General features: G+C 32.9%; 1 protein-coding gene across 1 annotated transcript; it reads right to left on the bottom strand.

The window, feature by feature from the left end:
- Nucleotides 1–16,976: 16,976 nt before the first annotated feature.
- On the bottom strand, nucleotides 16,977–60,837 carry LOC126741669 (protein obstructor-E). Its single transcript, XM_050448209.1, has 5 exons — nucleotides 60,673–60,837; nucleotides 24,224–24,481; nucleotides 23,971–24,171; nucleotides 23,712–23,907; nucleotides 16,977–17,183 (listed from the first exon to the last, which is right to left on the bottom strand). Exons 1-5 carry the CDS (start codon nucleotides 60,713–60,715, stop codon nucleotides 17,039–17,041), a joined length of 843 nt encoding a protein of 280 aa, XP_050304166.1. The 5' UTR covers nucleotides 60,716–60,837; the 3' UTR covers nucleotides 16,977–17,038.
- Nucleotides 60,838–72,089: the final 11,252 nt, after the last annotated feature.

Here is a 72,089-nt window from a genome sequence, read left to right as displayed (position 1 = left end):
AATTGTTAAGTCTACACCCAAATAGTGGAGTAGCCTCTCACCTTCTTGGCCAGATCACTCCAGGAAATGAAGGAAAAAATTTATTTTAGAAGAGGCACGATTTTCCAGAGATTAAGCATGTGTTCCGATCTGTGACAATGAATTAATAATTGTGTTATCGTTGGCACAACGATAAGAACCAGGCATGAATGAAAGCGACCCAAAACTGGTATTTTTATCAGGGGTTAGTAGTTTTACTTCAATAAGTTAACATCAGAAGTGGGATAGAAACTCAGTGCCTGTTCGTGTAAAAGTGTTATACTGAAACCAAACAATAGCAATAATGCATCGTCATCGGAATATAAGTAATAGGCGGAGGGATCGGTCGGTATGTAGTGCTCGTAGCCGCTCGCGAAGTGGTTTTCGCGATGTGCATGAAAACAAACGACATCGACATGGGATATTGACCAAGGCAGGAGTTCCACCCCTCCTTTAGCGATTGCATCTACAAGTTCACAGAGTTCTCAGCTGGAAGACCCTTTCAGACACAACTCTAAGCGTTTCTCATTATGTTCACGCCAATCAAGGACGAAATAGATGTGTCTGAGCTACGTCAAAAAGTGCGTGAAAATTATCCTGTATATCAGGCTCGCCAAAAGAAGCAGTTTGATTCGAAGCGGTGTTCACCGGAAATATTTCAAAAGGGAGACTTGGTTTTATTGAAAATCAAGTCTCATCCGGCAACGGGCGCCAGTCAAAAGTTGAAGTCAAAATGGAGGGGTCCCTTCAGGGTTTCCAAAGTCTTGGGCTGTAACCGGTATGAAATAAGGGATATACTGGGAATGACTAGGTTACGTACTATGTACCTGAGCGTGACTGGCATCGACAATATCAAGCCATGGATCCAATTTGAGTAAACAGTAAGGTTACTAAGGTGAGCTTAGGTTAAGTACTGGAACTATGAGTGGACGGCCTGGTCAAATATAACTGATACTGCGTCTGGGTAAACTCATATTTCCAGGTGCTAGATGAGGGATGGCCTGGCCTGGATACTGGAATAGGATTGTAAGACCTGGTATTATTCCAGATGGTACTGCGTTCCAAGAATCAAGCGTGGGCCCATAAGGTTTAAAGCGTTAACAAACTGCAGTTACTATATTATTCAAACATTTTTATGTATTATTTTGTTCCCTGATTTCGAATTAAATCCCTGACTTTTACCCCTTTTGTTATTTTCATTTATTTCATTTTATACCTTGATTAGATGGAATCTCAACACTGAGCGGAATTGCTGCATCGAAGATATACCTACAAATAAGATACCTCAAATCTTAATTGTCGCCGTTATTTCAAATCTCTTTGACGCATTTATCTCTTTCTAGGGATAAGGAGAAGAGTGTGGACACTCTATTGCCAGGAAGGGCCGAATGTTATCGTAAAAACTGGTATTTTTATCAGGGGTATTTACGAGGGGTGAGTCGGTACTCGAATGCAAAGGCGGACACTTGTTTTCAGACTGCTGCGGGGTTTAAATGAATAGTTTTTGTGAGAAAACTTTCGTTATTTTTGTACTAAATTTGTTGTTTTGCTTTTGATAGTTAAGATTAAATTCGTGTTTTGTTCTAAATTAGTAGTTTTACTTCAATAAGTTAACAATTGTTATTTAATAATTTGCATAAATACCTAAAAACGTCATATACGGGGAGTATATCTGTTGACAATACGAATGGCGTAAATAATAATAATATCCTTTATTTAGCATCTGGCTAGTACATATAACAAACCTTTCATTATACATGTGTGTAACATAATAAATTCCTTAAAAGTAAATTATAATTGATTCTTTAAAAATTAAAAACTTTTCTATTAAACATATTTAGACGTTACTTCTTTAATATTTACTGGTAGGTAGATTTTTGTAAAGCAGTGGTTTTAACATGTTGAATATTGTAGTTCTGCTTTGACCGAATATTGTATTGATAGAAACTTTCTCTTTTTTCCATGATTGAGCTGCCGCAGTTTTCTGTGACTTGGCTGAAGCCTTCGACTGCGTCAGCCACGGTATACTGTTGAGTAAATTGGAGGCTTATAGATTCAGGTGAATGGTCTTGGAGTGGTTCCACTCATATTTGATGGGAAGAGTGCAGACTATTAACTTTCAGGGCCAAAGCTCAAATAAAATGAAGACTAGCATAGGTGCCCCTCAAGGATCAGTTTTGGGACCTCTCTTATTCTTAATCTATGTTAATGATTTGCCTCATATTTCAATAAATGGACATTTTCCCATCTTTGCGGACGATACCACCATTCTGTGGCAAAATGAGAATTGTGAGCAGCTTGAGGCAAGTATTATAAAAAGATGGTGTGACGCTAATAAGCTGGTCTTTAATATTTCTAAAACAAATATTTTAAAATTCAAATGTGCATTTAATTATGTCTTTTTAAGTAATAATATAGTATTGTCTGCTAATGTGAGCAAATTTCGTGGGTTGTATATTGATTCTGGGTTAAAATTTGAAAATCATATAAGCACATTATGTAATAAAATTTTCTTTGGCTGTTATGCTTTTCGTGTCATTGTGAATAATTTAAACAGCTCAGTGGCTAAAGCTTCATATTTTTCTTTAATTGAATCCCATCTTCGTTATGGTATTTGTTTCTGGGGATCATGCACTCAGTATGTCTTTAATAAGGTATTTATGTTGCAAAAGAGGGCTATTAGATGTTTATTTAGGGTCGGTCCTCGAGAGATTTGTCGTTCCTTATTTCTTACTTTGTTCTGTATTTTTATTTTGGTAACAGTCTGCCTGATTTTTAAAAAACATAATGGTGAACTCTCGGATGAACTAAATGTGGAGAATATAGGTTATAATACCCGGCACGCCTCTTATATCAGATTGCCAATCCCCCGGTCTGAACAAGTAAAAAATCAGTGGTGTATAATGGAAAGAAAATGTTTAATCATCTACCTTTATCCATACGCCAAAGTAACAACAGCTTGAAATTTAGGCGCTCTACCAAAGCTTTTTTGTTAAAAAGGGTTACTATAGCCTCACAGAATACTTTTCTGAAGTATTTTAATACAAATTATTAAATAGGTTTGCAATTCACATCTTTCAAATTTAATTTTATTATCATTATCTTTATTTCAATGTATACATGTATAATTTTTTTATACTTTATTTCAGAAGTGTATAGAGCAATAAACTGGGGAATTCCGTTCTGTTTGGCTACATTTCGTGGTAGTTCATAGGCTTTCATAAGTACTTATAATATTTATGAACTTAATTTTCACGGATTAAATGCCTTTATTTTGAAAGAGATTAAATACTAAATAAATACTTTTAATCCTTTTGTATAGGTACCTATCTTTTAACGCTTTGTAACATGCAAAAATAGGGTCAGGTAATATATACAGACTATAAATACTTTTAAATCATATTTTAAACGTTAGTAGTCACTGCTACGCTGTAGTGTAATCACAATATTATTATCCCAATATTTAAAAAATGGAGGTATTCAGTCCAACGAAAAGATGTACTAAAAATTCTCCACTATCGCTGAGTGAAAAAGTTATTATTTTAAATGTACATGATTGCATAAAACACGATTACCCTAGTTTTACTGTGCAAGAAATTGTTGAAAAATGTTCTCGAATGAGTGGAATTGGAAAGTCCACCATTTTCAAATTGTTGCGGGAAAGAAAAGTAGCAGGTCAAGTGGAATCTCCCAAGCAAAAGCCAGGACGACCTACAAAAGTCCTTGATGAAAATGCTAAATGTATAATTCGAAGAAAAGTTCACTCTTTTTATTTTAAAAAGGAAATACCCACCCTAGACAAAATTTTAATGGAGCTTGGCCGAGATGACAGTATTCCGTTGATAAGTAGAAAACTTTTATGGAAAACTTTAAAAAATATGGATTTTGCCTGGAAAAGCATAACCGCAAAGCATTTTTACTGGAGAGCGACGAAATTGTTTGTTGGAGACAACAATACTTGAGAAGTATCAAGCAGTACCGCAGGGAGCAAAAGAAAGTTTTTTATCTTAATGAGACGTGGATTAACGAAAGTTATATAGTCCAAAAAATGTGGCAAGACAAAAATATAACCAGTGCTCGCCAAACTTTCATAGAAGGCCTGTCTACGGGTATTAAAGTACCTTCGGAAAAAGGAAAAAGACTTATAATCACACATATTGGAAGCGAAGAGGGATTTTTAAAAGAAGGTCTGCTAACCTTTGAGTCGACTCGCACAGGAGATTACCATGAAGACATGAACTCAGACGTTTTCGAGGACTATTTTGGTGAAATGATAAAATTTCTTCCGGCTAATTCGGTGGTGGTTATGGATAACGCAAGCTATCATTCACGGCGAATAGAGAAGACGCCAACTTCAAGTTGGAGAAAGCAAGAAATTATCGATTGGCTGACTGCAAAAGGTATTGCGTTTGAAGCAAATTTGATAAAAAAAGAACTGCTGGCAATAGCAAACTTACACAAAACTCGTTTCATGAAATACGCCGTGGAAGATATAGCCGAAAAATATAATATAACTGTACTGCGCTTACCGCCATATCATTGCGAACTAAATCCTATAGAACTGATATGGGCGCAGGTAAAAGGATTTGTAGCAAGACAAAACACGACTTTTAAAATGAAAGATGTTAAGCTACTGTTTGATCAAGCCATTACGGAAGCGACACCAGAGAATTGGCGAAAAGCAGTCCAGCATGTAATTAAGCAAGAGGACAAAATGTGGGATCTTGACAACCTCATCGATCAGACAGTCGATCCTTTAATTATAATGTCAAGAGGTGATGACAGTTCGTCAGATGACGAAGAAGACTACAATCTATTATAATTTAAAATTGTTATACACTGTTCAAAAAGTGCCAGATCCAAAAGTGACATTTTCAACTGTTTTACTCTACATATTATGTTCAATAAATTTGTGAAAAAAATATATTATTCCATTTAAACAAAAGTAACTTTCTAAAATAAAATAGCATATAAGTACATTAATTATAAGGTAAAAAACAAGTCCCAGTTGCACGCCTTTGGCGAACCGTTTTCAATGTTTATCAGTGGGTAACAATGAGCAAAACTCATAAATTGACCCAAAACCGGGTAGTACTACCTGCAATCAACGAAAAGAAAGAATTTTACATTGAAACTAATACCCAACTAAGGTAGTGGCATAAAATATTGGTGGATCACCAGGTACCACTTTTGCATACCTAATGAGGTTTTATTGCTCTACACACTTCTGAAATAGAGTATAGTAGAACAATATAATTTTATTGTTTTATCTAACTTAAATTTTTAAGTACGTATATTTTATGACCCTTCGCTTTTTAATGCTGGCTATTTTTAGCTTGATTTTTTGTTGTATATATTAACTGGAACAATTTTTGTAACACCTTTATTTTAGTTATAACTGTATGTCTCAGGCTTTGTTAACAACAATGCATATTTTGATTTTGATTTTTTGATAGTTAGTGTAAAGATTATGTTCAATGACTTAGTTCTTCATGAGCTTCCTTTGACTGGCTACCCTGTAAAGGAGTTAAAGTTAGCCTTAATTTTCATCCCGTATCTTAAAAATCTTCATAAGTCATGATTGTACTAATTAGTCTCTAATCCTATTTTAATATCTTGTCACTTAAGTTTTAAACTCAAAATAATATATGAATTAAAACTATTTGTGAAATTATTTTATTTTCATGTATCACTTAATATATTGCGATTATATTCTAGTAATTAGTGCACTTGATTCATGCGTATATCTAGATAACAAAATTTTATCGCAAAAGAATAATAATCGGTTGTACGTACCCACACTTGTTTGCTAAACTGCCTATGATAAGATAATGAAAAATGTATTACATTTATTTATAGAGGGTTAAGGGCTGGCTATACCTGTTAATACATTAACATAATTTGTGAATTTATATTTCTCACTAGAGGTTTGATTAATTACAAGCTCTATAAACTGTCCAAAGTTTCGAGGTTTCTCATTCACTGGCAGTTGCTTAATAATTACTATTCTGACACTCTACACATTTAGGTGTTATATGAATATAGCGCCATGAACTGCAAATCGCAATCTGTAGATAAAATTAAGGTTTAAGCAAGTAGAAAAAAAAATTATGGTTATTTTCGATCGAAGATTTTCAAAATCTTAAACATAAATTTCAAATAGAATAAAAAAATTACAATGATGGTTTTAATTATGAATATTACATGATTCAACAGAAACCTAATGTTGAATATTGAAGTACAAAACTAAGTTATAGAAGTAAATTAGAAGAATTCTTTGATATTGGAAAGGCAGAAAACTTTAATAATAATAATTCAAATTCCAAAACCCTATGGAAACTATAATAAGATACTGATAATAAGAATAGTAATAAAAATAGCAAAGTAACTGAAATCAAACTAAACAAAATCATACTTTCATCGATCGACGAATGAAGTACAATTTACGATTGATGAAATATATTGAATAAAATATTTTTCAATATTTCAGCATATGTAAAAAAAGGTAGTATTGCTGCATTCATAGACTTAGCAAAAGCGTTTGAAAACCTTTCACGTGAAACTTTTTTAGAAAAATTGACACCGGCACGAGGGTATTTCCTTCAAATTATATCTAAAAAATTTAAAAATGCAAAAAGTTCTTTCAGACAACACAGGTCTTGTTAAAGAGTAATTACAAATTATGGTTCCTAATTTGTCGCTTGTTTTTATTATATATTGTTGTTGGAAATATTTGAAAAGTAGTATAAAATCTTATTTACAAAAAAAATGGGATATCATTTTTTTTTTTAAATATTGCAATATATAGGGTGTTCGAAAGGTCGGTGTAATGCTTTAAGGGATAGTAGCTGACCTAATATTTCAATCCAAACAAGTATAGGTCAAAATTCATTACTAATTTTTTTATTTGCAACTTTTGCATTTTTTTAAATAAATATTCAATCTTAATCGATAATACAGCGCAAGTTACAAGTTTCAAAGTTTAGTTTGTGTTGCCTAATATTTTTCTAATTAAATACCATGAATTCCAAGCATCTGTGGTTAAATGAAAGGAAAAATAAGGACATTGAAAAGTAAAAAATACTTCCTTCCTTTTATTATCTCATCCTTTTTAAAAATACGCCTACAGACTTTATTTGACGTTATTATTCATGCCGATGTCTAGCCAATTCTCAGAATTAGAGCCTGACTGCAATATTTAATAAACAATTATAAACAATATAATTTGTGGACTTAATTGATACTGTGGTACAAAATGTGACTAATTGACACTTAAGGTAAATAAAAGTTACTGGATTAGGGCCTCTCATTAGGGTTCTCAGAATTAAGGCCTCTATTGTAGGACAGCTCATGTAAACTAACATTTTGTCTTCGATCTGCACTCTAGGGTGAAGGACCGACCCAATTAATAAACAAATAAGTGTGTTTTTAGTGTCTAGTTGCTAAGCATCTGCCCTCGTGATTAATTATGTATAGTTCATCACAAACTTCGTGTTGAATGCATTTACTGTTTTTTAAATCGAGTTTCTTTATGTTTTATTAGACACTATTTTGCAATGGCATTTAGAACAAGAGTACGCCGACATTGTCTTCACGTATGGACGAGCTAACAGCAATGGAGCTTTGGCGCGGCGCTTGTACCAGAAGCGTTACCCAAATTGGAGATTACCAAACTTCAAGATTGCTTCAAAACACCATCGGCTTAGTGAAGTTGGCATTGGCAATAACTTGGCACGTGGTGTCAACCCTGGTCTAGATGTAAAAATTTAGAAGCAAATACTGGATGCTTTTACCGCGGACCCTACGGCAAGCTCCAGAAAAGTAGATGGAGGTCTTGGCCTTTCTAGATGGAAGACGTGGGCGACTATGCACAAAGATAGAAAATATCCCTTTCTTTTCCTTGGTTCGCTCCATTGCCTGACTTCATCTTTCAGGATGTTTTCGGGCAAAGGAGCTTGTATACACAACAGAGAAAACACGAGGGAAGAGTTGATTTCTTAGATGCAAATTTAGGCTTAGTAATCTAACAAGAATTTCAACTAAATTCAAGCTATAAATTAGACTTAAATTTAAATTTTTATTAGTAATGAATGGCAGCGAATGTCTTTATCCCCAAAGCGGACAAAAAGAACTACAGCCTGGCCAAGTCTTATAGGCTCATCAGTTTAATGAACACCTTATAAAGGATGATCGATATACATTTAACCAAATCCACTACATAAAAATCAACACGCATACATAAAAGGGCGGTCTTCTGAAACTGATCTACATGCCGTAGTTGAAAAATAAGGAGGTTGCATTAGCACTCTTCTTTGATGTTGAAGGAGCCTTCGATAAGGCGAAGACCATTAGATCTGCGAGGCTCTATAGGCCAGGAGCATATCGGCTTCATTGATCCGTTGGGTCAGATCAGCGCTGCGAGAGAGAACTGCCAGCTCAGCTTTGAAATATTACCGAGCAGAGATTAGGGTGGGTGCTGGGTGCCCTTAAGGAAGTTGCCTATCGCCAAAGCTCTGGTGTCTGGTCACGGATGGTCTCCTTAGGCAGCTTGAGCAGGAAGGGTTCTATGCGCAGGCCTATGCTGATGATGTACTGGTTATAGTCACAGGCAAATTCATTAAGGTAGTGTGTGATCGCATGCAAAGCGCATGCAGTATCATTCAAAGCCTATGCGTGAAAACGGGTCTCTCTATTAGTCCTGATAAAACAGAGCCCATAATTTTCACCAAAAAGAGAAATCTCACAGGACTAAGGCTACCATTATTGTACCAGGAACCTCTGCACATCAGGCAAAAGGTCAAGTAGCTAGGCTACTTGACTACTAGTTCTAGGGAGTTGAGTTTGTTCGACAGTCTTGATTGAAAAGTTCTAAACAACAAGAACAACTCCCTAGATCTGATAGATTCCAGAAAATCTGTTAAATTAAATGATAAAAAAAAGAACCTCAGGCCGGCTTCGTGGGTTCTCTGTGTGGTCAGTTGTCTTAGTCATACTCACTCAGTAGTAAAACCCATTAACTGAATTTAAATAGGGTGTTTATTAAAGTGAATGTTTTAATTGATCAGAGACAATGAGTCAAAGTTGTAAGGCAAACAAAATCTACATGGCAAGTAAATATACATGATGGTATAAAAAAGATAAACAAAAATAAAGAAAAGAGAAATATATATTGTTTATAACCTAATGGTACCTGAATTCGTCAGTGATCACTTCAGAAGCATTAAAGCGTAACATTGGAGTGTTTTAATTTATATCATTATAAGACAAATATTACTTTTTTTAAGTTTTAAAGATTAAAATGGGAAGGTGATAAAATAATAAAATCACGTTAAATCATAAGGCAAAGAAATTAGAACAATATGGTTAAGATCAACTAAAGAGAGAAAAAAAAGACTAGTGGGCTTACGGGTCAAGTTCCAAGTTCCATGATGTTCTTCTTTTGGGGGCGAGAGCTCGCGATGGGCTATTTCTCACCACGTAGGGCTTAAGCCATGATGTGGGTTGACGGGGCTAAGGGCGACGAAATTATCTGCTTTTTAGAGCCCTAAGAGAGATTTCTCAATGGAAACACGGAACACCAAATAAAATGTCACCAACGGTGAAAACTACTTATGAAGTTTCAAGAGGCATTAAACCACTAAGAACCATCCTGCTTCAAAAAATATTTAGTTGAAAGTGAAGAAACACTAATGAATTTTAGTTTTTAGTGTTAATTTAGCTATAAATGTGCTGACGGAGAGAGATGATACTAGATTTATTTCACGACACGATTAATCTCTCTTCGTCACAGCGGACAGCACGATTCACCTTTGACAGACGCAGGAGCTGGAAAGACCTCCCAGATGCGCCGCCGAACTGCTAAGGGTGTCGCCCACTAGAGCGGAGCGCGCCGGAGGGTATGGCAGCGCGCCGGAAAGTACTTTTTATAATACATTGTTCTAAATGGGAGTCCGCTCATTTGTCGGAAGAGCACCGATCGGCAGCGCAACGAAGCGACCGGGATTCTATGTTGGGTATATTTTTCCGCTGCCGTACGCTGCCGATTGCGGTGCTACGCCGCGCGCTGGCTCATGTGAGATACGTAGCGACGTAATGAAAGGTTTTTTTATGAAAAAATAAATCGAGGATGGGTTGGCAAATGATATCAGGTCAAGGCTATCCTACATATTGATTAAGATCGATCTTAGTTTCGAATCGTATACTATAACTAAATACACATTTTATTGTCAGTATGTTCTTAATCCATTATTCCTCTGTTTATCATTGCATTTTGCCAAGGAACTGTACCCTCGGGGGAAGAAAAATAATTTGCAAATATATCCCTAACAGACATGGCCTCCATCGTTGCATTTCCTCCTACTCGTCGTAAATTTTGAAGATTATCATTGTTAAGGTTATTGTCAACTGATTCCAATGAAACTAAAGAAAGCCTTAAAAAATTATGTAAACAACAGGTCGCTAAAATAACTTTGTCCACATGTTCGGGGCTCATTTTTAATCTCCTTTGATAAATCCTAAATACTTGTGTCAAAATTCCAAAAACATTTTCAGATAACCTTCTGGCTCGGCTCAAGCGGTAATTAAAAGTTTTTTTTGATATATTGTCTTTAATTTGTGAACCAGGAAACGGTCGCAATGAATGCTTGTTTAGAGGGAATGCTTCATCGCCTACAATTACGTGAGGCACAATGATATTGGTTCCTGGAAGACTTTTATCAGGAGGTATATTAAAAGAGTTCTGCAACAGTGCTTTTCCCATATTAGGAGAAGCAAATATTCTTCAATCACTGTTCTTTCCATAGGCACCTACATCTACACATATAAAACGATAATTGGCATCTACTAATGCCAGTAGAACGACACTAAACGTCTTTTTGTAGTTAAAATATAGCGAACCATTATTGGCAGGTGCTTCTATAATAACATGTTTGCCGTCGATGGCACCGATGCAATTGGGGAAATTCCATAGTTCGTAAAAGTATTTTTCAACCATTTTCCATGTTTCCTTTGTTGGGTTTGGCATGACAATATTGCGTACTTTAGTCCAAATTATGTCACAAGTTGAATATACAATTTCTCTAACAGTGCTTTCTCCTAAGCGATACGAAAATGCAATTGATCTAAATGAATCTTCTGTAGCCAAGAATCTGAAAAGAAAATTTTTATATTTCAGCTTCAAAATGTAAAGATAAATGGAAAAAACTAAGAGACAATTTTCGCAAAGCCATTAAAGGTCATAAAACAAAGAGTGGGGATGCTGCAAAAAAAATTAGGCCCTGGAAGCTTGAACAACAGATGTCTTTCCTTCTTCCACATATCACTAAAAGACCTCAAACCTCAAACATACAAATAACAGAGGAAGAAACTGGAAATTTAAGTGAAGAGGATTCTTACTCCAATATAAGTTCACCACCGCCCACTCCATCGACTACATCGACCTCATCAGCCCCTAAGAAAAAAATACAGAAATGTCGAAAAATGGAAAGTTTTTAAAGCTGTTAATGAAGCTGAATTAGCAGCTTTATCTGAAAGACAACTTGTACAATCAAATAGAGCTGAATATCCACCATATCCACTCTCATCTTTATCACGAACATCTCGTCAGCATTCAAATAACTTTTAAGATTCTGTGCTATTAGCAATACCTCAAACATCACCAGACATAAACCATCAATACTATTCCTACACTCAACCATCATCATCATGTCACTAGACACAGGTCCCACAATTTTCCGAGTATCTTACCAATTTACATAATTTAGATGATTCACACTAGTTGCCTGAACACTTATAAAAATAATTAGGAAAACTTTTAATTTTATTTTTTTATTATAATTTAGAAAATGTATTTTTTGAGTTTTTTTGCATATTAGACGTGTACTTTTTTTGTAATATTTTTTGTATGAGAATCAACAAGTTATTTTAGAAGGTTGCCTTTAACTTGCTTTAATTATCTGTTAAATTAAAGTTTTACTTTTTTTTCTATTAAACCACTTAAATTACCTATTTTTTAATGTAATTAACCTTAAGCATACAGCTAACCTTTCTTCTGGACCTATAGCTTGACGAAATGACGTATTTTGTCTTTCTATTTCTGGTTTTAGGTAACCTAATAATTTCATGAATTGTCCATGCGTCATTCGGAAATACTGATGAAATTTAAATTCGTCTTCTATTAGATCAGAAAATAAAGTATAAAATTCACCCTCAGTCTTACGTTTTTTACATATATTATGTATCCACATTTTCTTTTTCTTTTTTGTTTTTTTTCTGCTTCTTCGCACCAAGCAGAAATTATAAATACCTCTTCCTCATCGGAGGACAGCATTGTACAAACTGAAGAAACTCAGCTAGCCGCTCCGCGTCGCTTCGATTTAGCGCGCTCTATGTGCGTATGGGCAAGAAAATGCGCTCCGCCGCGCTGCCATGTGCTTCGGCACGCTCCGCTCTAGTGGGCGACACCGTTAAGTAGTAGTCCAAAAGTCATCTGGGCGCAAGACCGGAGTTTCAGGAAGTTCTCTCGTTACTTTATAGGTTTAGCCGCTATGGGCCCAACCAAAACCCATACATAGATCACTAATAAGCAAACCATACACTGCCTAGTAGAAAATACAAATACGGGCCAAATCGTAATAATTCGACACGCGGCGCCACTGGCGTCCGCTTTAGTAAACCGGTTGACCAATTCAATTGCCGTGAAATCTTCTCCATGCACAGCATATTGCAAACAAGAACAAAGTATTAAAGTGGTGATAATATTGATAGTGGTTCAATACAAATATTGGCGAATTCCATTAAAAATCGAATGCAATTGCAATTATGGTAGGTGTCTCAGTCAGCAGTCTTGTACTTATAAAGTTTTAAAAGAAAAATGTATAACAAGGTCATTTTTAAATAACTTAACCAAATAAATAAAAGTTAGGATTCTCCAGATCCCGTCTAAAGCGTGATTAATCCTGTAACAGTGTCAGGTACACTGTTACAGACAACAAGCTAACGCGGAGTAAACATGTTGCCGAGGCAGTCGACAATGGAATCACTATCTTGTGGCAACTTCAAAGAGTAGTTGGCAAGAAATCGTGTATAAAGCTCAAGATCCTGCACTGGTTATATTCTGCTGTAATCAGACCTAGAATAGTGTACGGCTCAATGGTCTGGTGGACGACAACAAAGAGGTCTTCAAATGCTTAAAAACGAGCTAGACTGCAAAGGCTGGCAGGTCTCAGGCTGGGCTTGCCGGAACTCCCGCTGTGGATTCAGAGGAAGGCGCTAGGAACCGATGTAAGGTTGAACGATAGCGCCCCATGGCAGCATCGACCCGGGGTAGCGGGGCATACATCTATCAGTAAAACTGGTAGAGAAGGAAATGCTGGATTCATTGGGTAGGAGGAAGACGGTTCGAGTGTGCTGGGTACCTGGACACAACGGATTGGATAGCAATGAATAGACGAATTCGCGAGGCTCGGATCAGCTCTTCCACCGATTAGTCCCGAATCCTACCTTGAACTAAGTAAAAGACTTATGTCCCAGATCCTAGATAACTGGGCATGGGAAAGACCAAGAAAAACTGGAGTAGGAACAGCGGTTGTCGACAGGCCAAAGAACTGCTATGAATCCAACTAAAGCTAGGATAGCATAGCTGCTGTCCTGGTACAGAAGAACTTTAGCAGACCTGACCGGAGTCCTAACAGGTCACTGTAGACTCAACCGACATATGCATATTAAGATATGGGTAAGACACCTAAGGGTGTGGTGCCCAGCCCGTTGTACTCGACGTGTGGCCTGGTGGAGGAAACGGCATATCATTTTATAGGAGAATGCGAAGGATGGGCTAGGATCAGGAGAAGAACTATGGGTGCTCGGTACCTGCTACGAGAGGAACTAAAGGACCTTAACTGGGAAGGCTTGCTCTCCTTCATTAGGAGGACGGGCCATCTGCTTAGGGAGCCTGGAGGGGGTGGTCAGCGGTGATGACGGGGTTTCATGAAAATATATTGATTTAATGAAAATTCAGGTTTAATTTTAGTGATATTATTTACAGCTAATGGACTTTATACCAATACTTAGAACCAATTTTCTGATAGGTGTCGCACAACTAACGCAGACTCAAATAGTGCGGAAATATGCGCGTTTCACTTCCTTACGACGTTGTCAAGTTTTGTTGAAATATACTTCATGTTAAATAAGTGATTTGGGAGCATATTTATTATTTAGAATAAGTCGTTTTCTGTAGAGAAATTGTTATTGAGGATACGTTTGGAAGCATAGTTTGGAAGCATAGTTTGGAAGCAAATATCCTATACTATTTTGATTGTTTAATTCGGTCATGATTTGTCACATCTGGCAAGTTTCAGTAGAGCCTGTTGCTGTTATTCCGTTAATTGATCGTGCTTTTTCAATAAAACCTGCGACAAAAAAAGTTGGTCGAGTAGCACTCGGGAGTGTGTCTTTTTTAGATATCCGTATTAGGATTCTGAGCCCCGAGAGGTTTTCAAAGGTGGGTGATTGTGATTAGAGGCCTTTGATTGATTGTGGAGGCCTATTAATTATGAATCAATTGACACTTCGAGGAAATTTTTGGAAAGAGCTAGATTTATTTAGATTAGATATTAATTATATAGATATTATACATATATATAGATATTATTGTTAACGTAGCTAACCACATTTAGCTCTAGAAAGAGGATGTGCTAAAATGATTTTACCAGAAGAGGGCAAAAAGTGAAATTGTTTTGTTTGGTTAGTTTTTTTTAAACTTATATTTGTATACTTCAAAACTAGCGGCCGTACGCCCGACGTAGAAAACGTACGAGGTATGACGGGTTTTAATAATATATTGAGTCAGGTTCATTGCGCCCTAATATTCATTCACCAATCCATATAAGGATTAGTCAGGATTGGTTACCTGCAAATCTTGATTTTTTTTTGGTTAAAAAAAAAATGATGTTAAATCGATTTAAACATCAAAAAAAAATATACCTTTAAAATAGTGAGCAGCCCCTTACATTTTGAATGCAACAGAAGAATCCATTTGAGTATAGGAATCTATGTCCGGAAATGCGTCACTACGCCACTATGGCCCTAAGACGCGTTAAAATTTATAAAAAACATTATTTATCTAAATAGGATCTGTTGCATTTATTTTTACCTTTTTGTACATGATACCATAACAACAATTGTTTAAAATCAACGCTTATCAATGTCAATTCTCAATGTCATGTTTAAAAATTTTATAGCTTACAATAATTTTTAAACATTTATTGCTAATGGAAAACTTTACCAATCAAGAATTGGCGGATATGCATTTGGCATACGGAGCAACAAACTGCAATGCACGAGCAGTATCGCGGTTGTATCATGAACGTTATCCCGAACGACAGCATCCTGGATGCAAAAAGTTTATTGCGGTTCATCGGCGGCTCGCTGAGACAGGCATGTTTAAGACCAAGATACATGATACTGGTGTTGCTCGAACCGTAAGAACGGTCGAATTTAAAGGAGAGGTGCCTTAGCGAGTTGCCGATGAACTATCAAATAGCACACGTGACGTCGCTAAGAATATGAATACGAGTACCGCTTCTGCCTGGCGGGTACTACACGAGCAACAACTCCATCCTTACCACTTCCAGAAAGTTCAAGGTATGACTGCAGCCGATTATCATCTTAGAGTTAAATTTTGTCGATGGCTTCTGGATCACATCATTGCACAACTACATTTTTTACGATATGTTTTGTGGACCGATGAAGCCTCTTTCACAAGAGACGGTATTTTTAATAGTAGGAATAGCCATGTTTGGCATCGAAGAATGTCCTTATGCAAGTTTTCCAAGAAAACATCAGAGTCGTTGGTCTGTTAACGTATGGGCAGGCATTGTTGATGATTATTTAATTGGGCCATACCTTCTACCGGAACGGTTAACAGGACCTATTTATCTGCGTTTCTTGGAGGAAGTTCTCCCAGAACTCCTTGAAAATGTTCCACTAATCGTTAGACAGCAAATGTGGTTTCAGCATGATGGAGCGGCGGCTCACTTTGCTGTACAAGTACGCGAGTATTTGGCTCAGCGGTTTGGGCACCGTTGGATTTCCAGAGGTGGAGCAGTTTCTTGGCCTCCTAGGTCACTCGATTTAACGTCGCTCGATTTTTTCTTGTGGGGACATATAAAGTCTTTAGTCTACGAAACTCCATTAGAATCAGAGCTAGACTAAATTGGACGAATAACAGCAGCATTTGAAATCATTCAAAACGAGGATCAAATTTTTAGTGTAGTCAGTCGAAATCATGTGCGTCGTTTACATCGGTGTATTGAGGTTGGAGAAAGACATTTTGAACAATTGTTGTGATGGTATCATATACAAAAGATAAAAATAAATGCATCAGATCCTATTTAGGTAATTAATATTTTTTCTAAATTTAAACGCGTCTTAGGGCCGTAGTGGCGTAGTGACACAGTTTGTTTCCATAGTTCTGAAACACCCTGTATATCTCTGACTCTCATTTATACTCATTATCCTCAACGAAGAATATACATATATACAGGGTAGAATCCATTCATTGACTCATGAGCCGCGAGCATTTATGTTGCGCTGATCGCATCCATTTTTAATTAACGTCTGTTCCCTTTGGTCGTGTTGCTTGTAAATGTTCACCCAAAATTTGGACTTCAGCAATTAAAATATTTCAGCAATTTTTTTTCATTATTCATTTTTAACTGATTAATTAATTACGGTCGTTAGTGTGCGCAACATGGACATTTTATAACCTAAGCTATGACATTCATAAATTGGAGGAAGTATTTTTGAAAGGATAATTGTTAGAGTTGAATTTTCTAACTGTTATTACTTGTTAAACGTCTATATACAATAATATGTTCGCCGAGAAATCATTCATATTTAAAATATACGAACACGTGAAAAATCTTTAAAAGCCTGGTATTACAAAATTAAATACACATAAATAAAAAACTATTAAAATGTATTTTTTTAACAGATAATTTACATTACAAAATTCTTTATAAGTCTATTTTTCTAGTTCTTCTTCAGCTGGTTGGGGACGTGGCCTCTGCCTTCTCTTAGATACTTTGGTTGCTTTAGGTTTGGGAGTCGGAGGGTTTTCTAAATCTTTCAACTGTTGTTCAGTCAGACGACCCTTGTACCAATCAGCACTAAAAACACAAAATTAAATATATATATTAATTTATATCATTATTTAGGCGGGATAACGTACTTGTAATATTCAGAAAATCGGAATATTAGATGTTGTGTAAAAGTAAACAAAACGCTTTTTTTTAAATCTTATATAGGCAATATTAATTAAAAAGATATGCTTTAGTATTGTCAATAAAAAATCGATGATTGATTTCTTATTTCAACCAAATGTCGATGAAACGAAAATGCAAATTCGAATGCACAACATTCTACTGTTAAGTTAAAGAATTGATTAGGAATATTTGAAAAAAAATCATAATGATTAAGAAACCAATCAAAAACACCAGAAAATAAACTAAACTGTTCAGATCAAACTGTATAAGGTATAGAAATATAGATATATAGATTCTATATATATAGAAATATATATATATATATATATATATATAGATTCTATATATGTTACAGTTAGAAAAATAATAATTCTCTATTAAACTTAACACAAACATCTGCGTTTGTTTTCTACCGTTTGTTATTATAGGCCCAGATCGCGAGTAATTGGCGTGATTCAAAGCGTAAGAAAATTTTTCAAAACTGAAAAATGTCCGATTATACTACTCGCTTGAAACTAAATAGGAATAACTGGCCCGCCTGGAAGTTTTAAACAAGTTGAATTTTTAAAGGGCGAGACCCTTTTAATATATACTGACATTAAAGTAAAGCTTACTTTAGAAGAAGACCTAACTAAATGACTCAAAGATAAGAAGAATAAAAGAAGCCTTTAACACAATTGGTATCATGTGTGTCATCAAAGATAGTGGGTGAAATTAAAATCTGTATACGTCAAGAAGCATCTAGTAAGTATTCATTTCTTACAAGAAAATGTTTTTATGCTAGAATTTGATTCCTCTGTAAGTACCTCTATTTCAAAAAATAGGAAATAAAACAAAATTAAAGGCTGCAAGTGAGATCAAATTTTGTCAAACAAAATTATTGTAACAAAAATATTGATAAATGTGTCAGAGCAATAGAAACATTTAGATTTGTCTGCGAAAATCCATTGAAAAGTAAGGTGAAATCTTCAATCATAGATCCAAGAATGTTGATTAAACAAATAAGATTAGGCATTCCAGCAAGAATACCAGTAAAGAGGAAGGCGACACCAATCCATTTACGGTTGCTCAGTTGGTATCAAATCAAACCTTTGGTTTCTGAAGGAGTGTGTAAACACATGACCTAGAAATAGGCAGAAATTAGAGCAAAAGAGGCAAATGAGAATTGTGGGCATATAATAGGTAAAAGTTAATAAAAACCTCACTATTTAATATTGTAAATGTACCAAACTTAAAACTTAATATTTTTCTGCTAGATGCACTTGATAAGGGATATTTTATGTTTTTTCATGTTTTCAGAATTTTATGTCAGTTTTTGGACAAATAAAGTATTATAATTACCCCAATATATGTATATACCCCAGACAGTAAGAAAAAAACATTGTACACTATACTCTTTAATCAAGACAAAGAAGATGACAAAATATGCTCATATGAAAAATGAGGAGTTGAAAAAACTGGAATTCCAAATTGGCTTATCAAAATCTTAGATGTTTAAGACTTACATGTTATCATTATAGATGTTGAAAAATGGTTTACATGTGATGACTGTATAGCTAGTAAGCAATATTGCTCTACTTTAAGTAATAGTGAACCCATTTAAACTACCCATTTAAGAGAGGCTTGTTACTTTATATTTAATTTTATTATGATTTTTCTACATTAAAGAAATTTGAAAAAATATTTTATTGTATTTACCTGGAAGATTGTAATGTATTATACTTTTTTACTTTTCGCCCTGTGCATTTATTTATACTCAATAAACCCATCTTTATTTACTAAAATGCACTGTCTAACAGAATTCTTAAAAATGGAATAATAATGATGATTAGTATTGAGAAATCGAATGCGAACCCAAAATGAAGTTGTCATGTTATTTTAAGTAAGGCATCTTGATTAGCCATTGTTTACACCAAGTTACTGTAAATAAAATTGAGAGCCATGGTAGAACTCAGGGACATGTTAGGGTTATGTTTAAACCTTTTCACTTGAGTAGGAAAGTAAGGTTATACAACTTGACATTCTACTTATGCACTAGGACCTACCGAAAGACCATTTTAGGCGGAAGCTATATTTATGTCACTAAACTGCTTTTAAAGTTTTAAAGTCAGCAGGGAGAGGAGTCTTAGAAACTTTAAAATTTTAATAAATTTACCATTGAGTGAGGTATTGTATATATGCCTAGCACCCCTTTTGTTCAAAGGCAAATTAGTTGCACTTATTTTTGATGTGTGGAATATAAAGTACTTAAAAATAATAGTACTCTATAAAAATATAGTTTCTAGGGTTAAAAATTTGAAGTTTCTAGGGTTATATTATGTTACTGACAACGGTGAACGGTTCACTATATAATCGTGTGGTCTTATGTTCGAATCCTGACTTGGGCATAGTTGTTGTATTTGTCTCTATAAAAAATCAATAAAATAAAACTAATTTGGGAGGCATAGTCTATAAAATGACTGAAATCGACAATCGTGGTTCCACGATAAAATGTACAAATGTCCAAAAAAATAGAGAGAAAGTCCAAAAAGAAAGATAGAGAAGACCAATTGGGGTAACTTTAAAGTAGAACTTGATTGCGATCTAGTGCGGGTTGGTGTACAGATAAGTGACACAGACAAACTAAATGAATACAGAAAAACCGTGTGGTAGAGCAAAGAGCTTGCAAAGATGAAGAGGACTCTTAGGACCGAATTTAACAAAATCAAATACACTGGGAAATAGGAAACCTAAAGGACATTTCTAACTGACTGTAATACGCGACTAAGGCAGGCAAAAAGTGACTCTTGGAGGAAGTACTGCGAGAAATTGGAAAGCGTTCCAGACTGTTCTATAGGCCAAAAGGTTCTTGCCAAGGAGCAAGACTACAAGACTAGCTTACTTACGAGATGTTAAGGGCCAGTCTCACTTATGGATATATCTCTTTAACATGGAGGCCGGAATGAGTTTCTTTTAAACCTAAGCCCGGAAAACCTGACTATTCTCAAGCCAAATCTTTTAGACCGATAAGTCTTATGGCTTTTTTTCTTAAGGTACTAGAAAAACTGCTCGACAGACACGTTAGGGATGGAGCATTGATTGAGAACCCTTTGCTGCAAGACCAATGTGCTTACACCGCAGGCAAATCGATAAAGACGGCGCTGCATAGGCTCGTAACTAAGTCAGAGAAAACTCCTGAAATCAAAGAAGTGTTGGAAGCTGCCTTCCTGGACGTCGAAGGAGCATTTGACAATACACCATTAGGAGAACTTAGAATGGACGCGAAAGCATGCAGGTGGATAGACTGCATGCTCAGAAGCAGGACAGTAAGATGCGAACTGCTGAATGAAACTCTAGAAGCCTTTGTAACTCAGGGATGTCTACATAGAGGAGTTCTGTCGCCCATCCTATGGTATTGAAAACTAACTTTAACTAAGCTTTAATTTAAACAATAATTTTAAGGTTTATTTATGTACTGTGAAGTGTGTGGATGGCTTCTAAAGGCCTGATGATGCTCTAACTAGAGCGAAACACGTGTAGCCCGTTTAATTACATGTTGTGAGACCGTGACTTTGTGTTTTTCTTTGCTTTTCGTCAATTTTATATGTTAGTCTCTTAGAGAATAATGGATGAGATTTTTGGATAAGCTTTGTAACTTTAGGATATGCAAATGACTTGGTGATACTAGTCCAAGAAAAATTTAATACGGTGAGAGAGAGAATGCAAACTGCTCAGAACATCGTGAAAAACTGGACAGAGACGGAAGGTTTGATAATCAGTCCCCTTAAATTCGCAATTGTACCATATACCAAAAGACGAAAGATTGAGAAGCTTGGGACACTATTCTTACATGGTAAAGAAATTCCTACGTTAGGTAGGATAAAATATCTGGGGGTTATCTTGGACGTCAAATTAAGCTGGAACCAACTGAGGATTACAGTCCAAAATAGCACACTGGATCTATACCAGAGAAGTAGTGCCCCTTATAACTTATGCTGCACTAACGTGGTCACCAAAACCCTGCAAGTAGGAGCAAGGCTTAAATTAAGAAAAATACAAAGGCTTGCAAGTCTAGGCATAATAGGAAATATACACCAGCCGCATCTATAGAAGCCCTTCTTAACCTTCCACCATTAATACACCTGGTGTTTTAAGGAGAAGCAAAGCTAGGACTAAAGCGAATGCAAAATAACAGTCCAGCTAACTTGACAGAACATCAAAGACAACCAAGAAGCTGTAAGCCCATCAAATCAGAAATGATTTCGGATGGCATGATTCCAAAGTATTGCTTTTGCACACTATTCAAAGTTAACTATTCAACAAGAAAATAATGGAATGACAGCCACCGCAGATTAGACGGAGATCTTATTTAGTATACAGATGGATCCATGACCAACAAGGGAACGAGAGCCCTACATTAGGAGAGCATACACTAATAAACAGATCCTAATAATAACAGATAGCCAAGGTGCCCTAAGGGCCTTATCGAACCCTAGAGTTATATCAAAGCTGTTTTGGGAATACTTCATAGAATTGAAAACCTGAGGAGACTGCAACTCAGTTAAGCTTATATGGGTTTCGGGACATACGGGTATTTCAGGAAATGAACAAGTCAATAAACTTGCAAGAAAAAGCTCCTTACCTTACATCGGACCAGAACCTGCACTGGGAGTGCCAAGAAGCACACTCCGCAGTGAGATCAGGGTGAAAAGAAAACATAAGTCACTGAACAGAAATGAGACAGCTAAAGAGAAAAAATACATTTATGAACTTTAAAATAGATGAAAAAATGACTGGAGATTTCCTTACAATTGGGGGGAACAAACTCAGAATACTTAGAGGTATCAGAATGGGTGGGACACATGACCCACAGCAGCGAAAGACTTGTACCGGCTGGTACCGGGCATCGAGGTGCTAGGCTGAGTAGTATACATATATATCGGGGTAAGCATAATAATTAGCCTTTAGCCTGAGGTTTATTCAAACCCCTACAGGGGAAAAAAAAGTGTGAGAGAGAGAGGGTGGTTTATATGATATTTTAATTATACTGATGGAAAATTTCACAGAATTATAGTATTTATAATCGTGAATATCGATAAATCCTGGATCGAAAGACATACTCACATAAGAGCTGGTGTTAAACTCTGCATGAGAACATTCATTTAATCCTCAGCCATCTAACATCTGAACTGTTTGAAGAGAATATTAATTCTTAAAACGTTTGGCTTGAAATGAATAGTACTTTAATGACTTTATTGAAGTAGAAAATATAAATGAATACTTATCCAGGAAGATCTATTTACTATTTACTAAGCAAATTCTAGCTTCATGCTAAGTTGATAATAAGAGAATATGTAGTATATCCATTCGCATAACTGTAATACTGCCTTTTCTTGGACCTTCAAAATTATGTTGTCAAATTATTTAGGTAAAATAGCAACAGCTTTAATTATAATTTATAGAGTTCTACATTTTTAATCATAATAGTTAGTTTTGTTTTGTTAAAGGCTAGAAGATTTTCTTGCAATTCGAACATCATACAACTTTTAGGTTTCTTTGTCCTATAAGTGAGATCTCATATATAATGATTGAGCAAGCACTATCCAGTTGAAATATTGAATTGTATTAACTTTTCCTGCATAATTCTTCTCTAAACTTCTTTATGAAGTACAAAAATGTTGTGGAACGTTGTAGATATTTAGTCTCAGACAGATGAATGTTGCGGCCATGTTTTGATAGGCCTAGTGACTACCTTACCTATTCTGGACTATACTTGATGTTCCTATGCTTTGACTATATGATAATACAATTTTTATCTGTTGTACATCCAACAGAATCGAGGAACCCTTATTCAATCGAGTATTAATAAACCCATTAAATAACCCAATAGCGTTTATAAAATATTTTGATGCTAATTTCATTCATAAATAATAAACCGGCCTGCAATTTTCTATAATCATTGATATAGAACACTAAACATACAAACCTACAGGAATACTGAACAAAACGAAACCCTCCGCCACTGAATACTTAGTGAAGCGTTAGTTCCTATTAGTCAGGATCTATGTCCAATCGCAGGTCAAATGTCTTCATAGCGATGAGCATAATAACCAGGTAGGTACCACTAGAACGGATCGGCACAACGCTTTGGCGTGATGTTGCCAATTTACGTATTAAAATCAAACTTTAAAGATCATGTTGAAATCCTCATAACATTTTTTTCTATATTTTTTATAATTGTATAACGTTAGATTTTCAATTAATGTAGTGCCACCATTTCTCTTTGGCAATTCAGTTTTAACAGTGTCGAAAACTTTTGTCCAAATTCCTTTCGTGTTATTTAAATGATAATAAAAGTTTAAATCGACAAAGAGTATTTGATAAACTTGGTGAAGATAGAACAGGTACCATGATAATTAAATCCTGATAAAGTAATTAATAAATTTTGTTTACCATTCGGGTACATTTCTTGCCCAGTCACATTTCTTGCCAACGTCATCGAAGACTTGACCAAGTTTGCAGCCATTCCTTCTGGGAGTGTCGCCATTGATACAAACGTAGAAGAATTGACAATCTTCAGGGTCAGCATAACGCGGGTGGGTCGCCGCTTGAGATTCGTTTACCTTGGGACATTCAAATTGGAAAACCTCTGCAAATAAATAGAAATTATTAAACTAAAATACTGTCAATTCTTAAACAAAAAAAATCCTACCTTCCGAAGTGCAACCCTTCCTCTTTGCCTCATCCGGCCATGAGCATATACCAGCATTCTCATTGTAGACAAGACCATTTGGACAGACAATCATGTTGAATTTACCATCAACGCAGTAGTAGAACTTATCACAAATGTTTCGTTGTTCATGAGCAAAGTAACCGTGTTTCCTTGGGCAGTTTTCAGTCGGTTGTGGGGTTTCTAAGAAATATTATTTGAACTTCTAAATCTTATAAATATTAAAAAAACTTACGTAATTTAGGCCTACTGCTGCAATCAATATTGAATGGTAAATCACACTTTTCGTACTCGGTACTGTAGTCATTAAACACCATTCCATCGGGACAGAGCTTTTCAGTAATGACACCATTTACACATTGATAATACTTATCACATTGTTCTGCATCAGCAAAAAATCCATCAAGCTCTGGACACTCGTCTGATAATTGAGCATCATCCTCTACTGGTCTTCTGGAGGGTTTGTTTTTGGTGGTAGCTGCATGTGACAGTGCTGCAACAGAGAGAAAATATTAATATAGTAATGGTGCTATATCTTCATTCACAGTAGATTAATCGTTACCAAATTTACATGAATCAAGTTGAGAGGCTAAAGGAATAATGGAATAAGGATACTTTGATAAGCGTCTGATCTTTTGAAACATATTTTACCACTTTACCTTTTTTTCTTCAATATCTCTATTTCTTTAAAAACGCAAAATGCTGAATATAAAAAAAATAAGCTTTACATTCTTAACATTTTATTAGTAAATGTTCTTTGTTATAGAGTCTTTATTGATAGCCAGTTTAAGACAATACTTTTGTAAAAAATAGAAAGCTGTACAAACTACAGTTTGTATATCATTTATAAAAAAAAATTGTTATCACAATACTTAAAAACAGGAAGGAAACAAAGAATATCAAAGATATTTAAGTCCAGTATGCATCAGCATCAGTTATTGTGCAATTTTCCAGATTTTGAATCAAACGAGGTAGATTAGATTGAAATATTTAAGTTGCGCAAAACTTTATGAATTAATTATTGGATTCTTACGGTAATATCCTTTAAAGATATATCTTCTATCAGTCTTGAGCGTTATCTTTAAATGGAACCAGGCTGTAAACTTGACTGATACATCGTAGTCATGTGTAGAGACAGAATTATCCAAGATCAGGAAAATACAAAATTTCGGTCTTAAGAAATATTTAATAAGAAAAGGACGATTACGTCATGTTGCGCCTGTTTGAACGAAACATTTATGTGCCTACTTCCCGAACCTTACCTGGGAAGTATAGTCTCTGATATCAGAATATTTTGTAAACGACTATTAGGAAATATATACATTCCGAGATCCAGTTACTGTTTTCTACTCGTACTTGTTTTCGAAAGAGTACTTGTGGCGCCATCTAAATGTCATGCTTCTAAACATAAATTAAGGTATTTGGAGGCGAAATGGTAAACTATTCAGGCAAATAAAACTGAGAAAACTAAATTAATAGGTGTTCAAAAAGTATAGTCTACAATATGATAGTGGAATTATTCAAAATTCTACACTGGTAGACCATTCCGAGTAATAAACCTTAGCAAAGCTGTCAATGAGGCAACAAGGGGAGGTAATCCTAGTCTTGTCTAGGTTCAGGTTTCGGGTTGTTTGTATTTTAAAGTTTAATTTGGATTAATTTGTACACATATTACCCGTTACCAGCGGTCTATTTAGTAAAGAAAGAACTATTTAGAGGTAGGTAAATTTCGTACCAGGTGGGATATGTGCATAAAAAACTATATCAAAAGTAAGATCTGAAGGGAGCGAAGGGATTTTAGAAAGATCTAGTAAAAAGTGAGCTACTGTATTTTTAACTCAACCTTTATCATTAAGAAAGGTCAACTATACAGGGTGTATATTATAAGATATTTATTGGGTAAAATACGATATTGAGAAAATCAGCAACTGAATTTAGACTACAACATTTATTGGGTAAGAGGTACACTTAAGAAGAGGTTTACATAAAACTCATAAGAAATAAGAGCGTCTATCCCTATCTCCAGGACAGGGCGATCACCAATGTCCAAACTGTCCAAATTTCCATGAAGCAAAATTGAGTTAGTTATCCTTTAGGTGTCGATATCATGTTACTCCCCAAACACTTGTGAAAATGCTTCATGACTATTTTATAGCGTTTGTTTTATCCTTTTTATGTTTATTTTATATATTTATGAGTTGTTAAAATCTATTAATATGCCTTTTTTACAATTTATAAAAGAAACGTATTATTTATTATTAGCAAGAATTCAATAATTCTAGATCAAACCAAGCTATCACTATACATGTTATAAAGCGTTTAAACTTATGCCTTAGTATTTTATGTAAACCCAAGTTATGGCTTATTAAAAGGATATTTTCCTAATATATGAAAAGGGGAATTGTGAACAAAAGGATTTTGTACGCTACCTACATAAACTACTCAAAACGAAAAAGGAGCCATTTAAGTGTCCGTTTAGTGATAACTTCTACAAATTAGTTAGAGATGGCGGCACATTCGAAGTACGTAAATTATGTTAAATCATGGTGCTTGCTAAATGGCCATATTGTCCAAACCATATGGCCGCTGTACTAAACAAGTGTTTGTTTTGTTGGATATTTTCTATTTAAGTAGTGAATCTGATGACTCTGTAGCGGATCAAGACTACAAACATAATGACAGCGAGCCTGTGGAAGAGGCAGAAGATGACACATTTGAGGTTAGTTTTAACACATATTATTTTTACTGTTTAATGTAAAATATGTTATCTACTGCACTTAACATCTTTTACATGCTTCCTAGAAAGTGTTGTTCTTAACAAATTTTACGTAAATACTTTTGTTTCAGAATATTACTTCAACTTCCAAGGGCAGAAAACGGCTTCGTCTAGGAAGTGTACAGTATAAAATTAAAAAACTGAAGGATAGTGAAAATGTTTTGAAATAATACACGAGGCTATTGTGTCTTGTGTATTATTTATTTTATGTTTATTTTATTGCCTGTGTGTGTAATATTTTTCAAGATTTTTGTGGTTTAGCAAATTACAACCTACAAAATGCATATTATCTATTTGACTGTATTAAGTCCAATCCGATTAAGAGGCGAACAAAAAAAAGAGATATGCGTCGAACCTTTCGTACGACATCATATGTAGTAAAGAGACACAATTCCACTTATGAAATTTGCAAACAAGCATATATATCAGTTTATAAAAAAATGTCATGAACAATATTGTCAGCAACAACAGTCTTGAGTATAATATCGCATCTCTTTTTGAAGAATTTGCAATAAATGCACTCAAGAAGGCAAAACTCTCTTATCAACATCTTGTATACTCTCTACTCAATATCTTGCGATAAATTTAAAAGAATATTTACTGAAGAGTATAATATTTCCTTATAAGGGTCCAGATACATGAGCTACATGTGATTAAAATTAAATCAAGATTTCGACAGCCAAGAAATCGGGAAATTAAGCGCTGCTAAAAGAATTGGAAGGTTCTAAGGATATGCACCTCAGAAAGGCTGAAGCAGCTAGCAACAATTTAAAAAATGCTGTTGAAGAGGCTAAGACCATATAAAAAAAGAACCACGTCATTACATTTGACTTGCAGCAAACACTGCCAACTCCAAAGTTAACAACCGGGCCATGATTTTATAAGAAAAAGTTGTGGTGTTACAATATTAGTATCCACTGCTGTAATGAGCCGGAACAGGGTTAGTTCTACCTATGAAATGAGTCTGTAGCAAAAAGGGGATGCGATGAAAATGCGAGTTGCTTATAAAAATATGTTGAGACATTGGATATCAGAGGTGGAATCTTATATGCCGTATCTGACAACTATAGCGGAAAAAATAAGAACTGTACCATTGTTACATCTTTTGGCCCAAAAGAGATTTTTCAAAATTATTCGTAATTTATGGAAGTCATATCAGCTGTTTAGTATTCATGATTTTGCACGTGTTGAACAGGCAGTAGTCTATTCTCTCTAGCAATGGGAAAATATTCTAAAAACACTTCAGAAGCAAAGACCTTTTCAAGTTACCGTGATGACAAAGGAAGATTTATTTTTGTTTTTTGAATCGCAAGGACTTTAAGCAGCGTCAGGATGCAGAAATAGGCTCTGCCGTCAAATTGAAATTTCGTTGTGAAGATCCGTTAAAAATTTGTACATAAAATATACACTGGTTTTTCTACAAGCTATTCTTTGAAGAAACGAGGTAGACCTAGTTATCTTTAAGAGAAACCAATAGCAAATTAGCGACATAAGTATCATAAAGACCTTCCAATAAAGGACAGTAAACTGAACCACGTATTGTCCTGTTTACAATGGATTTCACCTGTGGAATATGCTTTTTATTATTCACACACATCACAAACCAAAAATTTGGAAGAAAAACAAACTGATAATACTGACTAAAAACGTTTTTTGTTTAGTTTCTCCAGTTCGTTTTTAATTGCAAATTTTTAGTTAATCATAATGGTATATTTTTATTACTTTCAGTGTTATGAGACTCTAGTTTATCTTTTTTTTTGCCTATTAAGTTCTGTCTTGTTAATTTATGTATATTTTTATTTTTTGTCTTGAGAGTCTGTTTGATTTTCTCATGTAATATAAGACATGGAATGTCATATTTTTTTAATTTATTAAAAATTTATTAAAACTAAAAAAATATGATGATTTTGAAAATTTGTAACTATTATTTTAATTTACCATTCTATTTAAATAATCCTTATAATTAAAAAAATATACAATAGAGAAAAAAATTAGATATCCTTTATTTTATTTATTATTAAAATATGTTATTTAATGTTTCTCAAATTCCTTTATTTTGCATAACATGTTTTTCAGCCCAAGTCTTCAAATAATGATTTCATTTTTTCCATCTTTTAATAAGGTCGTTTCCTAGTAGTGAGTATGCGCTTCTCTGGCTCCGATAACTTCAGCACAACGACTGGGGTAGTTGTTCCCATTTTTGAATGAGAAGTTCTTCAAGTTGGTGGATGGTTTGTATAGGCTGCCGCTCTAATAATCTTGGTCCCAAAGTATCCCACAGATGTTCGATGGGAATGAGATCTGGACCGTTTGCTGGTCATTCCATAACTTCAATATTATGGTCATTTAAAAAAGTTCCTCTTATCTTAGCCACGTATGGCCTAGCGTTATCGTGTTGTAAAATTAAATCTGCTCCCATATTATCCGTAAAAAGAATCACGTGTGGTACACCAATTTAAAAATATACCAGCCCATACCATAATAGACCCTTTGCCACACCGAACAATTTCTTGCACAGCTGAGTCCAAATACCGCTCGCCTCTTCGTCGCCATACCCGAACTCGTCCATCGTTGTGATGTAAGCAAAATCTGGATTCATCCCTAAACAAAACATTACTCTATTGTGGTATTATCCAATGACGATGTGCTTCGGCAATCAGAAATTCTAGTTTCCATTGTGGCCGGTAACTAATTAATCGCCCGCAAACTTAATAAACGGTCCTCTCGAGCTGATGTGGCCCTTTGACGTTGAGGATAGGATATTCTTCTGATAATGCTATAAATTAAATACCGAGTCCATGCTCTGTTTATAGCGGCCTCATTTAGACTCACATTCAGAATGTCTGCGACTGTTCTTCTGGAATAACCTTCCTCAATTAACGTTACGGTCCTAGCGAGTTCAACTTTATTTAGGTACACTTTACGGCGTATTCTTCTACCTTGCACATCAATATTCATGTTTCAACTGTAAAATTTCAACTAAGACTAATAAAAACAGGCGACAAAACAAATTTAATATGCGCTCATAAGGAATTCTTAACATTAAAATGTTTACATTTTTTCTGAGGATACCAAACAATAACACCAAAAAAAATTGATTAGAACTCTACAAATAAGGCGGAAGTCTATACACTGTAATTGTTTCGAGTAGTAGCTCCTTTTTCGGTTTGAGTAGTTTATAATCAAGTTTTGTTACAATGGAACAGAAACTAGTCCTGCAATGAAATCAAAATGAGTCCAATCAATCCAAGATGTGAAGTTATAAATGCATTTATGGATGTAAGAGAGACTGGAAGACGAAGATATTCTCATAAAGCTGCCCAAGAGTACTTCGTATAGTTCGTAATACTTCGTAGAAGTAGTTCCACACCACATAGAAGAAAACAAATCTGCAAGTGTACGTACGAATGCACACCATCTTCTAAGATGAATCCTTCAGGAAGAACTTCTACTTTTAGAACGCAGGAAAGCTCTAAGTTCTTAATATCCTATCGACATCGATTAACTTTTTGATATGATAAAAAATAATGTTTTACCTAAGAAATGTTTATGAAAATTATTATATATACGAGTATCAATTGTTTCAGTAAATATGGATTTTTTTATCACACGGTACATAATGGTTTCAGATCAAAATCATTTAGTATCGAAACCAATCGAATCTGGATTCCTTACTAATGCTTTGGAGCAAATGTCCTTAATATAATAATCATCAAATATGAAACTTTTGCTCATTAAATCTTGGTATGCACGTGTTGAGAAATTTACCGTTTGACATCTGTCACCGTTTTGACACTTATACAAGTGATGTGGTAAGAATCTACTAGGTGATTTGCAAAGTCTGTAAAAAAAATTGTATCGTGGATTTCCACTACGACATAGGCGATAAGATGCTCAATAAAAAAGATGATAATATTATAATTTACTGAGATTTGGATTTAATATAGAACAGACGTGGGCAAGAAAAATAAGAAAAGAGAGATGCTGGAACTAATAAGTAAATTGGAATAGTGTTCTCTTATATAGATGCTAATTTATTAATGAAATGTTTTAACCTAAAGACCAAAGGTAATTTTGAAAAATGCCTTCAAAATACTTTTCTTTAGTCAAAGTTACAACAAAACCAATATAATGCTAACCAACATATGCACTGACTAATGGGTATTAAAGTAATACATTCCTAGTCGCATAACCTATAACACCTAGACAAAACAATTTACATAAGTGTTTCCTCGTATACCATATAACAATATACATACATAACAATGTCTTTGTGAAAGTTATTCTTGAAATGAAATTGTCTCAGTGGCAAACAATATCCTTAAAGGCCAACTGCTTCATGTTGCCTTGCCACTTTTTCGAGGACCAAACTTATTGATGGCTAATTAGCTCTTAATTTTAACAAAAAAAAATATGAATAAAAGTGGTTTGGTAAAATTTGATTTTTAATTTTTCATATAAATTTATGACTTTTAGATAATTAAATCTTGCAATGTATTTTTTTAAATTCTGATATAAGCCTACTGATTTTATACTTACACAACATGAACTAACACTCTCCCACATAATTATGCACATCTTATTTGAATAATAAATGATTATGCAACAGTTTTTCGAATAGTGATTTATCGTTCTTTTATTATTGCTATTTAAACAATAAGTTGGTTTTAGTGCTATATTTATTCAAACTTTAAGATAATTTCATGCTTATGAAAAAAATTAAGTTCCATAAATCCTTATTGTTAAGAGACACTTTCTTTTCCAGTTACCGGGTGTGCAACTTAAAACTTAAAATCAAATCATTATAACTAGGGATAAAATGAAAAAACGTCTAAATCGAAATTGTATTGAAACAGCTAACCAAACCTTTAAAAATTAAAGACTTGTCAAATCATTGTAATGAGTTTTTGAATAATATAGGGGTAGCAATGTTGAAGAAAATCCCGAAGCCTGATAATGAGTTTATAACAAGCAGTAATCAATTAAATTCACTATATCTACCGCCACTAAATAAAAGTGAAATTATAGAAAAGATTAATTCTTTGAAAACCAATGGTAGTCTTGGTATTAATAAAATTAGCGTAAAACTAATAAAAAAAATAACATGTTTTTACTTGACCCTCTGAAACAAATAATCAATTTAATTTTTAGATATGGTATGGTACCCAATCAATTTAAAATATATGTTATTACCTTCATATATAAATCAGATAATAAGACAAAAATTAACAATTATAGACCCATTAATTTAATTTTACCAAAATTTTTGAAAAGTGCTCTGAGGACAGATTATTTGATTTTTTACAATTTCGTCTAATAAACAGTTGGCTTTTAAAAAAAACTTGAGTACGTCAAATGCTCTTTACCATCTCACAAATCAGATTACTAACAGTATGGATAACAATGAAAAATGTATAGTTATGTTTTTAGATTTAGCAAAGGCATTTGACACAGTTCCACATGACCTGCTTTTAGAAACTCTCGAGAAGAATGGGATCAGCGGTGTCGTATTGGATATCTTTAAAAGTTATTTGTACGAAAGAATCCAATGTGTTAAAATAGGAGAAACGTTAAGTGATCCATTAAAAATGAAAATAGGTGTACCACAAGGCACAGTGTTGGGTCCAATATTGTTTTTAACATACAGGGTGTTCGTTTTCGAGCAAATTAGAAAAATCTTTGTTTATCTTAATTTGTTCAAATAGAAAACAAAAACATGAAAATATTAGTTTTTATTTCAATAAACGTTCAAAATGTTGCCCGTTAGGGTTTGCCAAATCTACAATTTGTTTATAATTTAAAACGGAAAATACCATCATAAACAGCAATTCCGAAGATTGGACGTGGAAGAAACTAAATAACAACCTGATTGTTTTTCTGCATTCTTTTCATCAACACAGATATCCTGGGCGAACTGTATTTATTGTTATACCTGCTTAGTTATTAATAGTTGCTAAGGAAAATGAAGAATTTATTTTGCCGTCAGTTACATTTGTAACAGTCTTGGAATAGTGAAAATTTATTTGTTGAATTGAAGATTTTACTTTTAAAATGGTTAAAATAGCCGAAAGAGTGGAAATTATTCTAATTTATGGTGCCCAAAATCAATGTGCTCGACAAACTGCCATCACGTTTTAGACATCCGGAGAAGATAACTTCGCATAGGTATGTTTTGGACCTTGTTACTAAGTTTACTGAAACTGGATCTGTTGCAAATAAAAAATGTGATCAAGTTGAATTTTTGGGTCATTATGGAATAAATTCTAATACTTCATTACGCAAAATTGTTGCTGCCACTGGTATTTCATTAGGCTTTGTTCACACAGTTACCAAAATTCATAAATTTCATCTATTCAAAATGAAAATATTGCCAGAGGTAACCGAAGACGATTTCGATAGATGAGTTGAGTTTTGTGAAAAAATAAGTGAAGCGATTAATGATAATACTATTTATGTAAAGAATATCTGTTTCAGCGATGAATGCACATTTTATCTAAATGGATTTGTTAATAAGCATAACTGTAGATATTGGAGCAATGAAAATCCTCATGCATTTGTAGAAGGGCATACCAAGTACCCTCAAAAAATTAATGTATGGGCAGGCATTTTAGGAAAAAAAGTGATTGGGCCATTATTTATTAACGGAAATTTAAATGGAGACATTTATTTGGATATGTTGGAAAATACCATCAATCCGCTTATCACTGAATCCATTGAAAACCAAATCGATGATGATAAAAATCCTATACTTGATGAGGCTGAAATATATTTCCAGCAAGACGGCGCTCCTCCTCACTATGTTCTTCCCGTTCGGCAATGGCTAGACGACGAGTTTCCAGATAAATGGATAGGGCGAAGAGGGCCTATAGAATGGCCTGCTAGATTTCCTGATATAACGCTGTAAGACTTTTTTCTATGGGGTCATTTGAAATCTATTGTGTTTACTCCCCAACCTGAAAGTTTGGATGAACTTCGTCAACGCATCATCGACAGCTGCCATGATATCCCACAACATGTTTTTGAAAATGTCCGTCAGGAATTTGAACATCGCCTATATCAATGTTTGGCCAAAAACGGGCAACATTTTGAACACTTATTGAAATAATAACTGATATTTTCATGTTTTTGTTTTCTATCTGAACAAATTAAGATAAACAAAGATTTTTCTAATTTTATCGAAAACGAATCGACTGATTTAAAAAAATCAAACGTCAAAATAAAAGACTTCGAAAGACCTTTTAAACAAGCTATTACTCGATACCCCTTGCCATTTAAAATTTTTAAGAAAATGACCTTGGGGGGCAGAGGGTGAAAGGGGGTGAAGTAATTTTAGGTTAGAAAGTTGTCCCCCTTGACAAATCTTTTGACGTATTTCGACGTTTTTTTTTTAAACAGTGGTTTTCAATAAATCCGTGGTGGGAAGTTTTCAAATGAACACCCTGTATATAAATGCCCTAACTAACTTAAAACTCTAAAATGGCTCAATAATATCTTACGCAGATGACACGGCTTTAATCTTTTCTGCAAAATCTTGGAATTAAACTAAACGATATGTGATAGATGGACTAACAGTGGTACAAAATTGGTTAAATACTTTTAAATTGACTTTAAATCTAAACAAAACAAATTACATGGCATTCTCTATAACATTGGCAAACCGTCCGGATTTTAACAGCATAAAAGTGGAAAACACAAACCAAGAAATTAAACAGGTTTCAAAAATAAAATACTTGGGCATCATTATAGATAGACATCTGAAATGGGAAAATCAAGTAGAAAAACTAACATCATATATTAGAAAAATAATTTATAAATTTGATGTCTTAAGAAACATTTTAAATAAAAACCTTTTGTTATCTGTATGTAAATCTCTTGTAGGATCCTTATTAAGATATGGTATTGTTTTATGGGGTGGTATGTATAAGAGTACATTGAGTTTGTTGAATGTTGTACAAAATTATTAACTTAAAGTAATTTATAAAAAAAATAGGCTTTACCCTACGAGGTTGTTATACTCTAAGACTATTTTTGATGTACGGTCTTTATACATCTTGGAGATAAGTATTTTTGTATATAAAAATTGTGAATTGAAAAAATATGTAAATCATAAGAATAAAACAAGAAATAAAACAAATAATTTTATAGAATTACCAAAAAGTAATACTAATGCAAATTTGAGATTTGCTAATAATTTTGCAGCCAAAAGAAATAATCTTATTCCCCTTGAAATTAAAAATTGCCAAAAAAATTATATTTTTAAGAAAAAATGTTGATCGTATATTTTTAAAAACATAGAAAGTTTAAAAAAACTCTTTTAGATGTGAGTTTAAGCTTGCAAGTATTATTTAAGTAGGTATACAAATTTAAAGCCTGGTGGTTTTAGAAATTATTTTTATATAACTTGGGTATAATATTAGGTATTTAATTTAAATTTGATTAAATTTTTATTGGAAATTGTAATATTTCTTATAATTTTATTTTATTCATTGTTTATTGGATAACAGACACTACACATACAGGTGTTAAGTGATCTAGGTGAGTCGTTGTAAATTTGTCTGGGTATTAAATGTTTCATAGTAAATTTTTTGGTTGGAATAAACACTTGGATTTATTAGTTTAATTAAGCTTTAATTTTTTTTGTGTGTATATTAGATACTTAAGATAGATAGTATAGATTAATATATATTAGATAATAAATGAGGTAGATACAGGGTTTCAGTGCCTATCAAAATTATTAAAAAAAAATAAAAATAATTTCTAAACTAATTTTAGAGATAGTTGCCTCATAAAAGGCTGTAATGTGTGGTGGAAAAAAAGTCTGGAGCCTTTTCGGTACTTTCATTGGTCGTTTACCTCATACTGTTGCTAGGGCCTGTTTTTCTTGTCCCATATGATTTACAATCAGTTAAGGTCAACTAAGTTGAGTTTAAATTAATCTTAAAACAAATAACTATCGACTTTACATTTGCAATGTTATAATTGTTTTCAGTTCAGTTCAATTTATAATTGTTTATGTTTTTAAAAATTCTTTCGATCACTCAAAATTCAAAAGAAAACAGGAGTGACAAAGAACAAGATAAAGACGTACCGGCCGCGTATTATATACAATAATAGCTGGAGGCCTTGGGCAGTTGCGAGGTGAGGTGACATGACGCCTGAGGAATCATGATGTAACCTTACGAGTTTAAAAAAATTCGTTGATTCTTTCCGAGGAAGTAATTAGTTTGTTAGTCATATATATGGATCAGGTTTCTTGCTTTGATGTAAAACAAATACATATTTTATACGCCATGAATATCGGAGCTCAAGAAAACCTTAAATATTGTAAATACACTAGCAAATGATACGTCTCCTCAAAATGTAAATAGTTGACTTAACGTATATTAATCTACTAAAATTAAGAGTTTGAGTAAGATACACACCCCACAAAAATTATCGCATCACTAGTATTTTAAAATATTTTTAATATTTTTTGGGACAATCTGTATATGTATCAACTTAAAAGATATTTCTGGTTTCTTATCATGGACAAAAAATGATCGGAATTTCTTACATATTTTTTTGAAGCAAAAATGCTTGCGTAGATTATTCTTGTGTTGGCGAATGCATTGTGATCGAAAACGTTCTAAGCAAATAGTATTCTAAAGTGAAAATTTAAATTTATTGTTAATAATGGATTCGCCTGAACGTTTAACAAGACATGTGACTAATGAAGAAGCCGCTAGAATCATTGCGCTCATAGAAGATAGCCGCAGTCAAAGATACGACGCTCGGATAATGCGAGTTCAACAAAGCACCATATCCAGAGTTGTTAATCGCTACCAAGAAACAGGACAACTATCCAGATGACCCGGACAAGGCCGCAGAAGGGTAACTTCGGCAGTAGATGATCGTTACTTAAGGTTAACGGCTTTGAGAATTAGGCATACCACCTCTAGAAGACTGCAAACAGATCTGTTGGCTGCTCGTAATGTTCGAATAAGCCTACAGACAGTTCGAAATAGGCTGAGAGAAGCAGGTTTACGAGCCAGAGTGCCAGCTAGAGGTCCACGTCTTACCAGAGAACATCGAGTAGCAAGATTGCAATTTGCTAGAGAATACGCAAATTGGAATATTCAAGACTGTCCAATATTTTATTCACGGATGAATCAAGATTTTGTCTATATTCATCAGATAGGCGTGTACCAGTATATAGGCGACGTGGTGAACGGCACGATCAGGTTAATTTTTGTCAAACTGAAAGCTTTGGTGGTGGCTCTATCATGGTTTGGGGAGGAATTTCTTTTGAGGGTCGAACGGAGCTAGTATTAGTGAATGATGGAAGACTAAATGCTGACAGGTACATAACCGATATCCTAGAACCTCATGTAGTGCCCTATATCGGTGATAATTCTGTGCTAATGCATGATAATGCTCGTCCACACGCTGCTAGAGTTGTTTGGCAATACTTAGAAGAGGTCGAGATACCCACCCTAAATTGGCGTGCACGTAGCCCGGACCTTAATCCGATAGAACATGTCTGGGACCATCTAGGATGGCAAATTCAGCAACATCCAGCACCAATAAGAACATTAGATGATCTTCAAAATGTTCTTTTTGACTTCTGGGCAAACGTGCGGCAAGAATACCTCCAGAACCTGTTTAGAAGCCTTCGAAGACGAAAATTAGAGCCAGGGGCGGTAACACACGCTATTAGAAATTCATTTTAAATAAAGTTAATTTTTTTTGTATACATGTTTTGTACAATTTTTTTGATTTTTCTATATTTTGGTGAATCAAAATGTTTGTCCTCTGTAGATTGAACTGATTTAAAATAAATGTTGCAAAAGTCGTATTATTTGGTGATTTAATTATCAATATCAATAAAATTTAAAAAAACAGGCAAAAAATTTAAAATATTTAAGAAATAATAAGTGATGCGATAATTTTTGTGCATTTGTGTATATGTAATTGTTAGCGTCAAGCGATATTTTTGTTAATAATCTTGTAGTTCTATGTTATTATTTGATTTATTATAATACTGAGATAAGTATACAAGCTTATTATTTTATTAATAATAATATGGGCAACGCGATGCGATGCCATTGTCCAAAAAAATGCAAGTCCAGGTAGTGATTCTAAGTAATGCGATGCGTTGGTAAAAATAACAGAAATATTTACCAGCGATCAGTAGAGAATGACTACGTGCCTTGTTTGGAACGGTTGTTGTGCGTCTCCTATAAAAATAATATTTTTATCTAACATCAGAAGTGGGATAAAGAATCCCAAATATATGTGCCGTTTTGCTGTTTATATTGTGCATTGTGCAGTTATCCCTAACATAATTTATTTATGTGTTATTTAATTTTTGTGTGGCGTCTCAAACGTTAAAATTATAGTGGGGGAAGAAAATTCGGTTGCGTCCACTTTATTACGTGGCCTATTGGACCGAGTGGATTCGCGAGCAAATAATAGCGTTTCTGGTAATGTGCCGTCTGTCTCTTATGCTAGTGGCTCTATAAAGTTATCTACTTTTGTGCCTGGAAGAGACGAACCGCAAAGATGGATTGATGATATTTCTGAGTTGGCTACTGATTTATGTTGGAACGATGGTATTCTGATGGGCAGAATTGCAAACTGTTTTGAAGGGGAGGCAGGTGAGTGGTTTTCTAATTGGCCTCCTATAGATCTTGAGTTGGAAACGTTGGCCGTGGTTTATGCACTGAAACAGTTTAGACACTATTTTGTAGGTATCCCATTCATATTGATCACAGATTGCAACTCATTAAAAAGCTCTCAGTATAAGCGTGATTTAGTTCCGCGAGTAAGTCGTTGGTGGATTTACCTACAGGACTTCAATTTTATTATTGAGCATAGGGCGGGTAATCAGATGTCGTATGTGGATTATTTAAGTAGCAATCCACCAAAATCAGTATGCATTAATCGGATTTCTGAGATTGTTGATGGTGCCTCACCCGAAAACGCATCCCTAAACCATCCAGCTATAAAATCCATTCAATAAACAAAGTTGACATTCCATTCAACACTCTTCACATTGATTGTTTTGGACCTTTACCTAAGACTGAAGACGATTTTGCTCATATTTTCGTAGGAGTTTCATAAGAGTCTCAAAACGGATGAAATTGCTGATTGCATAATGGACATAATATATCTTGTAGGAACTCCAGCTCGAATAATAACAGATAATGGTAGTTCTCTTCGTGCAGTCCAGAACCATGAACTCTTACGTGAATGGGATATAGAGTGGCATTTCATTACCCCATACGTATACCAAACTAATGGTCAAGCTGATCGCTACATGAGTTTAATTGCAAATTTATTGCGTGTTCAAGCAGACATTTTATCTCACTGGAGTGCACTTGTTTCGCGTATTCAGCTGATTATCAATTCTACTGTTCATAAAACCACAAAAAGGACACCCCTTCAAACGTTATTTGGATGTGATAACAGGATACCCGAAATTAATCGTATCATTGACAATGCGTCGGAAGATAAACTGCCTTCTTCGCTTATTCAGACGGAGAAATGGAAGCAGTTTGTAAAGAAGCGTCTTGATGAAAATGTAATTATTCAAGATACGTACGTGAATAAACGTGCAAAAGTACAAAAAAAAACCTTTAAAGTTGGTGATTATGTACTTATTAACAGAGAGGTAATTAAGCCAAAGAAACTTGAGTCTGGATGGTTGGGGCCATATAAGGTAAAAAAAAAATCCTATCTGCGAATAGATATGAATCAAGGAAAGTGGGAGATGTTGCTGAATCTACTGGACTTACAGCAGTAGCGTCTTACCAGATGCGTTTGTGGCCAAATGAACGGACTCCTGAGGACTGCTCAGAGTTGCTTGAGTCATACGTATATACTCACTATGATGATTGCCAGGTAACTAATATTATTATAATTGTATGACCGTGTTAGCGGTAATTGTTGGTATAATGCTGTCTGGCGGATATCTCACTGGGTTAAAATATTTTTAGTGTAGATGCTTGGGCATGGTATAATGCTGTCTTGCGGATATCTCACTGGGTTAAAACATTTTTAGTGTAGATGCCTGGGCATGGTATAATGCTGTCTGGCGGATATCTCACTGGGTTAAAATATTTTTAGTGTAGATGCTTGGGCATGGTATAATGCTGTCTTGCGGATATCTCACTGGGTTAAAATATTTCTAGTGTAGATGCTTGGGCATGGTATAATGCTGTCTGGCGGATATCTCACTGGGTTAAAATATTTATAGATAGATGTATGGGCATGGTATAATGCTGTCTGGCTGATATCTCACTGGCTTAAATTATTTTTAGTGAAGATGCTTGGGCATGGTTTAATGCTTTTTGGCGGATATCTTCACTTGTTAGATTTTAAGCATTGGTGTTTGAGCATGTTAAATATATATGTGTATTTTGAAATAAAGCGCTCTTAAGAACACTTGATTATGAAACTGTTTTTTGTTGTCTAGTTCTGTTCTGTTGGATCAAACCAACACTGATGTTGACACGAACACATCCAGTACTAGTAGTCAGGATGAAACCGAGCATAAAAAAAGGGAAAACATTGGGCCGAGAGCGTCCCAGTGTCAGGCTGGCCGTGTTAGCGTCAAGCGATATTTTTGTTAATAATCTTGTAGTTCTATGTTATTATTTGATTTATTATAATACTGAGATAAGTATACAAGCTTATTATTATATTAATAATAATATGGCCAACGCGATGCGATGCCACTGTCCAAAAAAATGCAAGTCCAGGTAGTGATTCTAAGTAATGCGATGCGTTGGTAAAAATAACAGAAATATTTACCAGCGATCAGTAGAGAATGACTACGTGCCTTGTTTGGAACGGTTGTTGTGCGTCTCCTATAAAAATAATATTTTTATCTAACAGTAATATAAAAATTATGACATGAAAACACATTCTACTAAAAATCCAGGAATTTCTCCACAAGTTCCTAAAATGCTGAAAATATCCAAATTATCTAAAAAATTGTTGAGGAATCTTCAAGATAGGAGTGTCTTTTTTTATTCTTGTTTTAGAACATTGAAAGCCTAGAGTTAGCATTTCCATGGAACTATGGGCAATTTATTTGCTTACAACATCTCTGATGCATTGATGCCAAATGCTTAGGTAGAAATGACAAAAAAATTTGTCATTTATTTTGAAAGGTACAAAAGAATACTAATATTCCTCTTTAATAAAATATGAATCTTTTTTTTTTCATAAAATACGATATCGTACTCTATAAAGCAGTCAACATTTAAAGTTAAATTAATGTAGATAACGTATGTTGGAAAAAAAAGGCAACAACATCGGAACGCCGCTCGATCGCATTGTTGATTCCACCGATATAAGTAATATTTACCAGTGACGTCGTCAAAAAATATGTACATGATAAATATTTATTATTAATAGATAATGCTTTAAATTATAAAAAATATTACCGTTTATAAACTCTTTATGCTTTTTTTTGACGTACTTCAAAAAAGTAAAGGTACTTGTCTAATAAAAAGCATTTTTAAGGAAAATAAATATTTTATAATTATTATAGATTTCTTCACAAAAACACTGAAATAAATCAACCTTTTTCCTTTTTCAACCAAAAACTAAAGAAAAAACACAGAACTTCACAAATGCCGAATGTAAGCACAAAGCCATTTGTCAAGATGACACCAGCTTTTGCTTGCGGTGTTGCCATTTCAATTTTTTTTAAAGCGGTTCTAGAAATAAGAATGTTTTTTTGCTTTGAAGATGTTATTTTTGCGCTTAGAATAACAGATATCTTTTTCTACTTTTTATTGTTAATCCAAAATCTAACATCAATAAGTTAAATTAGGATTATGATATATGTTAGTATATAGCTGAATATTTCCTCTTTTGAAAATGCGTGTAAACTTGACAACAGAGAGAATCGATGAATATGTTTATAAACAAAACATAAGTTCTAAGATTCTTGTAAAATTCATAAATGATATGACTAGTAAGCTGCCGAACAAAGCATTAAAGTGGCTAAGTACATTAAAGTTAAATGGGAGAAAATCAAATTTTATAACTATTTTATCTTGCATTGCTCTTATGCATAGTAAACTTTGCATCGATAATATTAGCAAACAATACCTGTTTTTTTTTTAAATAAATAGAATAGTGGTACGTAAAATTCAATAACGAATACATTGATGTAAAAAATTCAATTCGAACAAAAAATGTCAGTCAATCACTTTTATGCTTTGAACGGCGTGCGGATATTAAGGAAAATTTACCATATTTGTAAATGAAATAAATAGCTGTAGCTCTCATGAAGATAAAATCATGGTCAAATTCAAATATGTATATATATATCTTCGAAGACAAGGCGGTAATAAATATCGAGTTATAGATCAGACTCTAATCTAAATCCTAATTTCTTGAGCAACTACAACTAATTATTAATGAGAACACAGCTTTAATACAGAAATGACACCGATGTCCATATTCCGTTTAAAAATTGACCAACACATATTATTTAAATTGTTTTTGCGATAAAAATGTGTGGTTGGCAGTAGGTATGGAAACTTTTTATATTCTGGGCTTTAAAGATTTCTGTCTTAGCTCTACCTGTTAACGAACCTGTGAACTAATTTATTTAGTATATCTTATACGTTATTTTTCCTTTGTTTTATTTAACGCTGTTTGTTCTTTGTTGTTTCCTTTGTTTTATTTAATACTTTTTATAGAAAGAAGTCGTTGACTGCAAGAAGTCTAAATATTTTTAAAAGAGCAGTAACAAAAATAATTTTAAACAATTATAGTCGTGCTGATGTAAATTCTCAAATTGATAAAACTATTTTAAGGATTTGAAAATTTGACCCCAGACAAAATTTCAAGCAAATTACAAGTGAATTCTCGGAGCAACTTGGTGTTAACGTGACGAGTAGAACAATAAGAAGCCGTCTACTTGATGGAGGTCTTTATGGAAAAGTCGCTGTTAAATGCTGCCTTTATCTAAGGTAAATATAAAAACCCGAATGGAGTTTCCTAGAGCTCATCTTCCTTGGTCCCAAGAAAAATAAAATACCGTTCTGTGAACTAATGAAATCAAATGTTCACTGTTTGGGTCTGATGGCAGAAAATATGTAAGGCGACCGACAGGTGCAATATTTAAGGCGAAATTCCATATTCTCATTATTAACATATAGGAAGAAATATAATAGTCTGGGATAGGGCCAATCAATCAAGTGTAGGGTAAAATGAACCGCTTTCGATACAAAGAAATATTGAAAAATGCAATGCAGAATATGCAGAAGAGGATATACCATTGCGGTGGATTTTTCAACAGAACAATGAACCGAAACGTTCTTCCAAGGTAGTAAAAGATTACTTTCATGAGAAAAATATAGCTGTACTTGAATGGCCATCTTAATCTGCAGATTTAAGTCCCATTGAACATCTTTGGGACGTCCTAGGTAGCCGGATTCGAACCCATTCTGATGCTAAAAATTAACAGCAATTATTTAATTCCTTATTATTTAAAAGTAAAAATCTGAACGGAAATAATTTTGTTAAAAAAAATAACTTTCACTAAAATTCCAAGTATGTGTAAACTTCAATAATAGGAACAAATCAAATCTACTAATCATCTTAAGAAGTTTTCATATTTTTTTCTACTACTGTAATTCCTATATGATTTTAATATACGAAAACACGGAACTATTAAAAAAAACTAATGTAAGATCTAATGATTCCGTATAACAATCTTGATGATGTGACCTCTATATCACAATAAAAATATAAATTATTCTCATTCCTGACTCATTGCTAATGAAAGAAATCATAATTTCTAAGAATATTAAAGTGTGTACCCATTTTTCTTAGGGCTTGGTCTCAGGATGTTTTAGAACTAAACTTACAAAGCTCAATCAATAAGAACTTTGTGAATTAAAACCTTAGAAAGCCTAAATCATTTACTATTCCTAGAATTGAAAGCGTCATACATTTATTGACTTATGATATTATAGTCATCGACTCATATTTTGCTATTTAGTAATATGGTGAAGTTAATATTATTATATAAATGACATAAAAAAAAACTATTTTTATATATTTTGACAATAAAGGTCGTTTTAATTTTGAGTTTCACAGTGAATTTTGATTGATTATCTACTATAGGGTTAAGGCAAAGGCCCAATTATTTTGTTTGATATATTACATACATACCTTAAATATGTACATTTCGCTGATATATTAAATGTGTTGACAACATTATTCTCATATGAATATTTTAATGAACATCTTTTAGTACACAAAGTGTAATAATAAATATATATAGACTTTGGCATCACACAGAAAAAGTATGAAATTTAATTAGATAATCGTCAACTATTCCAGTACAGATTTTAAACCAAAAACAGTTCCTGCGGACTTTGTATCTCACCTACTTTAGGATTTTTCTCATTCCAGATATGAAAACATTGCATACGCTGAAAAGTCAGACGTTACTACGGACATCTGTAAAAATCTGTGCAAAAAGTCAATCCAACACTGAAAATCCGTAAAGTAGTTTTTGTAGGCTTTTGCTCTAAGTACTGTCCAAACAGAATTGGAAGCATAATATTCTAAGATTGTTGATTGTTGCATGCATATTCTGAGACCTATTTTTTAGAGGTTGGAAGTTGCTTAAATCTAATTTGATTAGATTCGTAAAACGTTGCTCATATAAACGAACTATTTAAGTACCATTTTAACCATCAGTACAGTCAAAGAAAATGCATGCCTCTCGATAGTGTGCAGCACCAGTACAAAATTTTTAAAATGAAAACAAACATAAGCAGAAAAACAATAAAGCCAATTACAAATATTTGATAATCACATATATTATCGATACATATGTATAATAATATGTATATGTATAATAAGAGGTTTTTAACACTATATAATGAAACTTTTAAAGCTATAAAAAAAATGAAAAAATATCCATAAATTGATACTTCACAAGAGTCTATTACAGGTCTGCCTTTTTTCCTTCTTGTACATTTTTAAATGATATAACTGGTTCGGATATTAAACACAAATTTAACATATTTGAAGATGACACATAATACGAAGGAAAAAATATCTGTATTTCTCGTGAAGATAAAATCATGGTGCAATTCGAACTTTCTCTTCTAAAACAGTACGAAGATAAATATAATTTTATAGTTCGGACCTGCATCTTGATGTGAGTAAGTAACCTGAATCTAAGTTTATTGAGTAACTAACTATTGGTGGAAATAAACTTGGAAGGAAAAGTTTTAAATGTTTCTGTTAATCCTTTCGTTGCTTATTTTTTGTTTTCTCAAAACAAACCTCTTTACGAATGTGATAATACCTATGTGTTTATAATTTTATCCCGTCCCGTCGACCAATGGCCTGTATTAATTAGGTACAAAATCACATAAGGGTGGCCAAATACTGAAACTTGATAATATAGTCTTCATATACATCACAACAAAGATATACATTACTTTCTTTCCCTTCTTCGATCACCGTTAGTGACAAATTTCATAATTTATAAGAATTTAAGAAAAAAATTTTTTCATTAACATTAATCATGAAACACAACTAAATTTGGCACGTAACAATTATTGTTGCTTTTACTGCTCACACCAAATTAGTTGGAGGTAATCCATAGAATGGCCAGTAAGATCAGTACTGGTTGATAATCAAAACTGGGTCTCTCTTATAATAGTTGTAAATTTATTGTCTTTGGACCTGATGCAATAATATATTTATATCCCCCAGAAAGCAAAAGGATTGATGCAAAATATATCATGGCAACACTTAAAGACCCACCTTCATGGACCTTTCTATATATAGGGATTGAAATGTTAAGGAAAATGATATGTTCCTCTTCGCTGACAATTTCTATAACCTAAATATTTTTAATAGCATAATATTTAAAAATAGAAATCAAAGGACTTTTTAAAAATGGTTTTTGTTGCAAAAGATTGCCCAAAGTAAAAATCTCAGAGCAATCAAAAACCTGTGAAAGAAATAAGATTGTTGTCTTGGTCAAAGTTAAAATATTAATAAAAGAGATTCGGTACAAAAAAATATTAACCAGCATATATCCAAAGTTTTTTGGGAAAAGGTAATTATTTCTTTAAAACATGAAATATTTACGTATCAATATGCATGAAACTATATACATGGTAGCCCATGGAAATTAGTTCAGCAAGGTTTACAGCTTTGAATAAGAAAATTTAAAAATTCCTTGAACCCGTATGATTTTGTTTACGCATGAATTTCATCACTATAACTTTAATCTCTTAGCGGAGACGGCATTCACCTTAATTGTTTCAAGTGAGGTATATTATTATATATGTTTTAAAAGGGCATTCAATTATCCTTAAAATATGGTATTTCGCGCTTTACATTTGAGCTACAGGTTGCCAAAAAATTACATTTTCATTTATTTATTAGTTTTTCGGTGGTACAGTAACTTTTCAAACTGTTCTCAGATATTGTGAATAATATCGGTTGTAATTTGATAGAATACGATTTGAGATGTTTCCACAAAAAGAAATTAAGGAGACTTAAATCCTGTGATCTCGCAGGTCATTTGATAGCATCCTTCTTCCATTTTATTAATCATGAGACCCTTCAATGAGACATACTGCCGTACAGGCATAGCATTATGAGAAGGGGTGCCGTAGTGTCTTGCTGATATATCGGATTTTCTTCACGGTAACGCTGGATATTTCCGTGAATGTTATATTTGGACAACATGTTAGACCCGTAGATAGCTTTATAAGAAGTGGTTCAGTCATTTACTGGAGAAGGACGTTAATTTTAAAGAACTGAGCCATGTAGTCCAACTGAGTATGGAAAGTGTAATCAAGTATGTACAGCTAGTCATAAAAGTATGATACTACCGCAATTTTAGTTTAACCTTTTGGTGATTTTAGACTTTTTGTTAAAGAGGTTGCCTCAAGGAGCTCATTGACATGTTGCATTTATTCGGCTTAGTTCACACTACGTATTTGAACCAAAACGCGCAAACTTGCTAAAATATCAATTTTTTTGGTTCCTTTTCATCCAAAGGAGTTTTAGGTAAGTATTTTAAAACCAGATATATCAGATCATGATGAGCCAGTTACAAATATCTATACAAAGATCTGCTAGGTTGGCAAGAAAAATGGATCAACCCATTAACATGACACAGAATTTTTAAAATACGTTTTATTCCAAAATATCAAATTTTGACTTTAGTTTTAGAGATTATTCTCTACTTTCTGATATAACACTCATGGATTTAGTTGAGTTGGCTTTTAATGACTTTTTTTATAAGAAATCATATAGAGTGCGAGGAAATCAATAATAAAATGTTGACTGGTATAAAAATGATTTATTGGAGAGGCATGGAACATTAAACCATCTAACCGACTTTTAGAAAAAATATTGCTAGAAATCAAAGAAGGCAAACATTCGATGCAATGAGAACGAAATAAGGGATTCAGCTAATGCAACCAAATGCATATAAGAGCTAATTAATGAACCGTGGAAATTTTATGAAACATAAGAATAATTGGTTTTAACATTACAAAGCCTTAACCACTGAATGTGCCGCACCTGATCTACATAACCAAGTTCAAAATGCAAAACTTAAATCCTACTGAAAAACTTAAAAACTTGGTATTATTTAATAAGTCTTTCACTTTTGTAGATTCATATCTTAACGAGGTTTGAGACATAATAGATTAACTTAAAAAAAATCTAATCGAGATGTTAATGACCTTAATCTATTTTTAATTAAGGAGGTCAAAAATTTTTTTGTCATACCGCTAACAAAAATTATCAATTCATGTATCAGAGAAAAAACTTTTTCTGACTAAAAAATTGCTCTTCTTTACCTATAAAGTTAAAAATATTTGAAAAAGGCCTCACAAATTAGAACTCAGTTTGGACATAGAGGGGGGATTACGCCAGATTGACTAGATTTACTATTTTTAAAGACTTGTTAAAAACTTATTGAAGGTCTCTGAATATTTTGGGCATACGATGTATACATTTTGTGACCGCATTTGACTGTGTCTCACATGATATTCTGTTTATGTACTTTCTTCTTCTTCAGGTACTTACCCGTTTCGGATGTTGGCAATTAAAACCTTGTTACAATTCTCAAGAGTCCGTATATTGGGCTCTTTTTTACGCAATACCTTTTCTTGTACTATGGTTTGCAGTAGGAAGTATCGATCTTATTTCCGATTATCAACATGCCTCACGTATTCTAGTTTTCCTTTTTTAATGGTGCACATTTAGATAGTTTTTCTTTCGTCTTAGCAATTCTATGTTTGTAATGTGAACTGTCAAGGGTATTCTGAGCATTCTATATAGCCACATCTCAAATTTTTCCAAATTTTTAGTGGAGGCTTCTGTGAGTGTTCAGTGCTGTGTATTTTATGCCATGCAATAAAACAAAAAATATATAGCATCCTAAGTGCCTTACTTTCGTTTCAAGAGATATGATGTGACTTTTGAAGATGGCACTAATTTTGTAAAATACCATCCTTACTCTTCCTATATGTTATTTTATTTCCTGTGCACTGTCACATTGTTCTTTTAAAATGGTTCCAAGGAGGCAATATTGTTAAACAAGTTCAATTAGAGTTTCATATAGGTGATATCCATTTATATCATGTAGTTATTAAGACTATATTATTGACTATAATACAGGGTGTCCCAAAATTAGTGGACGAAACGCAAACCCTGTATTCTTTGGTCAAAAATAATCTCACTTTTTCCGATAAACATATATCGGCAAACGCCCCCCAAGGGAGCTACGCCCCTTTTAAAGGGGGCACCTGAAGATGGTTTTTTCCACTTATTTTCGAAACCGGAAAATATAAACATTTTAAATTTTGGTATTCTCCCAATTTTGATATGCTGAATTTAGTTGTTATTTTATAATTTTTATTATTTAGTCAGGTGCGTATCATTTAGGGGGTGAGCCTAAAAAAATACTAAAAAAAAATTGTTTTGCAAAGTTTTTGTTTTTTTTCTTTAAATTTTAAAAATTTAAAGCTTTTTACGTAAAAAAGTACCTCTTGGTCTATAACTCTACGAGTTACAATTTTCGAGAAAAACGCATTTAAAAATAACGCTGCATAGTATTATTTTCACTACCAATTTTTATGAAAACTTAATAGCAGGCTTTAGAAAAAATTGACACACTGCATAATGACATTAACATTTATTGTAATTGATTAATTGTCATTTTGCATTCAAATTGTTAATATCTTTTTAACTATGGAAGACTTTTCGACCCGTGAAAAAGTAGATATTCATTTTATGTATGGGTTTTGCAATGGAAACGCACATGCCGCTGCACGAGAGTATCGGCGGAGGTTTCCTGCAAGAAGGCTTCCACATTGGAAAGTTTTTGTTAGAATTCATAGAAATTTACTTGAATATGGATCCTTCGAACGTGCTCGAGGGCAAGGAAGACCAATTGCAAATGATGGTTATGGGGAAGTACTGAATTTAACTGAAGAAAACCCTCAAATATCATTGAGAACCTTAGAAGAGATTACCAATATCCCAAGTCAAATGTAAGTAAAATTAAATATGATTTAATTAAATATAATATAAGAATATGAAATAATTAAGTACCTAATTTGTTATCCAAAAAATTAAATTTAAACTATTTATAACTGAAAATTGAGATTGGTATAAATAGTGTTGCTATTAATTATTATCGACGGATCGCATTAAATTCATTTCAAAATACTCTAATTACTAATATTATTATTATTTACTTTATTTACTTGGATAAGTCTTATCACAAGCATCAAACACCACAAAATAAATCCTTTTGACGACTAACTGGAATATTTAGTGGCTTGCTAAGGTTTAGGCTTATTTCCTATGCAATTTAAAATATTTAAAAATAATTTCAGATTGAAAGAATGACTAAGATGTTAGGATACCATCCTTTCCATTATAAAAGGGTTCAGGAGTTAGAAGAAGAAGATTTTCCAGCTCGAGTAGACTTTTGTCATTGGATTTTAAATCACCCAAATCTTCGTTAAAAATTTTGTGGTCAGATAAGGCAACTTTTTCTAGGAGAAAGGGCTTTAACAGCCGTAATATTCATTTTTCGAGCATCGAGAATCCGAGAGTAGTTCGACGAACTAACTTTCAGCATATATTTTCCTTTAACGTATGGGCGGGTTTGATAGGAGATAAATTGATAGGCCCAATTATTTTGCCACACAGGTTAACTTGGTCGTTATTATTTAAATTTTCTTCAAAACAATCTCAGAGATTTACTGGACGATGTTCCCATAGAAACTCGGCTGGAAATGATTTTTCAGCACGATAGGGCACCAGCTCACTACAGCCGACAGGTGAGAAACTGGCTGGATAATAATTTTACAGGCAGATGGATAGGCCGAGGTGGTCCAATAAACTGGCCTGCACGATCGCCCGACCTTAATCCTCTGGATTATTATCTTTGGGGTAATATGTGCAATATTATTTATGCCACCTAAGTTGATACTCCAGAAGAGCTTCAGAGGCGAATTCTCACAGCTGCAGGCCAAATAAGAGAACACCGATTTGAAATTCTTAGATAGACCCAAAACATTCAAAAAAGATCCAGGTTATGCATTCAGGAAAACGGAAACTTCTTTGAACATTTGTCTCAAATAAATTAGTATTTTTATCTGTTTGTAATTTTATTTGTCAATTTACTTTTGAAGCGTGCTATTGAGTTTTAATAAAAATTGTTATTAATAATACTATGCAGCGTTATTTTTAAATGCGTTTTTCTCGAAAATGGTAACTCGTAGAGTTATAGACCAAGATATACTTTTTTACGTAAAAAGCCTCAAATTTTTAAAATTTAAAGAAAAAAAAAACAAAAACTTTACACACAATTTTTTTTAGGTATTTTTTTAGGCTCACCCCCTAAATGATACGCACCTGACTAAATAATAAAAATTATGAAATGACAACTAAATTCAGCATATCAAAATTGGGAGAATACCAAAATTTAAAATTTTTATTTTACCCGTTTCGAAAATAAGTGGAAAAAACCATCTTCAGGTGCCCCTTTTAAAAGGGGCGTAGCTCCCTTGGGGAGCGTTTGCCGATATATGTTTATAGGAAAAAGTAAGGTTATTTTTGACCAAAGAATACAGGGTTCGCGTTTCGTCCACTAATTTTGGGACACCCTGTATACTGCGAAATATGCTCCATTAACCTTTATAAACTACCCTCTACTATAATTTTTCAACTAATAGTATATCTCTTTTAAATTCTTGTCTAAGTAAAAGCGAACAAGCAGTATCGGGGATCGACAAGTCTCAATTGTTGAGCCAATCGTATTTCTTATTAATATCAATGATTTTCCCCAAATCGCCGTAAATTATAATGTCGGCTTAATCGGAAAATGTTGTATGTCTATTTATTATGGAAAATGATCTTTTTGCGTTATCTGTTTGATTATAATCGTAGTTACCTATTTAGAAAATATCGGATGTCCAGGATAAAATTCAGTGCGCAGAAATCTGTATAAAATATTTGACGTATCGAGACTCTCCTCAAAAAGTGTTAAGAAGTTGTCGTAATTAACTCAGTTTAATGACATACTTGTCAAATTTTAGTTTTCACTATGACTGTTCTTTTACAATTCGGTCTAGAAAGTGTCTATATTGCGAGATAAATTATTTTTATGATATTTTTATTTTTCACTAAATATCAAGTGAGTCTTTATTTTTAAAAAAAAATCATGTTTTATCTCCATGACCACGTGAAGTGGAGTTACGACATTTGTGTACTTGTATTAATAAAATTTTTATGCTAGAATGGAGTTCAAACATTTTTACCCATAAACAAAAACTCATAATTCATAACAATTAAAAATATTGTTAGTATAGAAAAATGGATAAAAATAATTTATCTCGTAATAGAGACACTAGAATGTGTAGTCGTAATAAGAGAACAGTCATAATTAAAACTAAAAATTTGACGAGTACTATCAAATTGAAAATTGGCAAAACCATTTAAGGCCATACATGGCAATACTATTTGGAAAAAGATGAAGCAGAGATAAGAGTAAATAAAAACATGTTTTTGACCACTTTATGCATTGTGGAAAGATCTGTCAATCTGGAAGCAAAGTCAATCTAGAAACGAAGTTACAGATGGCGAAAATACAACAGTAAACAGCAACAGATGAGCTCTAGCTAAAAAAACCAAGACTCTTAAAGAGTTTTTTGGAAAACATTCCAAAAATGGAATCCCATTATTGTAAGGCGAGCTCATCGAAATTAGATGGAATCCCAATGGCATATCAAATCTGCGTTGTATAAATTTTATAAAACACACTGCTGTAACGAAAAGAAATCTACTCCTGCTCCATATCTATATTCCATCACACATTTGACTCCATAAACTTAAGCATTTTCAAACCCCAAAAGAACTTGTGCGACACATATATTGCACATGATGCTTTTAAGCAACGAAAGTATAAAGATCACTTATAAGAAAAGAGGGAAGCCAGAGAAGAAAAAGAATGAAATAAAATGTATTTTGTATGGACTTACAATCTGTTTTATTAAGTCCTAAATCTAATGTCTCGTCTTCTTAATTCAAGATAAAATTGATTGTACACAACTTCACAATTTTCGACATAAAAAGCAAAGACGGATATTATTTTATCTGTCGCGAGTCAACGGGAGGTGTTAGTGCAAATGATTAGTCATCAATTATATGTCAATTTTTAGAGTTCAAACATCCCATCCATGACCGCAGGACAAAAGATAATACTCTTTAGTGATGGCTGCATGTCACAAAATCGTAATGCTGTTTTAGCAAATTCTTTGTTTAATTTGAGTATGATCCACAATACCATAATAGAAAATGGGCATACTCAAATGGAAGCGGATTCAATGCATGCTGCCATTGAGAGAAAGTTTCATAATAGAGTAATTAACATACTTGCCGATTATGTAGGAATATTCCTACATGCATAAAAGAATCAAGACCGTACTAAGTAAAATACTTGGATTACAAATAATGCAAAAAATATATAAGCATTAAACTTAGTACGTCTTTGAAACCAGGAAAAAAACAAGGAGGTCCTGTGGTTACAGATTTGCGGACTATGCAATATTCCCCAAGTGCAGAGATCAGTTATAAGCTATGACACCCTGACGAATATAAGAAGTTAAGATTCCCGTAGAGTCAAAAACAAGTGGCTTAAAAATAAAATGTAATTACCTGCAACAACTTAAAAGCAGTATTCCCAAGGACTATCACTCATTTCATGATATTCTTCCGTTCTAAATATAACTATTTATATTTTTTAATTTTGTTAACGTTTATTTTTTTTGTTTATTTTGCAATAAGTTAATTTACACTGATATTTTTGCATATATAAATTGAACTACTTTTTCAACATAAGGGATTCATAGTTTTAATATATATGAGAATACTGACTTACTTATTTTATTGAGTATTACGTCACTTAAGTAAAAATCAATTTAGAAAATACTATCTCACACGCTCAAAAATTGAAAGGAAGAAGAAAATAGACTTATTCACGTATTTAGAAGAAATATGAACTCAATTCTTTAAGAATATCTTTCGTTATGTTTATTTTAAGCTCAATAAGTCTTAAATACAATAATTTACTTGAGGTATAATTTATTAGATAAATTTTTTTTTATACCTAGAAGCTCAGGTTTAATCTATTAATCTCTGAACTCGTTTCTTCTTTTCAATATCCTACATAACCTTGTTATGAATATTAAAATTAAAAAGACCTAGTTATTTAATAAAAATACCTTATTTGAACCAACGTTTTGGTAGTTATATCTAGTATCTACTACCGTTATCAAGGTAAATAAAATTCAATTAAATTAATAATATAAACAAAATATATTTATCTTTTCAATCTCTCGTCTACATTCCTTTCAAAACTCTTTCCTAACTCGACCATACTAAAAAAAAACGTATTGTAAGTATTGTCGAGTTAGGAAGGAGTTTTGAAGAAAGTGTAGACGAGAAATAGAAAAGATAGATAAGTATATTTTGTTCATATTTTTAATTTAACTTTATTTACCTTGATAACGGTAGTAGACATAACCACCGAAACGTTGGTTCAAATTAGGTATTTTTATTAAATAAGTAGGTCTTTTTTAATTTTAATATTCATAACGGAGTTAGAAAGGAAAAAAGAAACGAGCTCAGAGATTAATAGATTAAACCTCTGCTCCTAGGTATTAAAAAAAAACTATTATACCTCAAGTAAATTATTGTATTTAAAACTTATAAGCGTTGATTGAATAATAATAATACCTATTATTCAATCAACGTTATAAGTCTATTTTCTTCTTCTTTTCAATTTTTAAGCGTGTGAGATAGTATTTTTTAAATTGATTTTTACTATAAGTGACGTAATACCCAATAAAATTAGTAAATATTTATGAATTCGTTACAACAATACAGATTTTACTTATATAAGAATATGTCGTAAGTATGTTCTCATATAAAAATAATAGAGGAAAAAGTTGTAAGTACATCAAACAAATCCTGAATATATAATTTAACAATTTTTGTTTTTAAAATAATCTATAAGATTATTTAAAATTTATTAAATGTATTAAAAAAATAATAAATTTATTACAATGTTATTACGTAATAATACGATTAAGCCGACGATAAGTACTTTAATTTTGCTGTTGATACAACAGGTCACATACGGAATACTGATTGGTCAGTTGCTCTGAAGATGTCGCGGCAGGTACAGTTGAGGGCTAAGATGTTGTTTTTCTTCAATAAACTTCTCCTTAATGCAATAAATTCTCAGGAATATGTTTTTTCCTTACTTTCACTTATGTGTTATTCCAGCGTAAATAAAGACGATTTTTAATGACACCAAGTGTTAACTATTTAAAGGTTTGCCTGCTGAATCACACAATCTAAGAACAAATTTATTTGGTTGGAAAAAATAAGATTATTAGCCTATGCTAATTTTAATTATTTTACTTTAACGATAATATCGTTTATACAAAAATAAGTTTTGCTTAATATGTTCGAACATATTAAGCAAAAATTAAATTGGTTTGAAGTATAAATGAAGTACGATGGTGTAAATAAAAAAGATTAGTGCCTCCATTTTCTATAAATTTCAATCGATATGTTAGATACAAATTTCAAACAATAATAAAATTATTAGAAAGTCGAAACTAAAATGCGACTTTATTTAACAATAGCTACGTTTACAGCGCGTGTACCAAATATCTAATACCTGAATCAAATGACGTCACGAGGACTATTTTTTCGGTCTAAATGGCAGGGCACTAAAATTTGATACGCGAATTTGATGCGTCTCAAACAGGGTAGATTAAATAAATTTTTTTTCGGTGTAAACACCTAGGATCTATTTTGACGTACCAAAATGACAAGTTTGGTATTTTATTGGATGTCAGCTTACGAAATTAAATAGCTTACGAGAGAAGAGGAAGAGAAGGACAAGTTTAAGCCTTAAAAAAAATTTATTAGTTTATTTCTATTATTTTTAAGCAACAATAACGTTTTTAGAGATTTAGAGGTTATGTCCTATAATTCTTCGTCTAAACTGATAAACTCCCTTCAAATGACATTTTGGTCCCATAAATAATCCTGCACTAATTTAACCCTCAAGACCAATCCTTGTAAACAGGGCTGTACTAAATAAAAATAGTCATTCATCATTTGATATATGGACCTAATAGATCCGCGCGTTGTAAACGTACATAATATGTGTTCACACAGTCCCATGGCTCCTGCCATTTAAAGTGTCGCTAATAATATGGGAGAGGCAAGCAAGGTTAGTGACGCATGGTCGTCCGGAAATAAATCTTTACCGATCAATATTTTAATTTGGAAAAAATAATTCTCAAGAAAAAACACAAATCACCATTTTTCAAAATTACAAAAATTGTGCTAAAACTATTTTTTTAATCATTAACATACGACAATTTGTATAACAAATTAACTTATAATTGTATTTTAATGATTGATTTCTGCATGATTAGCCAGTGGCCGAGATAATGACACGTCAAAAAACCAGAGATATGTAATAAAGTAGTTTTAATAATTGTTTCTTAATAAGAAAGCAAAGAACGACAACAATTTAACGTTTGAAATGGTATTCAGAATTATTTTTAAAATTTTGAGAAAATTGCACAGACTTGAAACGGATGAAAGTCGCAGCAATAATAATTGAATGATTTGATTAAGTCGTGCAATAGAATAGCAAAAAGGTGTACACTACCATCTCACCGCACCTTATATAATAGTTTCATGAAAATTAGTTATAAAAGCTAGAAACTACTTTACAGTGTCATTCAATATAAATATAAAGTGTTTGTACAGATGCTTCACTGAACTTCACTACAGAGATACATGGAATTGGCATAATTATATTCGCACAATGATAATGGACCGATCTGACAGAGTGGTGAATCAATATCTGGGAACTGAACCAAATAGCAGGTTTCAGAAGCTAGCTAGAACAGGAATACAGGGATATATAGAGGGTGTTCATTTGAAAAATTCCCACTACTTGACAAAAGGTTTGTCAAGGGGGACAATATTCTAACCTAAAATTACTTCACCTTCTTTCACTCTCTGCCCCCCAGGGTCATCCCCTTAAAAATTTTAAATGGGTATCGAGTAATAGCTTGTTTAAAAGGTCTTTCGAAGTCTTTTATTTTGACGTTTGATTTTTTTAAATCGGCCGATTCGTTTTTGAGAAAATTATAAAAATCTTTGTTTATCGTAATTTGTTCAGATAGAAAACAAAAACATGAAAATATCAGTTTTTATTTCAATAAGTGTTCAAAATGTTACCCGTTACGGTTTGGCAAATCTACAATTCGTTTATAATTTAAAACGGAAACTACCAACAAACAGCAATTCCGACAAAGATTAGACGTGGAAAAAACTAAATAACAACCTGCATTTTTTTCCGCATTCTTTTCATCAACTTAGATATCCTGGGCGAACTGTATTTATTATTATACCTGCCCAGTTATTTATAGTTGCTCAGAAAAATAAAGAATTTATTTTGCCGTCAGTTACATTTGTGACAGTCTTGGAATACTGAAAATTTATTTGTTGAATTGAAGATTTTACTTCCAAAATGGTTTACACACTAGCCGAAAGAATGGAAATTATTCTAATTTATGGTGCCCAAAATCAATGTGCTCGGCAAACTGCCGTCACGTTTAACGCCAGACATCCGGAGAAGATAACTGCGCAAAGGTATGTTTTGGACCTTGTTACTACGTTTACTAAAACTGTATCTGTTGCAAATAAAAAACGTGATCATCGGCGAATTTTGGATAAAGCCGCTTAAGTTGAAGTTTTGGGTCATTTGGAATAAATCTTAATACTTCATTACGCAAAATTGTTGCTGCCACTGGTATTTCATTAGGCTCTGTTCACACAGTTACTAAACTTCATAAATTTCATCCATTCAAAATGAAAATATTGCAAGAGTTAACCGAAGACAATTTCGATAGGCAAGTTGAGTTTTGTGAAAAAATGATTGACGCGATTAATGATAATACTATTCATGTAAAGAATATCTGATTCAGCGATGAATGCACATTTTATCTAAATGGATTTGTTAATAAGCATAACTGTAGATATTGGAGCAATGAAAATCCTCATGCATTTATAGAAGGGTACCATTACCAGGTACCCAGTACCATCAAAAAATTAATGTATAGCCAGGCATTTTAGAAAATAAAGTTATTGGGCCATTATTTATTAACGAAAATTTAAATGGAGACATTTATTTGGATATGTTGGAAAATACCATCAATCCGCTTATCACTGAATCCATTGAAAACCAAATCGATGATGATGGAAACCCTATACTTGATGAGGCTGAAATATATTTCCAGCAAGACAGCGCTCCTCCTCACTATGTTCTTCCCGTTCGGCAATTGCTAGACGACAAGTTTCCAGATAAATGGATAGGGCGAAGGGGGCCTATAGAATGGTCTGCTAGATCTCCTGATAAAACGCCGTTAGACTTTTTCTATGAGGTCATTTGAAATCTATTGTGTTTACTCCCCAACCTGAAAGTTTGGATGAACTTCGTCAACGCATCATCGACAGCTACCATGATATCCCACAACATGTTTTTGAAAATGTCCGTCAGGAATTTAAACATCGCCTATATCATTGTTTGGCCAAAAACGGGCAACATTTTGAACACTTATTGAAATAAAAACTGATATTTTCATGTTTTTGTTTTCTATCTGAACAAATTAAGATAAACAAAGATTTTTCTAGTTTTCTCGAAAACGTATCGACCGATTTAAAAAAATCAAACCTCAAAATAATAGACTTCGAAATACTTTTTTAAACAAGCTATTACTCAATACCCCATTATTTCTCGATGCCATTTAAAATTTTTAAGGGGATGATCCTGGGGGGCAGAGGATGAAAGGGGGTGAAGTAATTTTAGGTTAGAAAGTTGTCCCCCTTGACAAACCTTTTGACGTATTTCGGCATTTTTTTTTGTGTGTTTTCGATAAATCCGTGGTAGGAAGTTTTCAAATGAACACCTTGTAGAGCACAGACTGTATTTGGTATATTTTTTCAAGAAATTCAAGACCTCAGTTATGATTTACTAAAAAAGACACTACAGAGAAATGTGTAGAATAAATGAAATTTAATATGGCCTTAGGCAAGAAGCTTGTATAAAAACCCTTGGTTTTTCTAATATAAAATATACCTGAGGAATAAATATTTTAATCTTGTGTGGAATGAGATTGCTTAACTTACATTACTTGCAATGAATTAAAATTAAGAGAAATTGTAATGAGTTTGGTAAAATAGCATATCTGAGCCACATATTGTTAAAATGACATTCTAGTCACATGATCAGATAAAGAAGCTCGTTTTCAAATACAAAACGTTAGCTTTCTAAGTAAAGCAGCAACTATCTTAATAAAAATTATAAATAATAATAACATTTACGTTAAAAAGAGAAATTCGATCCTAGTTCACTTAGAGTTACTAAATATTACAGCGGAAATGGTAATAAAACTTTTTAAAATTCATGGATAAATAATAAATAAATATGTCTTTATTTGGTATCAAATGCACATTACATTACATTTGCCTAAAAAGGCGAAGATTAGCTAAAGCTTCTTTTATCTCTTAACCCTAATAATAATAATTACACATGTTTTGACCAACATGCAGTAATAGTAATATAAAAATTAACCAAAGAACAAATTGAGAGAAAAAAAACTAATTAAATACATTTGTAAATCCGCAGAGAACAAAATTAATTGTGCAATTGTTCCTCCAAGAACAAAGTTTTATAATCATTTTTAAAGCGAGATATTGGAATTGAAAAATTAGGTCTAGATCGATTATAAATTGTTAAGGCAATGTAAGTATAACTACATGAGAAAAGAGCTGTGCTATAGTGTGGCAATGTCAGAGTCTTATGTCTTATATCTCTATCATAAATTGCATTTCTTAGAATTAATTTCTCTAACAGATATTTTGGCTTTTGGTTTTTATAGAGCCGATACATAAATGTAAGAAAATGAAACTTATAACACGTATTTTGTACACGTTGCAGTTTCTGCTGGGTTATTTTATTAAGACAAGGATAGTAAACGATAACACACTAATTTAAAATGGATAACACTAATCAAACAATATTAATAATACACTCACGCAATAATACACGCAATATCAAACTTCCAACATAGTACTGTAATCCTACATAGTACTGTTTTTTTTCTTATTCAATAAATGCACTCTAATTTGGAATTACCGATGTGATAGCGATGGGAATAAAATAGTATCCTGGGTTGATACAAGATAGAGCAAAATGGAGAATGATAATGCATGTCAGCCAAGATCTATCAAGGGTTGTAGAGCTACAAATGATGATGACAAATGCACTCGTATAATACAGTGATCATTAGCTTAGTTTAATTGTGAATGACTAATTGTAATATCTATCGTGCTTAGTTTCTTAATATGCATGATTCATAATGGTTAACTATTTTTGCTTTATTATATATTAAATAGCTTGAGTATAAATGTAATATAAGTTACAAGGAATAACAGAAAAGTTTTTTTGTACAGATCTGCTAAAAAATACTTGATTCAAGAAATTGAATGTGTTGGCTAATGAATCCTGACTGCCTCTGGACTGAATAATTTTTTTAATTATAATTTAAATAAAAAAAATAAAATAATTAAAAGCTAAAATATTTATAAAGCTAAATTAATCTCTCATTTACAAATAACATTATTAAAAGGTATATTTAATATATTATTTAAAAAAAAACTTATTTTCTAAAAAACTTTATATGTTGGAAATATTGCATTTTTTTCCATATTCGAAACATATTCGAATTTGTTCCATATTTTAGCTGCCCACTATACTCGTATTTGTATCTTAATAACAAAAACCAAATGATTTCAAAATTTTTATCATACTTATATAATGATTGTTTACTGTTACCACGCACTGAATCTTCTGATTATTAATAACTATTGTTGTAAAACTAATATAAAAAAAAATTTCTGGAATTAGGTCAGGAACTAATTTAAAAAAAAATGCATAAATAAAATATCACTGTAAAAACCTGATATTTATGCACTTGTCTCATATACCTAAGTCTTATTTTTATATCCTACAAGCCGTTAGATTGTACTGTTAGTTACTTCTAACGGAAACCAATGTAAAAGTATCTTTAAATTTTATATATAGTTATATGGTGATTGCAAAAATCTTAATCAAAACACACCAAATATTGAAAGGTCAATCATTTAGTCAAACTTTCCCCTTTTTACGCAACTTTGACTCGAAACAAATTTGGTAAAATCAGTGAATAACCGTAAAATAAACCAATCGGCAAACTTACCGATTAAAGCTAACAGCAGCAATGTACACTGTAACTTCCACATGATGAAAAGGTTACTGGGAGGCGAGGTAAACTGTCGTGCGGTTATAAAGAACGAGTGGTTTTCTTTGGTTCTGTTGATTGACCTTCACTGGCATGGCATATGCACGAAGAAATGAAGACCCGATAGAATGTTTGAACGATTTTTAATGGGCTAATTTAGTGTTTATTAATAGGTTTTGGTGAAAAATTTAATTAAATGCATTTACGAATAATGGATAATAAATGACTTAAAGAATATAATGCAATCATGGCTTTAGTTCTAAATTTCTTTGGTGAAAGGTTGTTTATAATTTCTATTTCATCAATTTATAAAATGACTATACAGGGTGACTCTAAACGGTGCAGAAATTATTATTAGATGATAATGATAATGATTAGCACTGTTAATGTGTCTTGTGTTAATGTCTGATGTGTTTAATGGCATAATAGCCAACTTAAAACCATCATATGGACCGAGTCCTGACGGTATACCAGTAGCGTTTTTAAGTCATTTTATTTATTCCCCTTACAAGGTATTCTATTTAAAAGGAAAAACAGAATATTTTTTTAATGCAAGATAGTCAATCGATCTATTTTAGCTCCGAGGATTAATAAGCGTAATTAAGAAACATTTGTATGAAAAACAAAAAATTTACACAAATAATGTTTAAATATTTTTTTATTACATTGTCGGATTCTACTGTCAAAATTTCTAACAAAGACTTGTAAATATGAGTGCAAATGCTTTGAATTGCTACAAAAGCCATTTTTCTTGTGAAATAAAGCCAAAGGATAAGAAAACTGATTTATTTGGTTGTTCGTGTCATACATGCCAAAGAATGGTATGCAGGAAATGTACTGGATTATTAGTATAGGAAGCACCGGTATGAAGGTTGAATGTAGCGGGGCGGAATAGTTTGCCACCCAAGATGGCCGATTGATTCTAATTTTTGATTTTGACGTACATCAAATATGACAATAGTGACATTTTTTAACTGTTGTATTTGACGATTGTCTATTTTAAGTTCCTTTTGGGTGGAAAACAAGCCAAGCCTCATGGTTTTTTTCCAATGTAAAGTTTTTTAAGTAATTTTATGGCTTTTTGTAGTTTTCTTAAGTCATGGGTTAATAAATTATTTCACAAACGTGCTAACATCCAAGTGTTTTCTAATAATGTTAAGGTGCATTTTGGATTCTTTAAATTTCCATTGATTTCATCCTTCTTGGAGGGAGATCTGTCATGTAAGTCCAACTAAAAGTGTTACCAATTATCGAGTTTGCTCCAATCACTTTTCTGGTTCAGATTTTAATAACCCTGATAATCCTACATAGCGACTTAGATGGGATGCTGTACCACATAAGATTGAAATGCAAAGTGATCATAATTATTCGAAGGTCCCTAATGAAAAAAAGTCCTATTTGCAACCAGTCCCAAAGATTGACAGAGAATATCTTTACTCAGTTAGTAAAGAAGATCTAAGTTCATTTCAAGAGCAAAAAGCCTTAAAAATCACGGTTCCAAATCTTACAGGTTCTAATTCACCAAACATCTCTTCAGATACTGTGAATCTGGATAATATTCCAATATCGTCCAGCTCTGATTTCTCCAGTTTGAAAACTAAGAGAGACCATAGTGACAAATACTCTTTTATTCTTAAGAATAAGAGAGGCGTTCTTGCCAAGGCAGGACTGTCTAAGGATAATCTTACAAATGAGCAAGAAATTATGTACAATGTACATAAGTCTGTGATGTGTAAGTTATCTAAGCTTAAGTTTCTTCTCAAGAATGAAAGAGCTCACGTTGCATCTCTAAAATCACTGTATGTATAATGGTGGTAGGTTCCAGTTTATTGAGAAAAATCTTAATGAGGTAACAAAGGACTTTATAAACTGCCAAATTTTAAATGCAAACCGTCCTCCTTCTGGTCGTAGATGGTCTTTTAAGGATAAAGCTTTTTCCATCTACATTTTTAAACGTAGTTCCAGACTGTACAAGTATTTAAGACATTTTTTTCAATTACCATCACCTCGTACTCTTCAATCGATACTTTCTAATATTCCGTTTGAATGTGGACACATTAATTAAGCCTATTCTTGAACATAAGTTCTAGGCAGAGTCTATGAGTAACCTAGACCGCTGCTGTAAAAAAACTTTTTTTTTTTAAAAAAATGGGTATGGTAAAATTTTAATAAAATGTGGGTTTTTTATTAAAATTGTTTTTAATAAAATATCCACATTGAAACAAAAACTGATAAGCGTATTGTTAATTTTAAAATAAAATTCTATTTAAATATAACTCTCATCACTCGTCAGTTAACGCATCAGCTTCTGCAAATTACTTTAAATTTAAATATCACCCAATAAATCAGGCTTAAATTTCCCGCCATATGCCACCCAAGATGGTCGCTCCGTCTTTGTCAACAACGTCAATATAGCTGTCAACAGAATTTCTGTCTGTTTATTAGGCAACACGCATTTCTATATATTTGTTTTGTGTTCTGTGATAGGAAGGACGATGTTCTCTGTCCTGACTGTACGAACTACTATGAGGAGCTATCGAACCTAGAATTTGAATGAACTAGGAGGTTTGGTTAATTCAATGAATAAAATCAAAAAGAAGAGGAAAAAGTCCATACAAAATTTTATGAGATTATTATATTATTTTTGTCCACAAATATTATATAATTTTTTTTGTGAAGGTGTTAAGACAATTAGTAACTTTCTGTAACTTTCTAGTCTGATGATCTAAAGAACACTTGCGGAAATGCATCACTCCTGACATTGAAATTGGCATTTGTAGAGAAAAGACTTCCCTTAATAAACTTGTCTATAATAAGATGATTAGAAAACGTGGTTATAAACACCTCCTTTAATATTGGTTTTGATAGTGAACTTAAAGTTCTTAAAATACAAATTAAAACTTTTGAAGTATCTGTGCAGTTCAGGACAACTTCACTACTTGCTATTTGTGTGGATGATCTTACTACAAGCACGAGCAGCTTTTCTAATAACATAGAAAATGGGAATGATAATAATAAGTCTTTAAATACTGATGGCTGGAGCTCTTCAGTCGCAATCAACGTGACTTGTTGTAAAATTGTGAATATGCTGGCGCAGTCTCTGAAGGCTTTCATTAAGTATAAACTGTCTGTTCAAAGTAATGAAATTTCAGCAAATTAACATACTCAAAGATATAAATCTCGAAATAATTAATATACTGTAGGAGGCCTTCCCAAACGCTATGAGGAGGAAAAAACATTTTGATTTCGAGCTCACCCTAGTGAAGAGCCGTGTGCTGAGTCTCCAAAGCATATATCTTTAAAGATATTGTCACACCAAATGTCCTCACTAAAGAATTCGCAATCAAGTAGGAACAATCAACCATGGAAATCTCAATCACTCCTGAATTTTTCTATCTGCATTAGCTGAAGAAAACACAGTAAAAGAGGCTTTGATGTACTTTAATATAGCACACGAGGTTTTCTAAACTAACTACTTGACTGGATGACTTAAAATAATGGAAAAATTCTCTGATGATATAGAAATGACCTTCGGATTGGATAAGTGCCGAACGTTCATTATTAAGAGTAAAATACAACCAGGTGACTTTCAAACAGAAAACGGATAATTAATGCTATGGACGAAGAATAATCCTACAAATATCTAGGAATAAAGCAGGCGCAAAGAATAGACCATAAAATTATAAAGAATGAGCTGACTACTAAGTACAAGAATGCGACGACTTTTTAAAACAAGTCTTAACAGCAAAAACTTACTTAAAGCTATTAATGCATATGGAGTCAGTTCATTAACTTACTCTTTTGATATTATAGGATGGAGGAAAATGGACATCGAAAATTTGCAAAGAAAGGCTAAAACACTCCTAACGAAAACCAATAAGCATCATCCGCAGAGTGCCGTAGAACGAACTATGCTACCTCGACATATGGGAGGAAGAGGAATGACCGACATAGAGAAGCAGCTAATTCAGTAAATTAAACTTGCGTTCCTTTTTCTTAAGAAAAGCTGAAACATCACACATTCATCGTGCCGTATTTGAAGCAGACGACTCAACACTACTTAAACTACAGGAGCTTGAGCTGCCCATACACCATCGCACCGAGCAAGAAAAAATGTCAGCTTGGATGAGAAAACCACCACATGGAAGGTATGTTTACCAGATTCAACAAGAGTATATCGACATGGAGGCGTCAAACTACTGGTTGACTTTTTCAGGACAGCTTTTCCCCGAAACTGAAGGGTTTCTTGTGGCTATCCAAGATCAAGTAATACCAACAAGAAATTATTTAAAGTTTGTCGTAGGTGATCCGATGGTACAAAGTGACAGATGTAGGTATGGATGTGAGACAACGGAGTCTATTTAGCATGTCACCGGTGGATGTCAAACTTTTGCACCAACGGAATATAAAGAACGACATGATCTAGTTGCAAAAATACTGCATCAAGAGCTCGCAGAAAAACTAAACCTCTTATGAGCCAAAGTACCATATTATAATTATAAGCCGGAACCAGAGCTTCATCCTTCTGATATCTGAGATATCTAAGATAAGTGAACGATCTCCCCCTCCCCAGGGGAGAGTGCGATTGCCGTTTGGCATGAAATCTGATAATCATAATAATAATAATCTTTAGTAGTATAAATATACAATATAAATATACAATGAGAAGTATAAATATACAGAAGTATAAATATACAATGAGAGTTGATTGAGAAAATATACGATGAGATTGAATAACTTTAATCATTGAAAACCCTTTACGATATTCGTTTTCGGTAAGGCACAATATCAGCCCGTTTCCATTCAGAAGAAAATAGAGAATTTGCTATACAATTATTAAAATATTAAAAAATTTACATGTATTCCATCAAAACCAACAGCTCTAGTCTTGACTTGGGTTGAATATTTAGATACTTCAGTTTCTAAGACAATGAGAAATTTCAAACTTTCAGATTTTGTACCAATAACATAGTATCTATGAATTTCAGCAGAAATATTATTAGATGCGGCAGAAATAAATAAATATAAATAAACCCAGAGATTTGGCCCAAGGGCGTGGTTGTAAGAAAGCTTTTAATCCAATGGCGCTGATATTTCAACAAAACGGAGTAATAGCGACTAACAAGTATAATAATATTATATTACACCTTAATATTAAATCTTGAGGTTTGAAGGTACATGAATTAGAGGTATTCTTTAAAAATAATCATTGGATTAGATTCCTCTGTCTAAGTAAGGATGGCTATATAAAACAGATATAATTACGACACCTATATAATCTGATTTCTATATTTTGTAGGGCAGGTTGGATACATAAAGAGTCAGTTGTTAAATGATGAATGAAACTGTTACTGATAAATACATTATAGCTAGTAATTTTAATGAAAAGTTTGATTTAACCAGAGTTACTCTCGTCGAGTGGTTAACCTTTTCTCCAGTTTTGGATTTGTTAATTAAGCTGGTCACCAGTGGTAAGAGTTCCATGGACAATACCTTACTTACCAATCCTGAATCCTCATATGTAATCAATAGTGATGATGTCTCTCTGTCAGATTGTTAGATTACCTGCGAATTTTCTTTCAATTCAAGAAGAGCGCCTTAAAAATGTGTGATGCTAAATGTATCAGCTATTGTCCCATAACAGACTTCGGTTTACTAATGTTGTTAACTTCATTTCTACAGATCAGTGGAGGCAATAATTGGGATCATATATAAAGTTCTGATGATGCCATTGGAAATTAAATCCATCACATCTTTTTTTGCATTTCGTAAAGCATTAAAAGCATTCTTACTGGAGAGAGCTTTTTACACAGTTAACGATTTTTTTTTGTAATCATTGATTTGAAATTTCGCACTAGCTGATTATGTATTTTTACTATCTGTACATGTTTAGGTATACTGCTTTGTGTAGCTATTTTAGTTTTTTTTTATAATTTTTTATTTTTTTAAATTTTTTTTAATTTTTTTTTAACATAGAGAGATTTTTTAATGATTTTTTTTTTGACATTGTATACATTAATTTATATATTTTATAATAATATTTTTGACTACTTACAATTTTTAAATTGTATTAATCTGTATATATTGTAGTTATTCTATTCTATTCTATTTATTTATTTATATTTTTTTTAATTTTTCTTTTCTTTAGTTGTGTTTTGTTTGTATTTTTGTATCTTTTTGTTTTACAGCTTTGTCTACAAATTGTAACAATTTCTTGACAATAAAGCATTGATTGATTGATTGATTGTTTCACATTCTTTGTGGATGGCCTTGTTGTTGTCTACCTTGGTTCCTTTGAGTTCACTGAGTTCAAACATAGCTAGAACATCAGGGCATCATCAACAGGGAACATCTTTTAAGGCATAATAACCAGAAATATTCCTACCTAGTGTCTGCTGAAACAGTGCGAAAATACCTCGTTGAGTGTCGAAGGAAAATTGATTTGGAAAAATTGAGGCAAATAATACATTTATAAGTGTCGCAAGTCATTAAAGCTTTTAAAATTAATGTGAAAGAGACGTCACCAAGTCAAATAAATGCTTGTTATTTTAATGAGGCATTTGTTAATGATTCGACCATCTTAAAATTAATTCTGCCTCCGCCTTTCAGAAACCCTTTGATTTATTTGAATAGTAATTGTGGTTCTTTCTTTGGTTTTTCTTCAGTGACTTATACTAGGTGCCTCAAGTGATTGATTCTATTAATGATAGTCCAAAGGACTTATTTGATCTCAATACACGGCTTAATAAAACCATTAAAAACTTGATTATTGTTCCTTTAAAAAATATATTAACTTAGCTATTACAAAGGACATTTTTCCCACTTGTCTTAAATTTGTAAAAGTCATACCGACACATTAAAAAGCATCTTAGATGAATCCAGAGAATTCTGCAAATTTTTTAAGTCCAAATTTTTCGTAAAATCTTTGAGACCATACTGAAAACTGAAATAGAAAAATAGTTTGAGTAAAATTCATTGTTTTAAGTAAGATAATATAGCTTTAGACATTAACACTGAACGGATACAGTGGTCAGGGACTTGTGTGACAAGATTTTGGAAGCTCGTAGAACATTGACTAGGCTAGAATTATTAACAACAACATTGTTTGAGTTCAACGTGTGCACAGGGGCTCGTTGTCAAGTTTACACGTATTTTTAAAAATGGAAATTTTCAGCTATATATCAACACATATAATAATGTTAACGTAACTCATTGATGTTAGATTTTGGATTAAAAATAAAAAGTAGAAATAGATATATGTTATTCTAAGCTCAAAAATAACACCTTCAAAGCAAAAAAAAAATTATTAATATTCTTATTCCTAAAACCGCTTCTAAAAAATTTGAAATGGGAACACCACCACAGGCAAAAGCTGATGTCATCTTGCGAAATGTCATGTTGACAAACGGCTTTGTATTTACATCCGGAATTTGTAAAGTTCTGTTTTTTCTTTAGTTTTTGGTTTAAAAAAGGCGCATTTGAGTGTTTTTGTGAACTGTTACGATAGTAAAAACTTGTGTTGTTTGTGCCGCACCATGGGAAAAAGGCGATCTTTTCACAAGTAAATACCGATATTATCATAACATAATATCAAGAGCCAACCATCGTCATAAACGTAGTATAATAAAAACTTATTAAGAAATCCATAATAATTATAAAATATTTAATTTCCATAAAAATGCGTTTTATTCGAAAAGTACCTTTACTCTAATGAAGTACGTTAAAAGAACGCATAAAGAGTTCATAAACGGTAATATTGTTTATAATTTAAAGCATAATCATTAATAATAAATATTTATCATTTCAATATCTTTTAACGACGTCACTGGTAAAGATTAGTTTCGTCCATGGATCAACAATGCGATCAAGCGGCGTTGTGATGTTGCCTTTTTTGGCTTCATAGAGTATATGAAAAAAATGCTTCATATTTTATTAAAGAGGTTTAATTTAATAGTATGGTTTTGCGCCTGTCAAAATAAGTGACAAATTTTAATGATATTATAAAGTGTGAATTTTACGATTTATGAAAAGCTTTCGATTGTGTCGATGATAGTATAGTTTTTCAAAAGCTGGTCTATTATTGTAGATATAATAATTAAAGTATTAAATTCCTCCAGTCCTACTTAACAAGCAGAAGTAAATATATTGATTTTGAGAGAGGAGTTTACTGATCACACATTGCATAGAAATTGTAGTCATGGTGCTAACTTTGGATGAAGTTGTAATTTTTCTTGGTGTCACTCTAGTGATTCGGGATTCACCTAGGGTCGCATGTTAGGAAACTCTCGTCCAAATTATCAAGCTGTATATTCGTCAAACGAAATTTGTCCACATTGTGGCATTCGTTCAAATACTCTCGGAGGGTAGAGGTTACATGTGGAGGAGCTCCGTCTTGTTGCCAAATTAAATTTCGATATTTCTCCAACGGCAATTCTTCTAAGAAGTCTTCACTTTAATTTTGAAAAAAATTATGGTACCGTGGACCAGTAAGAGATTCATTATAAAATATTGAAGCAAAAATATTAAAATTTTTTATAGGACGCCAAACATGGATATGTATAATATTTTGCAGGGCAGTGTGTATATAGTGTCTATTTAATATTTCGGGGACATTAAATGTAGCTCCGTCTGTCCAAACTGCATATTTTTCGATATTCTCCACGTATTTTTTAAGAAATTTAAGATAGCCAATCGCTGTATTTTAGCTCGGAAAAATTGAAAATGTAATAGAAAAATAATAGCTTGAAATACAAAAAACTTACGTCATAAATGCTGAGTTTTTAAAATGAAATATCCTACTTACTATCACATTTTTGGATTCTAGAGATGGTTAATGTAGCTCCGCATGTCCAAACAATTTTTTTTAATCAGGTTTTTCTTGTTACTGGATTATAATTTGAGACACAAATTGAAAGCGACTTTATTTTTAAGCAACTGTTGGCTATTTCTGTCAAGTTCTAAACAAGAAGACCTAAAGTCGAGGAAGACGGCCATGCTAAATGTCCGGAACTGTCTTAGATTGGATATTCTTCTATAATTTAAAATAGTTCTGTTTCAGCGTAGTGCGTTACTAGATTTCTTTTTTTGTTATGTAATAATTTAGTTTTTTCAATTTTAATTTTTATAATTTTTTTTACGGATATATTTCTATGAAAATCAGTACTACGTCTTCTATTTACCTTAATGGCATTTCCTTGACACTTCAATTTCCTTACAATCCAAAAATATTGTCTTTCATGCAATTATATTTTTATTACGATTTTTAAATTCTCCAAGCTAACGCAGATCAAGTAGTTATCTAGAATTTATTGAAAAATACGGGAAAAGTAAGAAAATATGCCATTTTTCTTCTTAAATAAAATACCCTATACACTTACTTTTTCAATTTTCCATTGAGGAATTTTAGTTTACTTTACCAAGTTATTAAAAGTTTAGTTTTCTGACACCTATTTTTAAATTTAGCAAGAAACAAGATTTTGTTTATATAGAGAGATTTTAATTCAGTGCACCTTGGTCAAGCTTCTGGTTATGTTGATAGCATTTATACCGCCTTCTTAAATGCGTTCGATAAAGTTAACCATGATTTGTGGCGATTTAAATTAATTGTATTGGGTTTTGGATTAGGTGCTGATCGAATATCAGGTTTTTAACCAGTCCGTAGTCAGTATGTGCGTGTGGGTAATTTCATTTCAAAGAAAATATCTGTAGTGTCACGCTTTCCGAAGGGATCCTAAATGGTCTTATACTATCAATTCTATTGTCTATACTGGAATGTCAATATTTTGCGTATATTTGATTTACATGCCCTCTGTACTACTGCTAGACTAACGAAATCTCGAGCGCCTTGTTTGACTCCAAATTTATAATTAATGATAAGAGTACGGCATAAGGCTCTATTGATGTATAGACACAGCAATTCGATTTTAAACTGGCTTGAGTATAAAAACCTAAGAAACAGAATTTATTTGTAAGCTCTGTTCTGATCAGCAAGAATCAAAACATGCGAAATAACATTTTTGAGACTAGGTGTGCTAATCAACTTAAGGCTAATATATCTTAGTTTACCTTCTCAAAAGTTATTTCTGCATATGTTTTGAAAATGCTTAACAGTGTCAAATTGAGCTTTTCTGACTCATATAATATAAATTTTAAAATACTATCTCTAATTTTTATTCAATATTTTTACCTTCTTAATTAACAAATGTCTTTCAACTGCTCAATTTGCTAGTCAGTGGGAATATGCTCATAATTCCTATTCAAAAAACTAATTGTCCAACTGACCTTTCTGGCTACAAAGCTATTACTAAGTATCCTAGCAACAGCTTCAAAAGTTTATTCAAAATTTACTTCTTTAATCGTTTTCAACGCGTGTCTATTAATAATAAAGTATCAGATTATCATAAAATATCAAACAGGGTATTCCACAAAAGAGTGTCGTGACCCCACTACTCTTCTCTTTATATACCTTTTATTATTATTTTTCTATAAACTATTGTTCAATACATCAATATCCTGACGACACTCAAATTTACTTAATATGTTATTTTAGCAATGTCAGAACTGCCGTGTGAGGTGTTACTTGGTATTTGTATACCTATATACTAATACTTGGGTTGTTTGTATGTTCTCTAAAAATAGACCCTTACTGGAAATTTTAAAGTTTATTTTATTTTATTTTATTTATTTTAATAGACGGGATCAACCCCATTACAAAAAAAACAATATTACAAGTCCAATAGTTACACCTAACCATAACTTAAAATAGCTAAAATACAAATATGTTGGTACAGGCAAACCAACATAAAATCAACAAAAGAGTTTACACAATCTCTCTAATTTGATTCCTAAAACTAGACAAGCCAATGCCCACAACTTCAATATCCTCATGGTTGATAATATTTAAGGTTCTTTCGATAGGGGAGTGAGTGGCATAGTTAGTACTGTGAAAAGGCAAAGCAAATAGTCGGTTTCGTCTCTAGAGTCTTGAGGGGACACTGAAGCTAATTCTACCGACAAGGTCGGGGCATACAATCAGACCATTAAGAAGCTTAAATACAAAGGTTAAATCACCACGAATATGTCTTTCTCTCAATGTTGTCATAGCCAGCACTTCCCTTGCATCATCATAAACATGATCGTTCGGTATTTCCAAATTTAATTTAAATAGACAAAATCTTAAAATTATTAAGATTATTATTAATCCTTTCAAGGGCCAGACAGCTGTTCATGTAATAGGGGGACCATATCATTGAGCCATACTCCAATAAAGAAACCACCAACGACTTATACACTCTCTTACAGGTCTCGATTGATAGCTCTCTACAGTTACGCAGAACAAAACCCAGAACCCTGGAGGACCTAACCACTATTTTATT

The sequence above is a fragment of the Anthonomus grandis genome, chromosome 10 (genome assembly GCF_022605725.1).
Source record: "Anthonomus grandis grandis chromosome 10, icAntGran1.3, whole genome shotgun sequence".
Taxonomy (NCBI): Eukaryota; Metazoa; Arthropoda; class Insecta; order Coleoptera; family Curculionidae; genus Anthonomus; species Anthonomus grandis.
The sequence above is the reverse complement of the archived record's forward strand: the minus strand, read 5'-3'. Positions and strand labels throughout refer to the sequence as shown.

What these genes read in the sequence shown, in the direction of transcription:
- LOC126741669 (XM_050448209.1), bottom strand. Translation starts at nt 60,715, where the DNA reads ATGTGGAAGTTACAGTGTACATTGCTGCTGTTAGCTTTAATCG. An exon ending in GCTGCTGTTAGCTTTAATCG is followed by an intron (nt 24,482 to 60,672) that starts GTAAGTTTGCCG and finishes TCTCTGTTGCAG; the next exon opens with CACTGTCACATGCAGCTACC. An exon ending in GCAAGAAATGTACCCGAATG is followed by an intron (nt 17,184 to 23,711) that starts GTAAACAAAATT and finishes TTGTGTTTTTAG; the next exon opens with TGCTGATTGGTACAAGGGTC.